The 70,642-nt window shown below is 35.9% G+C and overlaps 6 protein-coding genes and 1 non-coding gene across 13 annotated transcripts; 5 read left to right on the top strand and 2 right to left on the bottom strand.

Annotated features, from left to right (window-relative positions):
- Positions 1-16,147: 16,147 nt before the first annotated feature.
- LOC130936081 (aldehyde oxidase GLOX1-like) lies at positions 16,148-18,823 on the bottom strand. The gene is made up of 2 exons (XM_057866062.1): positions 18,346-18,823; positions 16,148-17,434 (listed from the first exon to the last, which is right to left on the bottom strand). The coding sequence occupies exons 1-2, from the start codon at positions 18,813-18,815 to the stop codon at positions 16,258-16,260; spliced, it is 1,647 nt and encodes a 548-aa protein (XP_057722045.1). The 5' UTR covers positions 18,816-18,823; the 3' UTR covers positions 16,148-16,257.
- A 7,557-nt stretch (positions 18,824-26,380) lies between these two features.
- Positions 26,381-36,726, top strand: LOC130932769 (lysine-specific histone demethylase 1 homolog 3). Of its 4 annotated transcripts, none has more exons than XR_009067525.1 (11): positions 26,381-26,593; positions 26,766-26,853; positions 26,961-28,855; positions 29,453-29,594; positions 29,869-32,133; positions 32,301-32,394; positions 32,753-33,231; positions 33,990-34,709; positions 34,863-34,937; positions 35,197-36,103; positions 36,195-36,725. XR_009067525.1 is itself a non-coding variant. In XM_057862184.1 (9 exons), exons 2-9 carry the CDS (start codon positions 27,195-27,197, stop codon positions 35,260-35,262), a joined length of 5,502 nt encoding a protein of 1,833 aa, XP_057718167.1. In that variant the 5' UTR covers positions 26,381-26,593; positions 26,766-27,194; the 3' UTR covers positions 35,263-36,726. The 4 variants fall into 4 exon arrangements, 1 of the variants encoding a protein (XP_057718167.1); XR_009067524.1 differs by having other exon boundaries at positions 26,766-28,855; positions 36,195-36,322; positions 36,433-36,725; XR_009067523.1 differs by having other exon boundaries at positions 26,381-26,663; positions 26,766-28,855.
- A 989-nt stretch (positions 36,727-37,715) lies between these two features.
- On the top strand, positions 37,716-42,388 carry LOC130935517 (protein WHAT'S THIS FACTOR 9, mitochondrial). Of its 4 annotated transcripts, none has more exons than XM_057865297.1 (3): positions 37,716-38,111; positions 40,017-40,281; positions 40,518-42,388. In XM_057865297.1, the coding sequence occupies exon 3, from the start codon at positions 40,615-40,617 to the stop codon at positions 41,839-41,841; it is 1,227 nt and encodes a 408-aa protein (XP_057721280.1). In that variant the 5' UTR covers positions 37,716-38,111; positions 40,017-40,281; positions 40,518-40,614; the 3' UTR covers positions 41,842-42,388. The 4 variants fall into 4 exon arrangements, with proteins under 4 accessions (XP_057721280.1, XP_057721279.1, XP_057721278.1 ...); XM_057865296.1 differs by having other exon boundaries at positions 39,985-40,281; XM_057865295.1 differs by having other exon boundaries at positions 37,716-38,210; positions 39,985-40,281.
- Positions 42,389-43,603: 1,215 nt separating this feature from the next.
- LOC130932479 (probable 1-acylglycerol-3-phosphate O-acyltransferase) lies at positions 43,604-47,619 on the top strand. The gene is made up of 9 exons (XM_057861810.1): positions 43,604-44,017; positions 44,351-44,587; positions 44,873-44,919; positions 45,030-45,148; positions 45,267-45,415; positions 45,584-45,693; positions 45,775-45,874; positions 46,516-46,639; positions 47,223-47,619. The coding sequence occupies exons 1-9, from the start codon at positions 43,839-43,841 to the stop codon at positions 47,346-47,348; spliced, it is 1,191 nt and encodes a 396-aa protein (XP_057717793.1). The 5' UTR covers positions 43,604-43,838; the 3' UTR covers positions 47,349-47,619.
- A 368-nt stretch (positions 47,620-47,987) lies between these two features.
- On the bottom strand, positions 47,988-48,060 carry TRNAE-CUC (transfer RNA glutamic acid (anticodon CUC)). The gene has a single exon. It is a non-coding gene; the product is annotated as a tRNA-Glu (tRNA).
- Positions 48,061-48,180: 120 nt separating this feature from the next.
- LOC130936686 (protein ACCUMULATION AND REPLICATION OF CHLOROPLASTS 6, chloroplastic) lies at positions 48,181-52,245 on the top strand. The gene is made up of 6 exons (XM_057866817.1): positions 48,181-48,683; positions 49,411-49,635; positions 49,953-50,213; positions 50,323-51,277; positions 51,450-51,586; positions 51,814-52,245. Exons 1-6 carry the CDS (start codon positions 48,189-48,191, stop codon positions 52,102-52,104), a joined length of 2,364 nt encoding a protein of 787 aa, XP_057722800.1. The 5' UTR covers positions 48,181-48,188; the 3' UTR covers positions 52,105-52,245.
- Positions 52,246-63,821: 11,576 nt separating this feature from the next.
- LOC130933854 (uncharacterized) lies at positions 63,822-64,688 on the top strand. The gene is made up of 2 exons (XM_057863463.1): positions 63,822-63,986; positions 64,200-64,688. Exons 1-2 carry the CDS (start codon positions 63,822-63,824, stop codon positions 64,686-64,688), a joined length of 654 nt encoding a protein of 217 aa, XP_057719446.1.
- The last annotated feature ends 5,954 nt before the right edge of the window (positions 64,689-70,642 follow it).

Raw genomic sequence — 70,642 nt, 5'->3', positions numbered from 1 at the left:
GGAGTGTCTTTGCAGGTACCACCCCCATTGTCTCACACGTACAAGTCGGACGGAGGCCATAAAGGCACAAACCCGCTCGAAGGCTTCCTTCTCCAGACGATTGGGCCAATCCTACGAGTCCAGCCCATTAATCTCCGGTTACCCAACGTAACATTGGCGCCGTTGCCGGAAACCCGAGAGATCAACTAGTAATGGCGAACAACTCACCAGAAGATGGTCATACAGCGTCTGATTCCGAACAAGAAAATCCAGATACCGGAAACAATGACGCGGACATGATCCTTCACCAAGGGACCAATGACCAACATAGAGAAGGCACCTCTGGGCTTAAGAACCCAAAGGTAAATTCCTCGGAAGGACGAAAGTCTGGAAAGGAAGGGCCACCCCATGCAACCGAGCTAATGGGGCTGGTCCACGGCAACCAAGGTCGTTTGGAGCAACTACAACAGGAACTAGAACGACAACGAGAGGCAGAGAGAAACCTCAGAGAGGAGATAGAACGACGAAAAGAGTTGGAAGAAAAACTCTTAAAGCTTGAATCCTCCCTTAAAAGTCGGAACTCCCGCGGCGACCGAGAAGAGTCGCCCTTGGGAGGAGAGGACCCGTTCAGTGAGGACATAATGAGGGCAAAAGTTCCAAAAAACTTCAAAAGCCCTGATATGAACCTCTATGACGGAACCACAGACCCGAAGCATCACTTAAGCAATTTCAAAAGTCGGATGCATCTGGTTGATGCTTCTGATGCAACTCGCTGCAAAGCTTTCCTGAACACCCTGTCGAAAGCAGCAATGAAGTGGTTTGATAGCCTCCCTCCAAGGTCGGTTACCAGCTTTGAGGACCTCTCGAGAAAATTCCTAATGCGGTTCTCCATCCAGAAGGATAAAGTAAAACACGCACCGAGCCTCCTGGGAGTTAAGCAGGAGGTCTGGGAACCTCTACGTGACTACATGGAAAGGTTCAATAAAGCGTGTTTGGAAATTCAAGACCTGCCCACAGAGGCAATTATCATGGGGTTAGTAAATGGACTTAGAGAGGGCCCTTTCTCTCAGTCCATATCAAAAAGACACCCCACCTCTTTGAGTGATGTACAAGAAAGAGCAGAAAAGTACATCAACATGGAGGAAAATGCCAGACTACGGGAGCCAAACTGGCGACAGGGGCCTCCTCACTCAGCAAAAGAGAGAGAAAGGGAGCCCAAGAAAAAAGAGGAGATCGGCCCCGACAGGCCGAGGAGATACCACTCCTATACTCCTCTAAAAGCCTCCCTAGTAGACGTTTACAGAGAAATCTGTAATACTGAAAGATTGCCGCCTCCTAGACCCATCAAAAACAAAAAGAGAGGGAGTCGCGGCGACTACTGTGAGTACCATAAGATGTATGGTCACTCAACAAAGGATTGCTACGACCTTAAAAATGTGATAGAAATGTTGGCCAGGGAAGGCCGACTTGATAGATATCTCATGAAAAGGTCGGAGAATTCTGGAAAAAGAAAGCGAGATGATGAAGACAGGAGAGACCCACCACCACAAACCCCGAGAGACACATACATATGATCTCTGGAGGATTCGCAGGAGGGGGGCTCACTAAATCATCTCGCAAAAGGCACCTGAAGCGACTTTATCAAGTTCGAAACGAATCTCCCGATCTCCCAACCATCTCGTTCACCAAAGAGGACGGACAGGGGATCGTGCCCGGGCATGATGACCCGGTGGTGATAACCATGATCTTGGCAAATGCCAACCTCCATAGGACCTTGGTGGACCAAAGGAGTTCGGCTGATATACTTTTTAAGCCCGCATTCAACAAGTTAGGGTTGGATGAAAGGGAGCTAAAAGTTTTCCCAGACACCCTGTATGGACTAGGAGACATGCCAATTAAGCCATTGGGATACATCCCCCTCCACACGACCTTCAGAAAGGGGAAAAATTCCAAAACTCTGAGCATTGACTTTATCGTCATCGATGTCGGATCGACGTATAATGCCTTAATCGGCAAAACTACGTTAAATCGGCTCGGAGCGGTGGTGTCAACTGATAAACCCCAATTTGACGGTTTATCTTGTATTGAATTTAGAGTATTTTGTAGACCTTTTCTCACATTTACCCAATGAATTAGCATGGTTTTGTATATTCTCCTTTAATTGTGCTTAAGAGTGAAAACATGCTTTTTAGGACTTAAAATAGCTAAATCTAATTCACCTTGATTCCATTAGATGCCTTGATATGTTTGTTAAGTGATTTAAGATTTAGGAGGTAAAGATTGGATCAAGGGAATGAAGAAAGAAAGCATGAAAAGTTGGAGAACTCATGAAGAAATGAAAGAACCGGAAAAGCTGTCAAGCCGACCTCTTCGCACTTAAACGACCATAACTTGAGCTACAAAGGTCCAAATGATGCGGTTCTAGTTGGGTTGGAAAGCTAACATTCGGGGCTTCGAAACGATATAAGATTTGCTATGGTTGAACCGCGCATGGTGACGCGTACGCGCATAGTACGCGCACGCGCCGTTGCTCCCACCTGGTTCACTTAAAGCAAAACGTGGCCAGCGAATTCTAAAGCCTTGTGGGCCCAATCCAACTCATTTCTGATGCTATTTAACCCAAGGAGTGAAGAGGAAAACACATATTAGTTACCATTAGTTTAGTTTAGCTTAGTTTTAGTAGTTAGAGTTAGTTTCTAGAGAGAGAAGCTCTCACTTCTCTCTAGAATTAGGATTAGGTTAGTTCTTAGATCTAGATCTATTTCTTCTTCTTCTCTCTTCCAATTTTGGTTCCTCTCCTCTATTGTAGTTGTAGAATTCTTCTTCTAATGTAATTCCTTTGTTTGTAGTTTGTGAATTCTCTTTTGTAGATCTACATTTCTCCTTCAATGCAATTGGTAAGTTCTTTGTTGTTTCATGATTGATTTGGTTTTCTATTGTGGACCTCTTGCCTTTGTAGTTAGATCTCTCTTTAATTCTTGCAAATTCATGTGTTTACTTGTATTGCACTCTATGTGTTTGATGAAATGTCTCTTATAGCTATTAGTTAGAATTTGTTCCTCTTGGCCTAGGTAGAGTAATTAGTGATACTTGAGTTATCTAATTCCTTTGTTGCTTGGTAATTGGAGAGATTGCTAATTGGTTTGGAGTGCACTAAAGCTAGTCTTTCCTTGGGAGTTGGCTAGGACTTGTGGCTCAAGTCAATTCATCCACTTGACTTTCCTTTATTTAGTAAGGGTTAACTAAGTGGTAGCAATGAACAATTCTCATCACAATTGAGAAGGATAACTAGGATAGGACTTCTAATTTTCATACCTTGCCAAGAGCCTTTTATAGTTGTTAGTTTATTTTCATTGCCATTTACTTTCATGCTTCTTATCCAAAACCCCAAAACACATTTCTAACCAATAACAAGACACTTTATTATAATTCCTAGGGAGAACGACCCGAGGTCCAATACTTCGGTCTATAAATTTAGGGGTTTGTTTTAGTGACAAACAACTTTTTTGTATGAAAGGATTAGTGATTGGTTTAGAAACTATACTTGCAACGAGAATTCATTTGTGAATTCTAAACCGTCAAAAATCCAATCATCATAAACCCCTCACCTTTGCATGAAATTTCCAACACCTAAGGGAATAGCAACGGTACGAGGAGACCAGAAATTGGTGAGAAAATACTACAATGAAAGCTTAAACCTCCGAGGAAAGAGCAAGGAAGTTCATACCATAGAACTCGGGTGAATAAAAGCGAGGGAAGAGCTGCGACCACAACCGGGTGGAAGAACCGAAGAGGTTCAAATCGAAAAAGAGGAAGGAAAAAGCACCAATATAGGGGCCAGACTAGGCGAAGATCTGAAACAAAGGCTGATAAAGCTCCTGCGACAAAATTCTGACCTCTTCGCTTGGAAAGCTTCCGACATGCCAGGGATAGACCCTCAGCTCATGTCCCATAAGCTTTCAGTACACACCGGATCACGACCCGTACAGCAGCGCATGCGTAAGCTCGGCGCAGAACGAGCTCAGGTGGTGGAGGAGCAAGTACAAGCCTTCTTGGAGGTCGACTTCATCCGAGAGGTCAAATACCCAGCATGGCTAGCAAATGTAGTGCTAGTCAAAAAGCAAAACGGCAAGTGGAGGATGTGCGTCGACTACACCGACCTAAACAAAGCATGCCCCAAAGACCCATATCCACTTCCCAGTATTGACACCCTAGTAGATGCAAGCTCAGGGTATCAATACTTGTCGTTTATGGATGTTTACTCGGGATACAACCAAATCCCGATGTACAAGCCGGACGAGGAAAAAACTTCATTCATCACACCTAGAGTAAACTACTGCTATGTGGTGATGCTATTTGGGTTAAAAAATGCCGGGGCCACATATCAAAGGTTGATGAATAAGGTGTTCGCTCCCCACCTTGGGAACTTAATAGAGGTCTACGTAGATGACATGCTGGTGAAAACTAAGGAGGAAACCGAACTCTTGACAGACCACTCGCAAGTTTTCGACACCGTAAGGTCGCACGGGATGAGACTAAATCCCACAAAATGTACCTTCGCGGTAGAGGCAGGAAAGTTTCTAGGGTTTATGCTAACACAAAGGGGAATCGAAGCAAACCCCGATAAGTGCAAAGCTATCCTGGAAATGAACAGCCCGACTTGTCTGAAGGAGGTCCAACAATTAAATGGAAGGCTTGCCGCCCTTTCCAGGTTCCTGGCGGGATCGGCACTAAGATCCCTTCCACTATTCTCCCTACTAAGAAAATGATGCCAGTTCGAATGGACTCCAGAATGCGAAGAAGCTTTCCGGGAGTTCAAAAAGTTCTTGAGCCAGCCTCCAATCCTGACCCGACCCATAGTTGGGGAAGTGCTCGTCCTATACCTGTCAGTGGCAGACAGAGCTATAACATCAGCTCTAATACGGAAAGATGAAGTCGGGTAGCATCCTGTGTATTTCAACAGCAAGGTTCTACAGGGCCCAGAACTAAAGTATCAAAAACTTAAAAAGTTTGCATACTCCTTAGTAGTGGCCTCACGCCGATTACGGCTATATTTCCAAGCACACACGATAAAAGTCCGAACGAACCAGCCCATGAAGCAGGTCCTTCAGAAGACGGACATTGCGAACAGAATGGTTCAATGGGCAATAGAACTCTCCGAGTTCGACATGAAATACGAAGCCTGAATGGCAATAAAAGCTCAATGCCTCACCGACTTCCTAGCAGAATACGCGGGAGATCAAGAGGAGAAATTCACTACATGGGAGTTATATGTAGATGGGTCATCCAATAAAGTTGGAAGTGGGGCAGGCATAATATTGGTCAGCAAAGGGGAACGCAAATTGAAGTTTCTCTCAAATTCAAGTTCCCAGCTTCCAACAATCAGGCATAATATGAAGCCTTGATTGCAGGGTTAAAGCTGGCAGAAGAAATCGGTGCAACCAAAGTAATGATATTTAGCAACTCTTAGGTGGTGACCTCCCAAATAAATGGAGAGTATCAGGCCAAAGATCCCAACATGAAAAAGTACTTGGACAAAACCTTGGAGCACCTTAGGCGCTTTGAGGAGACCGAGGTGAAGCATATAACTCGGGACCTCAACAGCATAGCAGATGCCCTCTCCAAGCTAGCAAGCACCAAAGCAGGAGGGAACAACAAAAGCTTGATTCAAGAAACTCTCTCAGAACCCTTCGTGGACAAAATGGAGGCTGTTCAAGACGTCCTCGAAATCACCGGGTTAGACCTTGGATGGATGAAGCCCTTAGTCAAATACCTGAAATTCGACATCCTCCCCAAAGAGGAAAAAAAGGCCAAGAAAATCCGGAGGAAAGCACAAAACTACACGCTGGTGAAAAATATCCTCTATAAAATGGGAATATCAACACCACTACTAAAGTGCGTCCCGATGATGAGCGGATATTTTATACGCTTTTTGGGGGTAATTTCATGTAGATTTTAGTATGTTTTAGTTAGCATTTATTAGATTTTTATTAGTTTTTAGGCAAAAAATCATATTTCTGGACTTTACTATGAGTTTGCGTGTTTTTCTGTGATTTCAGGTATTTTTTGGCAGAAATTGAGGGAGCTGAGCAAAAATCTGATTTAGGCTGAAAAAGAACTGCTGATACTGTTGGATTCTGACCTTCCTGCACTCGGAATGGATTTTTTGGAGCTACAGAAGTCTAATTGGTGCGCTCTCAATTGGGTTGGAAAGTCGACATCTAGGGCTTTCCAGCAATATATAATAGTCCATACTTTGCGCGAAGATAGACGACGTAAACTGGCGTTTAACGCCAGTTCATGTTGCAGTCTGGCGTTCAGCGCCAGAAACAGGTTGCAAGTTGGAGTTCAACGCCAGAAACAGGTTACAACCTGGCGTTCGACTCCAGAAACAGCCCAGGCACGTGAGAAGCTTAAGTCTCAGTCCCAGCACACACCAAGTGGGCTCCAGAAGTGGATTTCTACACTATTCATCTTAGTTTACTCATTTTTTGTAAACCTAGGCTACTAGTTTAGTATTTAAACAACTTTTAGAGACTTATTTGGTATCTCATGACATTTTTAGATCTAAATTTTGTACCTTTTGACAGCATGAGTCTCTAAACTCCATTGTTGGGGGTGAGGAGCTCTGCAGCGTCTCGATGACTTAATGCAATTATTTCTGCTTTCCATTCAAACACGCTTGTTCCTATCTAAGATGTTCATTCGCGCTTCACTATGAAGAAGGTGATGATTCGTGACACTCATCACCTTCCTCAATCTATGAACGTGTGCCTGACAACCACCTCCGTTCTACATTAGATTGAATGAGTATCTCTTAGATTCCTTAATCAGAATCTTTGTGGTATAAGCTAGAATCTATTGGCAACATCCTTGAGAATCTGAAAAGTCTAAACCTTGTCTGTGATATTTCGAGTAGGATTCTAGGATTGGATGACTGTGACGAGCTTCAAACTCGCGAGTGTTGGGCGTAGTGACAGACGCAAAAGGATCAAAGGATCTTATTTCGACATGATCGAGAACCGACAGATGATTAGCCGTGCTGTGACAGAGCATTTGGACCATTTTCACTGAGAGAATGGGAAGTAGCCATTGACAACGGTAATGCCCTACATACAGCTTGCCATGGAAGGAGCCTTGCATGTATGAAAGTGAGAAAGCATTATGTTGCAGGAATTCAGAGGACAAAGCATCTCTAAAACTCCAACATATTCTCCATTATTGCGTAACAATTATTTATTTTATGCCCTTTCACTTTTTACAATTAAAACTAAGAATCATTATTGATATTATATCCTGACTAAGAGTTACAGGATAACCATAGCTTGCTTCAAGCCAACAATCTCCGTGGGATTCGACCCTTACTCACATAAGGTATTACTTGGATGACCCAGTGCACTTGCTGGTTAGTTGTGCGAAGTTGTGAAGAATTGTGATTTCCAATTTCGTGCACCACCCGACCTCAAAGACAACTGAAGTGCTAGAGGAGGTGCACAATGGAATCTGCGGGAACCATCTTGGAGCAAGGTCGTTAGCTAGAAAGGTAATCCGAGCTGGATTCTACTGGCCGACCTTACAAAAAGACTCCACGAAATTTGTGAAAAAGTGCCAGCCATGCCAAATGCATGCAAATTTTCATGTAGCCCCTCCCGAGGAACTCATTAGTATAACTTCCCCATGGCCTTTTGCAAGGTGGGGATTGGACTTGCTAGGACCATTCCCACAAGCGACAGGACAAGTAAAATATCTAATAGTGGGAGTGGATTACTTCACAAAGTGGATAGAAGCAGAACCATTGGCCACCATCACCGCTCAGAGAAGTCGGAAGTTCCTCTACAAGAACATTATCACCAGATATGGGGTACCCCACTCCATCACCACTGATAATGGCACTCAATTCACCGACTCAACCTTCAAAAACCTGGTAGCCAGTATGAAGATCAAACATCAATTTACATCGGTGGAGCATCCACAAACAAATGGACAAGCCGAGGCTACAAACAAAGTCATATTGGCAGGGTTGAAGAAAAGGTTACAGGACGTAAAGGAGCCTGGGCCGAGGAACTCCCACAAGTGTTTTGGGCTTATCGGACCACACCTCAGTCTGCCACAGGAGAAACACCCTTCCGACTTGCTTACGGCATAGAAGCCATGATACCAGTTGAGATCAACGAGCAAAGCCCAAGGGTGAACTTCTACGACGAGGTTGGAAACATAAAAGGACACAAAGAAGAACTTGAACTACTCCCTGAAGTCCGAGAACGAGCCCATATTAGAGAAGCAGCATTGAAACAAAGGATGACAAACAGATACAACCAAAAAGTCATTCAAAGGAGCTTCGCCCCAGACGACTTGGTTTTAATTAGAAACGACATAGGAGTTAACATGTCTGGGGAAGGAAAGCTCGCCGCTAATTGGAAGGGACCATACAAGATTAGGGATGTCCTAGGAAAAGGTTATTACAAGGTGACCGACTTAAACGGCACCGAGCTACCTAGGTCGTGGCATACTTGTAATATGAAAAAGTATTACAGTTAAAAGCGAACTCTACTCTCTGATGTACTCTTTTTCCAACTTCATAATTTTTTCCCAAAATAAAAGGATTTTTTCTGAAGAATGGTTTTTAATGAGACATCACAGTAGAGACTAAGGGGTCATAGATAGCCCAAAAATCCTTAGTAGCAATAAAGTATATTTGCAAATAAATAAAGATCTTTTTCAAATATCTCTTATAAATTCCTTCTCGCTTTCTACGAAACGCGCCGACTTAAACTCGACAAAGCGTGAAATCCCATGAACCGACCTAGATGGTCGTCAGGATAAAACGACGAGGTACAAATCAGTGTAAAGAGGTTATAAAAGTCGGTCGTGAACAAACTCGGACGTTAACTGACTAACAAGTCGGAAATTTCGAGAAGCAAAGAAACGCATCGTAAAAATAACCTAAGTTATAAAAACTCAATATATCAAAAATTGAACACAAAGAATACCGAAAAGAGTTTAGAAAACCCATAGAAAGCACTAAAGACTGTCCCAAGCCTTCAAGAAAAATTCAAGAAAAACTTAGAAGAAGGGACAGCCAGCTAAGAAAAGATTTTTCAAAACAAAAGATCAAAAAAGGGTTTTTCGAAACCTAAAAGCAGAAAGAGCATGCACACAATCAACAAAAATAACTTAAACCCTTGTCCAAAAAAGGGTATTTCTAAATATTTTGTTTATGGCCATAAAAGGCCAAGGAAGTGTCAACAGCATACCACAACAACATAAAAATGAATAGTTTAAAAAAGGGGGGACCCACAGGCCAGGCCCCCATATAGCCAAAGATAAATTTTGAGATTTTCAAAGGGCGTCACCACCAGAATTTGGAAGAGTAGTCGGAGCACCACTAGAGTCAGGGAGAGAGACATCCATAGGAGTTGGAGGAGAAGTTTCAGGAGCCTTGGAAGAACTCAGAGCATCATCTGGTCGGGGAGGGGACTCTATGATTCTCTGACTCCGAGTCTTCAACTCGGATTCAGACACAGGTCAGGGAGTAGGGGTGAGCACGGGTCGGTTTGGTTCGGGTTCAAGGTAAAATTAAAACCGAACCGATAAAAAAATAATTGGTTTGGTTTGGTTCGGATTTGCGTTTTTTTGTGCTTGTACCCGAACCAAACCAAACCGATTAAGAGCGGATTGGTTCGGTTCGGGTAGCGGGTACCCGATGACTTTGAAATTCATAAAAAAAAAACTAAATTGGCAAATTTTTATCTTAAAAATTCAAGAAATACAATAAACATGTAACATCAACAGAAATAATGCAAACATATTAAATATAAAATACATTAAAAACTAAACTCATCAAAATCCAAACATATTAATAGTAAATAATCTTGTCTAATGAAAATATAAAAGTGCAATAGAAATATTAGAAGTTAAATACAAAAGTCTAGTGAATAATCTTTGAAAGAAGCTAAAACCAAAACACATTAAAATCTAAACATTAGTGAGATAGGATTAGCGTTATGAGTTAGAAAACACATAAAAAGTCATATATATATATATATATATATGATCGGGTATACGGGTTGGTTCGGGTTCCGCACCCCCAAAACCGATACCCGAACCAATCATCAGCAAATGTCATTGGTTTGGTTCGGGTTGGACCCGATTACCCGTCGGTTCTAGAACCAATTTGATTGGTTTGGTTCGGGTTCGGGTGGGTAATCGGGTACCCGCTACCCATGCTCACCCCTATCAGGGAGGAGACACAATGGCCCCATCAATTACAACCTTATCCGGATCCAAGGGTGAGAGATCTAGGTCGGGCGCAATAACCCCGACCTGTTCCTTAAAAACCCTCCACGCCTCCTCGGACCCCTCGGCAATAGAGTCCTCCAGCTCCGCATAAGCGTGCCGAGCTCTCACTAGATTCTTTTTGACCTCCACAAGGTCCTGGAACAAGCTCGAGTAGCTCTGCTCTGCCTTCTCCCGTAGACCTTCCGCCATAGAGCATCGGCCAATCAACTTCTCCCCCTCCTTCCGAAGATTATCACTCTATTCTCTCAGCTTGGTGACCTCCTCCTTCAGACTCTTCTCAGCCTCCTGATACAAAAGAATCCTCCCATCTAGCTCTTCAACCCTCTGGGATGAACCCAAAGAGTTTAGAGAAGTCTTTTCAAAAATATCAAGAAACTTGGTGCACACCCCCGCCGCCCTGATACTCTCCTGAGCCAAAATAGTAAGGTGATTTTGAAGAGAAACATCATCCATACTTATACGAGTATAAGGATAGATATGCTTCCGGATAAATTGAGGCGCATCCACCTTTGCCTCACCTTCAAAAGGAGAGCCAGGCTCTAAAGCCTTACGTTTCTTCTTTTCTGGCTCAGGAGAAGGTCGGGAAGAAGGGGCGGCAGAGAAGAGGCCGAGGAAGAAATAACAATAGGTCGAGCAGGGGTCCCAAAGTTGTGAGAAGAAGGGGGAGGGGAAGGACCGGCTGCCCTGGCACTACCGACCCTGGCGCGGGATCTTGCTTTGGCCTCCTAAACCCTCTGGTAAGACTCCCTCGAATTCTTCTTCGCCATTTCTGTAAAAGCCATTAGGTAAAAGGTCAATAAAACAAATTGGAGAAAACAACTCGGAAAGTCGGAAAACTCAACAAACTAATACGACATTACCTAATTGGGTCTGTACAAAGGTCGGAGACCCCTGGAGGAACTTCTTGGTATCCAGATAAGGGGCTCTCCCCCAAACTTCTCGGAGGAACCCAACTATGGCTGCCTCCACCTCGTCCGAATCATCTAAACTATATTTCTCACAAGGAGATGCCTCTAACCAGTATAGGAGAAAGCGAGGAGAAGAATTTTGATCCAGGAAAAAGGATGGTGACCCTCTACAGGTTGCACTTTGAAAAAGAAGTTTTTAAAGTCATGAAAGGATTCATCAAAAAGGGTAAAAACTCTCCGGCCTTGTATGGCCCGGAAAGAAACCCATTGCTGTTTGTTATTTTGCCCACTAAAGGACTTGGTCATGTGAAAAAGAAAAAAAAATCCTCAAAGAAGTCGGGAAATTTAGGGCATGGCTGATAAATTGGTAAATTTTCAAAAAACCCCAAGAGTTGGGGTGAAGCTGGGTAGGAGCTATCCGGCAATGAGATAAAACGGCTATCTCAAAGTCAGAAAAGGGAAGAAGAATACCCAAACGGGTGAAAAAACTCTCATACATAAAAATAAAATGAGGGTATTCCTCAGAAGCTCTTCCAAAACAAACCCGATCTTCCGGACCTGGGGCTATCAGTTCATATCTCGACTCATCCCCATCAGAAGCACAAATTCTATGGTGCGTACGAAGGTCGGTGACATAGTCAGTATCCACAAGGGACTCTTCCCCAAGAACAGTAACATCTACCCATCGAGCGAGGGATTCTACAGAAGACATATTTTTTCTAAAAAAGAAAAGGATCCCGAAACCTACAAAGGGAAAAAAGAAAAAAGGATAAAAAATAAGGTCTCTAAGGGGCCTGAGGTTAGATCCTTGACAAAACAGAATCACTAAAGCCTACGACCTACACTCCTCTCAAATAAAAAACATGCAAATAAAAGCAGTCTTAAAAGAGAAGGAGAAGAAAGAAAACTGACATTTACTTTTGAAGGGTCGAAGATGCTACAGCAGTTGATCAAAGAAAAAGGATGCTTTCTTTTCGGAACAGAGTATGTAAGTGAGAAAATTTTCAGAAACGAAACAAGGAAAGAGAGGGAAAAGTATTTATAAGCACGTTAGGGGCATAAAGGTAAAACGACGTAATCATTTAAGAAGTTGCACCGTTACTAAGGTAACCGCCCCCGCGTATGAATGCTCAAACCTCTAAGAAACACGACGTTTGATTTGACGCGACTGTTGAAAGCTTTCAAAAACACGTCGGTTCTAAAAAAATCATGTCGGTTGCCTATCAGGTCGGCTACGGTCGCGAGTTATAATACTCGACCCCAACTCTTAAAAGAAATTGGGCTCGAGTAGGGGCACTGTTCATACCCTGGCCCAACGCTAAGGCCCAGGTCCAAACGACAGATCCAACCCACAAGGTTGGGCACCTTAATATACCGACCTTCTCTCAAGAAGTCGGTGCTTCCCACGACTTGACCCAATGGAGTCGGAAGCAGAGATTAGCTGGTAGATAATAACTGCTCCTAAAATCTCTCAATCCACTTCCAGAAGTCATATCGTAACTTTCCTAAGATAAAGGGACGGTTATCCACCCTAAAAGGTGGAACTACTCCAACGGTGGTTATTTGTTCACCACTATAAATACACTGACACCCCTCAGGTATCTCTAAGCCCCAATACTCTCTAGACCTGCTCACACCCTTACTGACTTAGGCATCGGAGTGTCTTTGCAGGTACCTCCCTGCATTCTCTCACACGTACAAGTCGGACGGAGGCCCTAAAGGCGCAAAGCCACTCGAAGGCTTCCTTCTCCAAACGATTGGGCCAACCTTACGATTGCAGCCCATTAATCTCCGGTTACCCAATGTAATAATATCTATTGTAATTATACTTTTTTTTATATTACAAACTCAATAGATTATTTTGAAATTGTCTATTAGCTAAAATATCTAAATAGATATTGATTGTTACATAGAAGTTTGATTTTTAAGATTTTTAAAATAAGTGCTTGATGTGTTTCATTTATTTTAGTAAAAAACAATTAAAAGTAATTTTTTACCTGCAATCAAACAAATAAAGCAGCATATTAAAATAAGTGTTGAGCCACCTTGAAAAGTTTTCGATTATTAAAAAAATTTTGAAGAAAAATTAATTTAGAGAATATAAGATGAGAATATTCTATGCAAAGTTGTTAGAATCGAACCGATGATCGAACCGATTAAGTTATTGAGTTATTAGTTCAATCGGTAGGTTACTGGTCGAACCAGTTAATCTGGTATAATTAAATAATTATATAAAATTTAATTATTTTTTCTTATAATAAATACTTTTATTTTGTTTTTTTAATAATTATCATTTTTAAATTTTAAACTTTATTAATTAGTTTATATTTATTTTATTATTTTATTATTATAGATGAAAATTCACATACAGTTGTTTTACAAGTTTTGACTAAATATTATTTAACAATTTTCATATATTAAAAAAATAAATTGTGATTAATAAATTTTTTTATTTATATTTTTAATTTGTATATATTTAATAAAATTTATTATTAAATAAAATATCAACAATGCTAGGGAACCAAGAGAGTACCAACCAAAAATCAACCAAATGTCTCTGGGTGAATCCAAAATCTCTACGTGAATGGTACTTATGCTAGACATTAGGATATTTTTTCTACTAAGTATCAGAATGTTTCTTTTTCATACTAAATGGATGTTCTTTTATATATTTTTTGAATTTTTTGTATTGTAAATGTAAATGTTTTAATTTTTTTAAGAATTTCATATTTTTTTTAATTTTTATAGATATCTAATTATTTTGTTAAAATATAATTGGATATTTCTTTTGTTAAGTATTAGGATGTTTTTTTTCATATTAAATTAATATTTTTTCTATATTTTTATAATTGTTCATGATCTCAAATCCTCATTCACTTAAAACTATGGTAGATTATTTGGGCTGCTTGAAACCTTCACTCGCCATGGAGGAGTGAACACTTTTATTATGAAGTCTTTCATATTTCAACCTATTTGCAATGGTATATCTTCTAGCTAGTTTCAAGCAAACAATTCCTGTAAATATGTGAAGAGAACAAGGTTGAATAAATACAAAATAATCTTCACTGTTGCAAATGAACATAGGTATATGATGCGATCAAGTACGGTGGAGTAGTGACGACGGCGACACAACTTGAGTTATTAGGTGAAGACGGTGGAGGAGGTAGGCGGCTATGCTTTTTGGGGAAGAGAAAAGGGGGACGACGCTAGTTGGAGAGGGAAGGAGGGTAGTAAGGAGGGTAGTGAGACTGAAGGCTCACTGGGTCTGTTCCGTGATTTTCTCCTTGAATATTACTAGCCTATCTCCCGTTCAAAATTGAATGTGGTTAACAATAATTTAAAAAAAATTAAATTATAAATTAATAAAACTAATTATAATTAATTAAGTTGTTCTTTTTTTGGCTGATTAGAAGTTGGTTTTATATACTTTTCTATAAAATATAATTGATTTAAAAATGAGTAAATTTAAAATTAAAATAAATTGAATATAAGTAAAATCAAAGATTACTATATATATATTATAATTTGTATATATATTAGTAGAAAGAATTATCGGTTCATACTGATTCTCTACCTTAAGTGGTCCTAATCTTGGACTGAAGTGAAATTAGATATGGTTTTTTAGTTTTTTGGTTAAATCAGACAGTTCGATTCGATTTTAATAACTATGATTCTATACCAATTCAAAATTTTAATATCTTAAGTTAATAGATTTCTTGTCTTATAAAATTTTTATTTTTCTTATTTTTTCTATATAAAACTAATTTTATACTCTCCTAACACTGCAACCTTAATAATAAGATGGATGCAAATTGCCATTAGCTGCGCCCGTGAAATCTATGATCCCAAATGTCCCGTGAATTAAATTTTATATAGGAAAAGAAATTAAAAAAGATGAGAGTTATTTGACCCGTGACTCTCACTACATGCCATAGAAGATAAAAATGTCATACTTGTCCAAACAAACAAGACTCTGATCCAAGATATTACTAGCCTCATAACAAATGTACTCCCTATGTCTCTATGAACATAAACTAAACTAATATACACTTGTACCAAAATACAATGTATCATGCACTTTAGCAAATCTTCTTGTTTCTACGCTGTATTGTCATATGGAATATCAGAGTGCACAGAACATTATTAAGCTCATTGAAAAGTTTTGAAGTATATCAATACACCGGTATTTCAATGAGTTTTAACTATTGATTTTAATTATATATTTTAAATATTTTTTATAATTAAAATCAACCGTTAAAAATTATTTAAATACCAATGTGTGGATATAATCGAAAGTTTTCCAATCTCATTTATAGAATTCCTTTCTCAATTCATCCCCTCAGTTTGTCACTTCAAAGTTGCAAAAAAAAAAAATTATAAATAAAGGTAGGTGAGTAGGTGACATATCTTAATGACTGAAAGTTAAAAAACTTAGGTTAATTTCAAAATGATTCAGCATCAAGATCAAAATCAATATATATGACTATGCCATATGAGTGAAAAATCTTGGCATCTCTATATATATCATGGCAACAAGTAATCTAAAAAGGAAAAAGAGAATAATATAGTGTACGACAAAATATATACAAAAGAAATACTTGTAAACATCAATTACATCTTACTAAAATTAGTCAGAATTTGTCTCCATTTTATTTTTAACAGATGATTTAAGTTTGGGAAACATTTCATCTTATTTGTCCATTTTATTCATATTTGGCTGCTCTTTTTTTTCCAGCTGGAATAATTTTTTACATCTATAACTGAATTTGGCAAAGTAATATATATACGTTTAAATTTTCTGTCAAAATCAGTAAATCACATATAAAGAAACTCCAAATATAATTGTTTAACAACAAAATTGATTCTATAGTAGAAAAGCTTATTGTCCTTGTGTATGTTATCAAATTAACATTTTCATACATCAAAGTTAACTATTTAATTTGCAATAGTGGGCAATTATAATAATATAATTGAGTTGAATGGTGGATATTACATATGGAAAAAAAATTGTATTCCTAAAAGATGAAAAGAATATAAATATTTCTTTAACCATTTATGACAAATGAAATAATCAAAGTATTTGGACCCAAATACCCTCACTAGGAATTTGTTGGTGTACCACAAATATTATGTAGAAGCCGGGTGGTGCAAGAATTGGTGACTTTGGTGTGGTAACCTCAATTTCATAAGTTGATGCCCCAAAAACCTTAGTAACATTAATTTTCTCCAACACCAATAATCTTTGATTCATGGAGAACGAGTGTGTGTTAAAAGGTGGCGCCAACATTGTCACATACACCAAATCTTGAGCCAACATTGCTTCCACTTGAAATTGCACCCTCAACATTTGACCATAAATCAATTGGTCTTGAAATTGTGACATAATTCTAGGTCGTAAATGATCGAAAGCGGGTTCCAAATAAGAAGGAGAAAATGCTTCGACGCTCAAGTCAGTAGAAAACAACACGTTGGTGAAATTGTAATACTTATTAGGGTTGCTTCCCGCCACTATAACCCTACCATCACGAACCAAAATTGCTGTTGAATGGTACATACGTGGAATAGTAGTTGGATTTTGGACTTCAAATCTTGACCCAATTGGATTATCCGTTTTGTAGAGAAATGGGTTCAAAATCGGATCGCGGGCATATCCCCAACCGGCAGTGCCCGAACCGGCTCCGTTTATAATCAAAACGTTGCCATTTGGAAGCATAATCATGTCACTCATGACCCTACCCTTAGGCATTGTCTCCATGACCCATTTTGGATTCGGGTCGGTAATTTTAATCCGACCACAGGTATTCAAAGCTCCGAAAAACCGACCCGCTCTAGCATACTTAAAAGAATTTTCTGGGGCTCCACCACAAACCAAAACCTCAGCTTCCACATATGAATTGTTACCTTGTAACATTTTCAATGGTAACATAACTGCTGAACCTGTGCTAGGGTAACACCTTGGATCCCCATTTGGAATATCTGGATAAGTTTTGACAACAACATTCTTAGCATAATTGAAGAGTATGGATTTATTATTGGCAAAGATAAAAAGATTGCCATCAACATTGAGAAATACGAAAGGGTATAAATTGTTCTCTGCTCCAATGTCATTTGTTTGAACAAGGAATGGTAAACTATGAATGTGTTGTGTTGCTAATAAATCATTGTTTGGGTAAAATTCATAGTTGAATTGTCGCCGGCCACCAATCACAATTTGTCCACCGTCCGGTAGCTTTTGGTTGGTGGCATACCTGTAATATGTAACATCATTTTTTTTTTGTTATTTTATTAAGACAAAAATTATGGAGAAAAAAAATATATTGCCGAATTATATATCCGCCCAAAAGTAATAGTGACAAAGATACAAATTAAATATGTCTTGATCTGATCTTTGATCATAGTTATATATTTTTATTACAAAATATTTACCATAAATCTGAAAATAAATTAAAAGATGTTGATAGGTCAAGATTTTTAATAAAAAAACAAAGAATTTGTTAACGTTGACTCAAATATATAAAAAATGTAACAAAAACATATTGATCAATTTATAATTAAACCCATAATATCAAACTTATATGGTATATGAACCTCGTCTTATTTGAAGTAGACTATGGGTGACTGGGTGTAATTATTTATGTGCTCGAAATTCAGAAATATATATTTAAGTTTTTTTTTAAATGTAATGAAAAGTAATGTTTATTATGCAGATAAATGTGAGACATTTAGAAATGAGAACAAATAGTCTATGTATAGTAGTAAATGTTTGAGCCAAAAAAATTGTATGCAAATCCAATTACTTTTTTTAATATATTTTCAATTTTGAGAATTTAATTTTGATTAATATTAATAATGTAAAGAATTTTACAAATATAAAGAATTTTTTTACAATTTTAAGGTGTAAATTTTTAAATAAATTAAATTATTATTTTGATTTATTAAAATTTACCAAGACTAAAAATGAAACTATATATGATGCATGTAGTCCAATTGAGTTTAATCTAAAAATGAGTCTAGAAGTATGATTAATTAATGGCGAAAGCTCAGTTAATTTTAAGTGAAATTAATAGTTAAAAATTATATTAACTTCGTTTAGCTGCACTCAAATTTTGATCTTAATTAATACTATATAATGAGGGTGAAAACATAACAAAGATATTACCAGCGGCGGACGGAGAGTTGGCCGGGAAATTCTATCCAGTCGCAAGTAGCATTTGGCGAACACGGCGAGAAGGTGCGAACGGCGCGGTCGCCGTCGTTGAATCCTCCGGTCTGAACAAGAGTTCCGTTGGGCGAAACCGAACCGGAAGAGCACCAGACATCAGTCTGAACAAAGAGTGGCCTGAAGGTGTTGGAAACGACGTCGTATTCGACGGAGTGAGCAGTGCAGTCTATGGTGACAACCATCTCCCTCTGGTTATGGCGGCAACGGTTGTTCGGTAAAGAGAGGTTTGAGAGGCCGAAATCGGTGCGGTCGTATATCACAATGCGGTCGTTTTGGAGAAGCTGCATGTGCATCCCCACTATGCCTATGCTCTTTTGAAGGAGCTGCCATTCTCCGCCGCCGGACAAGGCGGTGGCTCCTCCCACCAAAACAAGCAGAATCACAACTGATATACTGCCTGTGCCCATTGATTCTTCTTTTGTGGAGTACACTATCTCTTTCTTCTCTCTTTATACTATATATACACTCTTTTTTTTTTTTTTCACTTTTATTTAGTATAAAGTAATTTTATATAATATTTATTTATGTATTACTATCTCAAAAAAATAATTATATTTTTTATTAATCGTATGAATGATTGTTCAAAATAATTAATAAATATATGAATAGATAATAACTGTGTGTTAGTGTATAAAAAAGTTTTATACTAAAATGGAAAATATAAAAAAAAAGTATATAAAAAAACTAGTACAAATATTATTTTGTATTATATATGTTTTTTGGTTTTTTTTTCAGTTTAGTTATTCATGCTAAAGACTAATTTATTTGTAAGTCTAAATTTTATTTAAGAATTTATTATTAGTTAATGAATTAATATATATATAAAATAAAATTTAAATTTTTAATATTTATTTATTTAAATTAATGAATTAACTACTAAATAGATTCAAAGTATTTTTTCGTTATATATAATTAAGTATCTTTTAAATATTATTTTTTATTCAATTTTTAAAAATATGAACAAATAAAAAATAAAACAATTGATACATAAAAGTGGATATTCAAATTAATTAAATATTAATAAATTCTTAAAAAGACTTATTAAAAACTAAATTTTAAAAGACAAATAATATTTTTCATATATAATTAGTTAGTTACACAGATTTGTTTAATCATCAGGTTGGATATGTTTTTAAATTAAAACTTAGAAATAGTGGTAATGACAATGATAGAAGGATATGTATGCATTCTGAAAAACTCGCCCGTGAATTTTGCAGACAATATTCCATCGATCTATTATCTACCCTTTGTTTATTAGGCTAATTTTTTTGTTATATATATATATATTATGGTGCTGTTTGAAATCCAGGTCCACTGTTTCGGTGGAATTAATGATGGTAGTAAAATGTGGCTAATTTTTTTACGTTGTATTATTAAATGTTTATTATACGTATATTATATGATTTTAGTGTAATACATTAATATGAAAAGAAGTTATTATAAGAAAAATCATCACTAATAATTTTAAGTGTTCGCAAAATTGATCTAAAATCGAGACTAACTATTTAAAAGAGGATAAATTTTGAGAATCTCTGTTAAAGATAAATCGATACTACTGATTTCATGGTAAAGAATTCCAAATAATAATAATAATAATAATACCTTCACCCCAAAAGTGTTTATAAATCTCTATAAAAAAAATAATGTTTATAAATGTGAAATAATTATATGCTAATCCTGATAATCTATTAAATTAATTAATTTTTAATTTTAAAATTTTTTTGTTATTTATGAATCATATTATTTTTTAATTCGATAAATTAAAGATTAATTTATTATAAATTTAAATTTTATTTAAAAATTTATCGTTAATTAATAAATTGTTATAAGTATAAAATATAATTTAAATTTTAATATTCATTTATACAAATTATACGAATTATACGAACGAGTGAAATGATCACTCGATAAAGTTGATTTTTTAATCTAAGTTAGATGAACTGAATTCTAACATATTGTTAAATCGTATCCGATATAATGCAATGCATAGTGCAAAAGGAAGAAATATTTGTGAGGCTTTTAATATTAATCATACCCCGCAAGGACATGAAAGGATCTAAGACACTTAATATAATATAGATTTTTTATGAATGTCTCAATCTGATGCACCTAATAGAAACAATAGTACTGTGGGCCTAATGAACATGTGCAGCAATTAAAAATGAATTAATGTGTTTTATGTTGGGAGCATAGACACTCTTTCTCTTTCTCTCTCTCTCTCTCTCTCTCTCTCGTCCTCTTGCGGAAAAACACACACACAAGTCTCTTCATCAATCATGCATACATTCATGCTTCAACTAATGTAAAGAAACCAAACAGTACCATAATAAATTACAATGATAATACGAATTAAAATGCTACTTTACCAACAATAAAGTTTTTAATTTTCAACCACAACAAATTAATATATAATTTTTTTTGTTAAATAATAACTAAGGTAAACTATTAAAATAGTATTCAAAAGTTTGTTTCGTTCATAAAAAAATTCTGAAAAATTCTAACGACAAATAAGTTTCAAAAAATTTAAAAACGTAATAAAAAAATTAGAAATTAGATTTTGATGTAAATTTTTTCAATCATTAATAAAAAAATAAGATCTTTTTATTTTTAAAATTTGATAATTTTTAATAAATTTTAGAGATTAAATTTTGTTTCGAATTTTTCTATGCATCTTCTAAATATTTATTCAGATGTTGCTACAAAAATTCAAATTAAATGAATAAGTCATTTATTAAATACAAATTTTTTTTATCATTTACAAAAAATATAATAATTATTGGTTATTTTTGTAGTATTTTTAAATTATTGAGGAGCTGTTTTGTCAATAGTATTTTTCAGAGATTTTTTTGTCAGCGACTAAATCTTTCAAATAGCAAATTGGTAGTTAATCTTAATAAGACTTTAATTTTCATAGGAGTGTATGCGGATTGGATCGGATATGGCCGAAAATTCGATCTGATCCACATAATTTCTATCAGATCGGATCGGATATGATATCCGCATTTTTTAGTGTTGGATCCGATCTGATTTGCAAATGTGCGAATCGGATCGGATCGGATATCAGATATATCCGCATAATTGAACATTTTCTTTTTAATCATATTTTTTTGTAAAAAATTTAATAAAAATATCTCTTTCACACTTTTAAACTTATTTATTCCTAAAATATTTTTAATCAAACATTTTCTAAATAACAAAAATAAAATAACACAATATATGAATAATAATTACTAATTAAAATATACAAATAAGTAAATATGATGCCAAACATATATATATTTATTTATTTTTTAACTATTATTGTGCGGATCTGCGGATCCGCGGATCGGATACGTAGATGTAGAGCAGATATACGCGGTCCGATTCTTAAAGGGTCGGATCCTATTCGATCCGATCAATGTGCGGATCAAATCGTATCCGCAATTTTCGGATCAGATGCGGATATTTATCACAGATCTGCGGATACGATACGATCTATGAACACCCCTAAATTTTCATATACTACCAATACAAAGAAATTTTTTAAATTAGAATTTAAAAATTTTATACAGATAATCAACTATATATTGATATATTGATGTTAATTTGGATTGGCTTTCTCAATAAAAAGAGTACTTTTTTTAAATAAAGTATTTTTATTCAATTTAAAATTTATTTAGATACGTCTTTTAAAAAAAATAAATTATTTATTTTTTTAAAAAACTAGCAATACTTTGCTTTTAAAAAATACAAAAAAAAATTTAATACTTAAATTTTTTTTAAAAAAAGTCTATTCAAATGTAAAATAATTCGTCTATTAAAAATTTTTTTTTTAAAAAAATCAATTTAAACTGACTCTTAATATATCAATAAAAATAAATAATTTTTAAAATCACTTCGTTTAAACATGGGGTGTAAAATTCTTTATACTAATCTAAAATAAAATAATAATATAAAAAGCTATTTTAAAATTTGTAACAAGTGTCATAAACAAGACCTGATAAAATAAAATATTGACGGCAAGTTGGCCTTTAAATTTGATCATATTTTATGTCGTTAAAACTGTCATTGTCCCAAAATTTGTTGATAATTTAATTTAATTTTATATATAACAAGTTGAATCTCAAGAATATGTTTATACCTGCTGTGGTGAGTTACATGTTTTTTTTTTTTATATAATTTAGGATTTTATAGTAATTAATAGTCTTTGAATGTTTGGCTACTATATATGCAAATCTTTTTAAGTTCACAACCTGCATAGTTTCCCTATTGCAACGAGGTCCCACACCGTTACCATAGTTTCTTTGGTTACTTTTCATCTGCATGGGTGAAAGTAAATCATAAAATTAAAAATTATTATTTACATAATAAAATAAATCGTTATATATTTGTATATAAATATATATAATTTAATTTTTTTAGTATATATTTTATATTTTAATATATATTTTATATTTATAGTTATTTTTATCGGTTTTTTTTTCATATTGTTAGGCTTCATTGTACGATTACATATTTGAGTTAATTAGCTTCATTGGGTGAATATAATCATATTTAAAATTCTTTTATACAATGAATAGTCGTATTCGTATACATATCTAACTTTACACGAGTGCCAAGCGACATATAAATCAACTATTAATAAACGGTAAAGTATATAGCTTTACATAAGAAACTAAAATAACATTCCAATAATGGTCGGTTAGAATCAACAATGGGGTCATGATCCAAAAAAAAAAAAAAGAAAAAAGAAAAATAATCAATGGGGTTATTTCTCTTTTTTGTTATAAAAGGACATAAACAAAATAAATTATTGCAAATAAAGCCCGAAAATGAAACGTTTAATTATTGCACCGAATAAGAAAGATGATAAGGCCGTTATCTATACGTATAGATTTACATTATTAATTAGTTTTGTTGTGTTGCTTAATATATAAGTAAGATTTATTTAAAGATGGTATTTGTAGCAAGCATGAGAATTGCTTCACCTTGGAAGTATTAACAACTTTAGCATTATTGATTTTGATGGATAGTAATTTTGCCTCAAAAAGTCAAATCCTTGACAACAAAGAAAAGCATATATAAGTGGCATTAGCATACAACACTTTCCTTATTTTGGATAAGATTTGTTAGATGTAAGTTTGGTTAGATTGATCGAATCCATTGATATTTGATAATTCTCAAATATAAATCACATTTATCATATTTATATTTATATTTAATATATACATAAACTCATGTATATCATTGCACTAAACTATAGTAGAATGTGGCTTAAATAATAAGGTGTTCTTTTTTTTTTTTAAGCAAAGTCTTCTAACAAGAAAAATCAACTAATTCTGAGACTTTGAAGCCTCGTAAAAAATAAAAAATAACTTTTTAGCAAAAATTATATTTAGAATTGTTATTCACACGAAAATACATCATGTTATTAGTTTAATAGAAAAATATTCGATCTATCTTTTGTGAATAATTACTAATAAATTGTTTTCTTTATCTTTGTTTAATCAATTAAGATATTTTTTAATTGAACCAACTATATAACATATAACAGACTTCAAAAATTAATATTGAATTTTCTTGTGAAGACTTATTTTCACTAGAAATTTCACTTTTTTTTAACACACACGTATATAGAAAATGAGATTTAATGAATTATGGACCTGTTTTTTTTTGTCATGGATGAATTATGGACCTTGAATCTCATGCTCATAAACAAAAGCCCAGAATATAAGATTTTGGGCTGACTCAGCCCATTAAGCGTGAGAGCGATCAATTAGTTTTAACTTTTAATTTATCATTAGTGATTTAAATATTTAAATGTATTGTTCAATTGGTTCTTCATTGTATTAGATACCTCCTTTCCACTTTGGTTGCTTTAGTTTCATAAAATTGAAATTAATATAGATAGATGTTGTTTATACTAATATTGTTTTTTTATTTGGAGGGAAGAGACTAACTTAAATATTATTTCATTAATTAAATTATTATTATTACATCTTATCATAAAACTAACAATGATGATCATTTACTTATTAGATGTAAAAAATAGTTCTTCATAAAGACATTCTTCTTATAAAGCAATCGAGTTTAATATTAACTTTTAAACAAATAAATCAAAATCAATTGCTAGTTTATTCAACTTTGTCATCGTTAATTGATATCTTGCAAAGTATGTTTATCAATGAGAATATAACTTTTAACTTTGAGTCATTCTTTTTAGAACATCATAAAAGTTTAACACAAGAAATCCGTTAACGCTTAAAGTTTGTGATGTCATTCATACATTTTTTAAAGATATTATTTTTCTCATAAAGCAAAAACGGTGTTGACATTAATTTAAACTAGTCAAAATCGTTTACTTATCAAATTTGTCGGTGTCAATTGAATTCTTATAAAAAGTGTGTATAAATGAGAGTATAACTTTATAGTTTATACTAAACATAGTTTCAAACATTCTTATTTGAAACTTTAAACCTATTCAAGGCAAAGTCACTTGTTAACTTAATTGGTGTTAATAGATTATGAAATATGCTTATTAATTTCAGTAAAACTTTAATGTGGTTTGAAAACTTGAAGGTAACTGATAATTGAAAAATGTAAAATAGTTTTAATATATTTGATTAAATTTTTAATATAATATTTGTTCACGTTTCAACTATTATATTTATATAAACATATTTTTTGGAGTAATTATTAAATATTTTGTTAGAACTATCATTACTTAACCGTTTATTCATATTAACTATCATTGTTTTCATCATAAAATTAACTTAAATTTGCCATTTACTTATCAAATCTAAGAAACTATTAGTTCCTAAAAATTATGTTGTTGGTAGCTCTCTTGTAGAAGTGTTATTTTTGCAAAACAAATAAAAAACAAATAAATGATATTAACATTAGCTTATTAAATTAGATGATATAAATAATTAAATATATAATTTGCCATATAGTTTCAAACATCCTTGCTGGATTGTGATATGCACTCTTGTTAACCTACTGTATTTTTCAAAAATATATTTTTGATACAAACTTCTCAGGGTAAAAATTGTAAGTCAAATACATTGTATTTAAACTTATATTAGATTTGTACTTATTTTTAATGTACAATATCTGAATTCTTATAAATTTAATCGTATACAATAAATTTATAACGTTAATTCCATTAGTTCTAATCTGTTCTACTGTCTTTATACTATTACTACAATACTGAAGTAGATCGTTAAATTTATTAGTGTCTCAAGGTGATATTTAATCTTCATAAATGTCACAATAACAAATAAATTTTATTTAGGTGATAAAATAAAGATAAAGAAATAACTTTATCTAAAAAGTTTAGAATATGAGTTTAAAAAAATAAATTACACATTTCTTTGTTAGGTTGCGTGTGTTTATAAATATAAGACATCGCGAAACATAAAATTATATTTTTAAAATATTGAGCTTAAAAAAATAAATTACACCTTTTTTGCTAAAGATGATTAAATTTTGTTTGTTTATAAGTATAAAACACTAAAATATAAATATAAAAATACAAAATTGTATTTTGACAAATAAAATGTAAACAAAAATATTAATTTAGTATATTTTGTATCATTTCTATTAAAAAATATAAAACATTAGACAAAGACATAATTTATTCTGTTCTTTTATTATCATTATTAATTTTTTATAATTATATTTTTTATTATATAAATTTTTTTATAAATTTTATGTAAAAAATATAAAAATAAATTAAAATTTTTATTACTTATTTTATCTTATATTTCATTTATTATTAAATAAAATATAAAAATATTAATTTTTATATTTATATTCTTTATATCATGTTCTGGATATCTTATTTTTTGTTGTGCTCAGAATCAAACACAGTCTTGAGTGGCTAAAAGAAACAATTTGAATTTTCATAAACCTAGGAACCAAGTTCACTTATGCACCCAATACAAACGATGAAATTCAACATTTACTCCCAATAATTTCTTTTGATTTAATCCCCGTCTGTCGCACAAAAACACACTCCATGGTGAGAAAGTGAACGTGACGGTCACGGCGCAGGTCATTAATACAGCCTCGAAGAAAGTCGTTTCCCCGTACCGAAGCCGTTACTCTGTTTCGTTTCGTTGCGTTGCGTTGCGTTGCGCACTTCAGTGTCCACGACCAATTCTCACACACACCACACCATCGAAGAAGAAAGCTCATAGCACAGGTTCCATTCCATTCCATTCTATTTCAAATCCTTTCTCTATTGCTTTCACAACGCATCTTCTCTAACTGCGGTTAGGTTTTATTTTATTTTATTTTTCCCTTTCTTTTGGTGTTTATTATTGTTGTTTTTCATGTGGTTCTGAGTATAATACCTATTATTACTTTGCTGCTAGGGTAACTGATTCGCGCAAGCTTCAGAATCAGGACTTGGTGCTTTTTGTTTTCTGCTTGATTCGGTTGGATTAGGTTTCGGAATTTCTGGTTATTCTCGGTTTTCTTTCTTGTTTGGTGAATGTGGATAATTAGGATTAGGATTTTTGGAATAGGAAATTCAGATTTGCTTTTTCTCCTTTTTGTAACGGTGACAGATAGAAGCAGGAGGTGGTGCTGGTTTGAGGAGTGAAGTTGGGGGGGAAGTTAAACCTAGGGCTGCAACATTTGGGAGACAGAGGTTTGATTGGTTGGATTAGGTTTGAGATTTATAGCTATTGTATGTTTGTATTGCTGTTGTGGTATGAGTGAATTAAGATTTTTTTTTTGTTGAATTTTGTAATGATTCGAGGAGTTAAGTTTTGAAACCTAGAGCTATACAGGGGAAAAGAATGGATGGGGGGGATGTTAGGGCTGGGGGAAAGAAGAAGAGACCTAAGCCTGTGGAAATTGGATTTGATTCGGATGATGATGAGCCGATTGGCTCTATGTTTAAGCTGAGGAAGTCACGTGGGTCTAAGAAGAAGGTTGGTTCTGCGGCTTCTGAGGGGTCTTGTGGCGATGGGGCCAAGAATGTCGATGCTGTGACAAGAAAGTTGGTTGATGCAAAGGATGATTTGGTGGGAGGTATGGATGATACCTTGGCGAGTTTTAGGAAGAGGTTGAAGGGATCTGGAGCCACCAGAGCAACTAGTTCCGTGTTGAATGCAACAGTGGAGTCTTCTGACAGGTCTCTTGATCTTTCTGTTGACGGAATTGAGGGTCATGTTGCGTCTGACGATGATGTGGTAGCTCGCGGATCTGTGAGAGCCTCCAAGGATGAGAAAGGGGTGAATTTATCCGTTGGTGACCGCTTGCAGCATTCTTCTGATGAGAATATGGAAGATTCATTATCAGCGATTTTCCGAAAGGCACAATCTAGTTCTGTTAGGAAATTCCGAGGCTCTTCAGGTTCAAGGAAGAAGAAAGAGAGTCACAATGGGGATAATAAAAAGCATGGGGATGGCTGTTTTCTGGTGGAAGTCACTGAAGGTATTTGTCATTCTAACATATTAGATGTCTGCAATGAAGATAGACAACAGTTGTCTTCTATTCAATCTGAAAATTTTCGTTGTGCTTCTGACCAAGAAAGAATCCTCAATGATGCTTTAAAGCAGTGTTCTTCCATGTCACATGACGTTGAAATGATTGATAATGGCTCTCTCTCAAAAGTAGTGGAAGGGGTATCTGGTACTGAGGGTGAGGTGAAGAATAAACTGACTGATGAACTAGCTCCAGTTTGTAATTTTGGTTCAGAACATGGCCGCACGTCTATGAAGAAAGAAAATTTCTTACCTCCTTGTGACACTGAGCCCTTGGTTAAATCAACCGGAAATATATCGAATGAGAATAATTATATGGTTACTGGAAAAGTTTTCTCTGGATGCCAGGTGGAGGTAGATGAAGGTGTAAAATCTGAAACCGAGGTCGTTTCGGATAAAGATTGTTGTGACTATAATGGTTTAAATACAAAGCCTGATGTTAAAGATTTAGTTCTAGGTATTTCACTTGAAAAAAATGATGTAACTGCCTCTGGTAGCTTATCTCCTAAGATGTCTGTGGAAGCCAATGAATCTGAATTAGATGTCCTGTCAAATCACTCGAAGAAACCTTTAGAAGTGTATAGTGCTTCAATTCTGAAATGCAACTCCATGTTAGATCCGGTTCAATCTGATGGATCCTCCCTTCCATCTGCACCAGATGAAAATGAGAATAATGCAGAATATAATGATTCTCTCTCTGATTTTGCCTACAAAGACAGTAAAATTCGTGCTGTGCGAAAGGCTAAAATGCATAAGCATGGAGATATGACTTATGAGGGTGATGCTGATTGGGAGAATTTAACAAATGATCAAGCTCTTAATGAAAACCATGCTGCTGAAGATTCTGATAGTGTTGCAGTAGTTGCTGTATCAGCTGGGCTGAGAGCCCATGCGGCTGGTCCAATGGAGAAAATAAAGTTTAAGGAGATGTTGAAGCGCAAAGGTGGTCTCAAAGAATATTTGGCTTGCAGGTAGATAAGCTTTGATCTTTGCATTTGCTTGCAATTGATTTAATATTTTATTTTACTTTTTTTTAGTGCTTATTGGTTACAAAACTCTCTAATGTTTCCAGGTTTTAAATTTTATTTTAAAATTTTTATTCTTACAGAGAATTGCTGGAGATCTTTTGTGATTCATAACTGAATGTGTTATCTGCTTTAGTTTCACAAACACAAAAATGAGAATATTTATTTATTGCCATATATCTCCTGTTGCATATTAACTTGTCTGATTGAGCGAATGAACTAGCTTTTAGTTGTCATTTGAAAAAGACAAAAACATATAGACGGATAAATTACCACATTCATTTTATTAGATGCCTGTTTTATTGGTTCTTTTTCCCCTTTGTCTTTGGTCATTGCACATTCTTAATTTTGTGGGTTATGGTCCCTTTGGACATCAGAATTGGAATCGTAGTGTGGAATTTAATCTCAATTCCAATTCCAAGCTCTAATTCCATGCTTGACCCCAAACGAGACATTGGTGTTGTATTGTGATGGGCAATGGCCTTCGTCCTGTATTTGCTAGTGAAGCTTGCTATAGTAATCTCTGAATTTAATGCATTGCAGAAATCAGATCTTAAGTCTTTGGAGTAGAGATGTTACGCGTGTTTTGCCTCTTGCTGAATGTGGAGTTAGTGATGCTCAATCTGAGAATAAAAGTCCTCGTTCATCTCTTACTAGGGATGTCTACACATTTCTCGACCAATGTGTAAGTTTGTCAACGTGTTATGCAGCTATCAATTTTCATTTCCTTGGCTCCCTTACCCTACGAATATTTGGATCCATATTTTGTATTTGATAATTTAATCATTTTCAGTGCATTTTTCAATTATTTTTTCTTTTTGGTGGAGAAAACTCACTTTCTTTTAAAGGAAAAAATCTGCCTAGATTTGGATTCTAAATTGCTACAAACACAAAACAACCTAATCCAGAAACTGTTTGTGCTTATTTAATGGTGGGAAATGACGAAATCCTTTTTCCAGGGTTATATAAACATTGGTATTGCTTCTCATAAGGATGTTGGAAGTAGTGCAATGCATTCTTATAAACTTGTGAAAGAAAAAGGTTTTGAGGAAAGCTCCACTGCTTCAATTGCTGACTCTGAAGAGGGAGTATCATTTATTGTTGGTCAGACTAAAATGTCAGATGTGTCCATGGAGAATAACCATGGCCTTAAAGGGGAGGATGAAGACATACCAGCTGAAGCTACAGAAGGCAGGAATGCAGCAACAATAAATTTATTAAACCCAAAACAACCTAAAGGAGAAAATTTTGATTCCCAAGATAATGATGAGATTCAGGAAGGACTTAGTGGAACTAGACATGTCAATATAAACAATGTTGTTCCTTCCTCCAAATTTCCTGATTGCAGACTGGCTTCTGCTGTAGCTACAGAACAGAGCAATGAATCTATCTGTGTTAAAACCGTCTCGGCTGATCGCATAGGTGATCAAATGTTGTCTGATTCTGAGGCTAGAAAGAGAGTTATTGTCATTGGAGCTGGTCCTTCTGGGCTAACTGCTGCTCGTCACTTGCAACGTCAGGGGTTGACTGTGACTGTACTCGAGGCAAGGAATAGGATAGGAGGTCGAGTATTTACAGATCGCTCATCCCTTTCTGTCCCTGTGGATCTTGGTGCTAGCATTATCACTGGTGTTGAGGCTGATGTGGCCACTGAGAGAAGACCAGATCCTTCCTCACTGGTTTGCTCACAGTTGGGCCTTGAGTTGACGGTACTGAACAGTGACTGTCCTCTCTATGACATAATGACAGGACAAAAGGTCCCGGCAGATATGGATGAGGCACTGGAAGCTGAATACAATAGTCTTCTTGATGGTATGGAATTGCTTGTTGCTCAGAAAGGTGAACAAGCAATGAGAATGTCTCTTGAAGATGGTTTAGAGTATGCCCTTAAGATTCGCCGCTTGGCACATGCTGGAAGTGGTGAAGAGATTGAACAAGTCAATTCTGGAGATAGTCCGTTGGATTCCAAAAAGGTCAGTACAGTGGAAAAAAAATTCGAGCAGGACATTTTAAGTCCTCTGGAGAGAAGGGTCATGGATTGGCACTATGCTCATTTGGAGTATGGATGTGCAGCTTCACTTACAGAAGTTTCTCTTCCCAACTGGAATCAAGATGACGTGTATGGAGGATTTGGAGGAGCTCATTGTATGATTAAAGGCGGTTACAGTGCTGTTGTTGAGTCTCTTGCAGAAGGGCTTCCTATTCAATTGAACCATGTTGTAACAAATGTGTCCTACGATATCGAGGAACCTGGTCGCTGCAGTAAAGTCAAAGTTTCCACATCAGATGGCAGTGAGTTCTTTGGGGATGCTGTTCTCGTCACTGTTCCACTAGGCTGTTTGAAGGCAGAAACCATACAATTTTCTCCCCCTTTGCCTGAGTGGAAATATTCTGCTGTTCAGCGTCTTGGTTATGGAGTTCTCAATAAAGTGGTTTTGGAATTTCCAAGTGTATTTTGGGATGATGCTGTGGATTACTTTGGAGCAACAGCTGAGGAGAGAGGTAAAAGAGGTCACTGCTTTATGTTCTGGAATGTCAGGAAGACAGTTGGCGCTCCTGTCCTTATAGCATTAGTTGTTGGTAAGGCAGCCATAGATGGTCAAAATTTGAGCTCTTCTGATCATGTTGAACATGCATTGAAGGTTCTTCGTAAACTTTTTGGGGAAACTTCAGTTCCAGATCCTGTTGCCCATGTTGTAACAGATTGGGGTAGAGATCCTTTTAGCTATGGTGCTTACTCTTATGTTGCCATTGGAGCATCAGGAGAAGACTATGATCTATTAGGGAGGCCAGTTGATAACTGTTTGTTTTTTTCTGGTGAAGCAACATGCAAAGAACACCCTGATACTGTTGGTGGTGCTATGATGAGTGGACTTCGGGAGGCAGTTCGCATAATTGACATATTGAGCTCTGGTAATGATTATACTGCAGAGGTGGAGGCAATGGAAGCTGCACAGAGACAGCTAGATACTGAAAGGGATGAAGTTAGGGAGATAACAAAGAAACTTAATGCAGTTGAGCTTTCTAGTTTATTGTACAAGAACTCTTTAGATGGTGCTCAATCTGTGACCCGGGAAGCTTTATTAAGAGAAATGTTTTTCACTGCAAAAACCAGTGCCGGGCGCCTGCATGTGGCAAAGCAATTGCTAAGTCTTCCTCTTGGAAAGTGGAAATCCTTTGCTGGGAGTAGAGCGGGGCTAACCGTTCTCAACTCATGGATACTGGTATGATTGTACTAGATTCATTATTGTCAAGTTATTTTGTATCTTATTTGACAAATAGTACTCTGAGCATGCAGCCATTTCTGGTAAAAAACATAAAAAAGATAAATTTATCTTTTGGTTATAGGATTTTAGATTATGTGCTTCATATTCCATATATCTCAATATAGGACTCCATGGGGAAGGATGGAACCCAACTCTTGCGACATTGTGTGCGTCTTCTTGTACGTGTTTCCACTGATCTGCTTGCTGTACGCGTGTCAGGTGCTTTTTTCCCCTTATGAATTTATGAAAATAGGTTTTATTACTGGATCTCATCTATCTGTTATATCTAATATTTGAGGTAGAAATACATGGTTATCTTAATGGGATCAGTTTGCGTAAGATTAGAACGATTTCCTGTTCCATTTTTTTTAAACTATAAATGTCAAACCCAGTTTGTGCCTTTTCTTATGATTACCAACTCCCTACTCATGATCAATCTAATGAAATATGAATAATTTCTTTATATTTTTTTTTCCAATCTCCGTATGCTCCAGGAGATTATTCTGTCTGTCATGTGGAATATGGTATCTTTAATTTGCCTTGTATTTTTGTTTTAAGTTTCCTATTGTTGGTGCAGGAATAGGAAAAACTGTGAAGGAAAAAGTTTGTGTACATACTAGCCGTGATATTCGTGCTATAGCAAGCCAGTTGGTCAATGTATGGCTTGAAGTTTTCCGCAAGGAAAAAGCTTCTAATGGGGGGTTGAAGTTGTCAAGACAAGCAGCTGCTGTAGATTTATCAAAGAGAAAACCTTTGAAAGACTCTGCCTCAGGAAAGCCTCCTTTGAGTACACAGCATGGCATGCTTGAAAATAAAGGAGGTTTGCTGAATCCTGCATCTGCTGGAAGCAATTCACAAGTGAGGAAATTGCACAGCAAACAAGGAAAACAACAAGCAGCAAATGACTCAAGGCATGATGTCAGTTCTTCCAGGTCCCAAGGTTCAATAGACAAAGCTGCTGCAGAGGAGGATAACTATTATGCCTTGACTGAAGAAGAACGGGCTGCCATTGCTGCTGCGGAAGAGGCCCGTGCTAAAGCACATGCTGCTGCTCAGGTTTGTTTCTCTTCGTGCTTAGTTTTAATTCCATTAATCTGTTGGTGTGGTGCTTGCTTGTTACAACTTACAAACTTTACTCGAGTGTCTGCTTGTCCTGGTTGGGAACATGGCTAACACTTATGTCCTTATTGGATTAGGTTTGTTAGTATGAAGGATGTTAGGTGCATAAATCTGCTGGAAACAAGCCTAACTGTGATCAAATTTTGCCTGGTTTGAGTGAACCCAAAACCAGCTGTTTTGTGGCTTGAGCTTTATAAAAAATAGGGGTTGCATATACTTTTAGCAAGCTCTTTAGTTGTAGCATCTGTTTTTACAATTTATAGTCAATATTTTATAAATAGTTACAGGTAAAATAATAAAGAATAGCAATGACGTTGCCACTTGACAAACCTATCATTGGGAACTAATAGTTGGAGAAAATAGGCTTATGCAGGCAGAATCTCACCTTAGATGGGTTGTTTATATCTGGAAAAGGCCTCTGGAAGTCCCAATATGGAGGGTAGTTAGGTGGAGGGTATAAGAGTAGTTACAGATCAAAATTATAGATGAAACCATTGAAAATAATTTAGATTATAAGGAATTGACTGTAATAGTGTAATATGACTTATGATAGGACATATGGTGTTGTTTGATCTACTAATTGATCTCATTTAGTAGGGCAAAACGTAGTTCTTTTTATTGTCAACAGACCTATGCTTCCTTTCCCTATTTTTGTCATGTTGCTTTAAAGATTTCATGGTTTTTGTTCTTTGCAGGCATATGCTTCTGCAGAAGCCAGATGCAGTACACTACTACAGCTTCCAAAGATACCTTCCTTCCACAAATTTGCTAGAAAGGAGCATTGTTCACAAAATGATGAATGTGATAGTAGAAGAAAGTGGTCTGGTGGAGTTTTGGGAAGGCAGGATTGTATTTCTGAAATTGATTCAAGGAATTGCAGAGTTAGGGAATGGTCAGTTGATTTCTCTGCTGCATGTGTTAACCTTGAGAATTCCAGAATGTCAGTTGACAACCTTTCACAGAGGAGTCATTCAAATGAGATTGCCAGCCATTTGAATTTCAGAGAGCACTCAGGAGAAAGTGTTGCTGCAGCAGACAGCAGTTTATATACAAAAGCTTGGATTGACACATCTGCTGGTGTGGGTATAAAAGACTCTTATGCCATAGAGAGATGGCAATCTCAAGCAGCTGCAGCTGATTCTTGTTTCTCTCATCCAACCATACATATGGGAGATGAGGAGGATTCAAATGCTCAGTCGATGTTATCCAGTCGAAAGCGTGATGGTTTGGCAAATGAGAGCTCTATTTCACAGGTTACTGTAAATAAGGAGGCCTTAAAAGGTCATCACCGGGGAGCTGATCATATTAAACAGGCTGTTGTGGATTATGTTGCCTCGCTACTTATGCCTCTTTATAAGGCAAGGAAACTAGACAAGGATGGGTACAAGGCTATCATGAAGAAAAGTGCAACAAAGGTGATGTGAATCCTTTGCCTTTTTGAACTATGTATTTGCTAAATTAAGAAATTATTATTATGATTTGTTAGGTCGAGAAGTGATAACTTAATCAGAATGTCATTTTAAGAGGCAAATACTCTTCTTTTATTACTTACAGCTCGAGTGTTTCAGGTCATGGAGGCAGCCACAGATGCTGAAAAAGCAATGATGGTTCATGAGTTTCTAGATTTTAAACGGAAGAACAAGGTACTTTCGTTTTCCTTTTTATATCATAGGTCCAGCTACCATTCTTTTGGTTCTTTTCCTGTGGTAGATTTCATTTTAGAATATGCCATTATTTTTACTGATATTGATGATTTACATCATTCACTGCTGGAAGCCAGTTTCTAGGAAATGTTTTCAATAGTGACTGATGGGCTATTTTTCAAGTGGAGCTTCAGATGTGCTTCTGACATTATAACATTTTCTTTTTCACTGACATTGGTTGGATGGCTGAAATATGCAGATCCGATCCTTTGTGGATGTATTGATTGAGAGACACATGGCAGCGAAATCAAATGCAAAATCTTAATGTTCTTTGGATTGAATAGCCTGTGGTTACTTCTGTGTAACGGTTGCCAAAGTCTTGGTTTTTTTCCCCGTACCTTAACTCTCAGGCTGTTGTTCGTCAAGAGTATGACAAGGCACCTCAATCTGCCATTTTAACGAACCTTGCCACTAAAGAAACAGATTGCGCAGGCAGGTTTGAAGATGACAACGAATCACATTCATCCATTTAGTATTTTGTCTTCATCGAGGTGTTTATTCCAAAAACTACCTCCGAGGATTGAAATCTTAGACCCCATTTTTGTTGAAGGGGTTTCCAATGGACAAGATAAAATTTGACCTTATCAATTTCTTCTATTTGTACAGCTTAGGATTGTTTTAGTGATGACAATTGACAAGCATACATATCCATTTCCCATTGTCGTACTGGAAACTTTTCTTATATAACATCAATTAGTTAACTCTTATTTCTTTCTCCAAAGTGGGGAAAGAACTATGCTTGGTTTTATTCCAGCATTTTATCCTCCATCTTTATTTACCACTCTACTCGTGTGTATAGTATGTTGCATGATATCTGTTTATAATTGAGTAAGCTTCCAAATGTGTAACAGAAAAGTCACTTCCTCTGAGAATGAGCCTCTGGATTGCAGCATGAGATGCCGATTTCTTTTGAATTGATGTGTATAATTTTAAGCCAATCATTCAATCTTGGATGTTATCTTGTGCTAACTATTGCTTACACCTTTTTCTATTGGCTGCAAGGCTAAGAAAGATTTTGTCAATCACATAAGGGGGGAGGTAATGATTGTTCCGCCATTTCCCTGTGATTTTGATGGTTATTTAACCTCTTACCTTCGAATTTACAGGTGCCTTTTGTTTTCCTAATTTCATGTCTATTCATTCTGGTTTTATGGATGATGACCCTTCATGATTATACTGCTTCTGTTTCTACTGCAGGAAAGAGGAAACTACTGTAACTACCTCGTTTCTATTGATTGTTTATTACAAACCAAAAATATATAGCTGCCAGGGAACTTCACTTTTTGATAGCTGTGTCTAGAAGGGTGGAGTACATTCTTCTTATCGTAAGCAATGTTTCTACTCCGAATTTATTATACCTTTTGGTGCCATATTGCTGAGAATTATCTATGTTCTTTGATTTATTTGGAGAATAATCGTACTTTATCATGGTCAGGCCACATAGATTGCCTGAATATCACAACAGAAAACTATCCCTGTATTTTGTGGATACATTTTTTTTGGTATGCTTCGGACTACTTGAAAGTTGAAACTACTGCCTGTGCTTGAGCCTTGAGGTGATTACAAGATGGTTTCAATTCAAATTTAGATTGATTCTATGTTCTAACCATACTCAAATGAGTATTTACTGATATGGTCAATCTCTTCAAAATGTTTATTCTCTTAATATACTCTCGAGGTCAAATATTTAGTAGTTGCGCTTCTGAAATTAAATTGTATTATTCGGATAAGGAAAAAAAGAAGCCATTATTCGGATAATTTATTTGTACTTCAATATATATATATATATATATATATATATATATATATAATGTCTGATCTTATTTATTATAAAATTCTTTCAATATTAGTATTTTTTTATTTTAGAAATGTTGTGCAATATATGATGTATTATTATAAGATAAATATAGAATTAAATTCAAAGTAAATTTTATTTTGATCAGAAAAACAAAATTGATGGAAACTAAATACATTTTTCCCTATAAAAGAGTAATGACGATTGGTGAGCACCTATCTAACTTCTTTATCGTCGGATTAACCATATGAACTGAAGGAATTCTTGGCCTCCATATCTCGGAGATTTTGTTCATGAATGAATAATATGTAATTATTAAGTGATTTAAAAATATAAGCAGTGTCAAAGGGTTATATTCTTTTATTATGTATTTTGGTGACTAAGTAAATCTAACTTTAAGTTGATTAGAACTAATTTTACAACACTAGTGGTAAATTTAAGATTTTCATACTTATAAAACTCTGTAATTTTTAATACATAAAAAGCTAAATAGTCAACAAAAAGAGAAATTAAAAATAATTAAGTAAAATATTTAACTTATAGAATTTTTTTTTAAAATGAGACAAATAAAATAATAAGTTAATCACTATTAAATTTATAATTTTTATTATAAATGAATTTTTTTTATCTTAATTTAAAAGTGAATAAACTCATTTTTTTAGTTTACTAACTTTATTTTAGAGGAACTCAATCTTAACCAATGTACTGAAAATCGGACCGGATTGATCGGTCGGATCAGGCATATAAAACCGTTAGTATTAACGGTCTGATCAGGCATATAAAACTGACGATAAAAAAAACTGGCAAAAAACTGTTGAACCGGAAAAGAACCGGCCGGTCAGACCAAATCGAAACCCGGCCGGTTTACACAAAAAAGGGAAGCTCCTTCGTTTCTCTCCCGTTCTCCCTTTCTTTCTTTCAGTCTCAGAAATCACACAAACCCAACCACAAAACCCTAGCACTGTAAGCCTACACCACCGCCGCAAGGAGGGGCATACTGCCGCCGTCCGTCGCACTTAAAGTTCCCCATCCGTCATCTAGCTTCCCTCGTGCTCCAAGTCTTCAACCCCTGTTCGCTGTCACCGATCGCGGTTGCTTCCTCGAGCTCCGCGTCCGTCGTCTTTGTCTGCTCAGCCGCGCTTCCGTCGCCGTTTGTTTGCCGTTCACGTTCGCGTTCGCTCGGCGTTCACCGTTCGCGTGCACTCGTTGTTCACCGTTCGAGTTCGCGTTCGTCTGGAAGCCACGTTGCTCTGCTTCAAACTCTGCGACCAACCCGCGTGCTCCACTCAGCCGTCGAACTGCTCTCTGTTGTCCCCGCCGTGAGTTCCCTAAACCCGCCACCAGACAATACACTCACACAACAGACAACACCAATACTCTTCTTCAAACTCTGCAACTTCTGATTTTTACTACAATAAGTAATTATTTGATTTGGTAGTGGTTTGGATTTTTTCATAGACTAAATTGAAGTTACAATAGTTTTTTGTTCTCTTCTCTATCACATTGAAATTAATCTTTGGATTCTCTTATTTCGTGTTAATTTTACCGCACTCAACATGTTTGATGAAATGCTTTAACCATATTTCTGATTGTTTTTATAATTTCTAGCTTTTATAATTTTTCTTGGTCAAGGTTAGTGGTCTGAACTCTAAAATTTCAAATTACTCAAATATGTAATTTCTGAAATTAGGGATTTGTGAATCTGAACTCTGAAGTTAGTGATTGATTTTTGATATGTTACTGATTCTGTTCTAATATGTGCTTTTGTTACTGATTCTGAAATTGAGTAATGGATTTGTTTCTGAAATTGAATAATGGATTTGTTATTGATTCTGTTCTATGGTCTTATGGATGATTATTGGATTTCTAGCCGTTCTGTTGCTGTTTTAATTTGGATTATGATTTATTGATTTTAGTTATGGATGAAAGTATTAATCAAGAAGCAGTTGCTGATAATGCCTGTTTGAGTAATAATTCGTCTGCTAATCCTCCTAATTCAAATGATTCTGCTAATTCTAATCCAACTAGTGTGAATAATAATTAGCCACAAGGTTCTTCTAATTTATGGATTTTGATGATTGATAAATCTTGATGTTGGTTTTTAATATTTAGATATTTCTTTTTACTATTTAAATTTTGAGATTGTATTTTGATAAGATCATATGGATTTGATTGATGATACTTTGTTGTTGAATGCTAATTTTTGTTGTTGAATGCCCTGTTTGTTGCTGAATGATGAATGCTGAATGCTGAATGCTGTTGGTAATGGTGTTTTTGCTGTTGAATGTCCTGCTGTTTTATTTCTTTGTTTGTTGCTGAATGTTGGTTGCAGAATTTAGATATGGTCATGTTGATAATTTTTTGATTTTTCAATGTGCTGTGGCTAGTCTTTAGTTTCGTATCTGGTTATGGATACTTCTTTGTTTTGTAGTTGTTGGTTTTGTTTTGATTTGTAGTTGGTTTTGCTTTGATTTGTAGTTGCTGGCTCCTAATTATTGCTGGTTTTGCTGGCTTTGTTTGTTGCTGAATGTTGGTGGCAGAATTTAGATATGGTCATGTTGATAATTTTTTGATTTTTCATTGTGCTGTGGCTGGTCTTTAATTTTGTTTTAATTAATAGAACCTTTATTAATTTATGTTATGGATAATAGTATTAATCAAATAGAGATTAATAAAACTTTTATTAATTTCGAATGATGCTGCTAATCCTAATCCTAATCCACCGAAGCAAATGTGCAACAAGTTCTTGCGAATTTTGATGATTGATAAATCATGATGTTGCGATTTAATATTTAGATATGTTTTTTTACTATTTAATTTTTGAGTTTGTATTTTGATAAGATCATATAGATTAGGTTGATGATATTTTATGTAGTGTTTTAAATTTCGAAAATATTTTAATATTTATATTAGACTATAATTATATTTTAGGATGTTTATTTATTATTTTATTCTAAAACAATTTTTTCGGTTGAACCATTAATTAGACCGATTAGACTAATAAACTAATAAATCAGTAATTTAAACGGTTCGATGATCGGTCCGGTTTTCAGAACCTTGATCTTAACTTATATGCATGATCAATATAAAATGTTTTTATTTTATATAGATATTGAATTGTGCAATGTATTTATCAAATAAGTTAAAACAAATAAATTTTATATTTACTTTTATAAATTTTATATTTACTAGTTACTACTCAAGTAATTGCATTTACCCATAAGGTGAGTGAGCATGGCCCGGTTTGATCCGAAAACCCAGTGTGTGTGGATAAAAAATGACCCGGTTTGATCAAAAGGCAAAAATCGCATCCCAAGCTCCCAGGCGTCATCCTTCCCCTTCTTCGCAGCAGCTCCTCCTCCTCTTCGCATCTCTGCTTCGGATTACTCGCCACCACAACTCAGTCACCGCCGCAACTCTGTTTCACAGCCTCCTCCCTCTCTTACTCAGCTCCCTCCTTTTACCATCGCCGGTGCCTTCTTCCTGTAGGTAAGCTTCCGTTTTTTTTTATTATTACAACCGAAAACATTGATTTGAAACTTATTATAAACCCATTGTTGATAATATACTTTCTTAATATTTTTATCGATTCACATCTCAAATTCTTATCAAGAAGTATCATGAATTTGTAAATATAGAAGTATCACTTTTCTGTTTTTATAGCATGAATTTGTTGGGAATATTGATTTCTCTATTTTTAATTTATTATGCTTCATTGCTTGCAGTGTTCAAAGAATTTGTATTGCTTGAGAGGCAAACTTGGAAACTGATGAGAGGTAAACTCAGCTGCAATAGTATGTTATCTATGCTCGATTTTTCATCATGTTTCGGACTTTTTTCGGTGATGTAAGAAATTATGGTTTACTTCGAAAGGGATATATTTACCAGCAGAGGTTTAGCCTTGTGAACGTTAAGTTGAAATGGGTGAAAGATCGAAAACTGGATGGCGCTGTAGCTGGTCAGAAAGATCTTAAGGCGGTTGAGATCCTTGTTTCCATCATTGCCTCGTCTTCCGAATGTTGCCTTCCCATATATCGTCTTAATCCCCATCGCGGACAACTTGGTCTTCCTATTGATCTTAAGGTCTCTACCTTTATCAGAAGATATCCTACTATTTTTGTGGAGACCAATTTTCTTGACAGTGGCGGCACTCCTGTTCCAAGTTTCGGCTTGAGTCCTCAAGCCTTGAAGCTTCACCATGAGCAAGTTAACATCCTTGAGCATGATCAGTTGGAACTCAGGGATAGGCTATGCAGATTGCTTATGCTAACAAGAGACAGGATCCTTCCACTACAAACTATTGATCAATTAAAATGGGACTTGGGTTTGCCCAATGATTACCCGAGTTCTTTTGTTCCGAATCACCCTGATCGGTTCTCTCTTGTTCGCCTCCCTGATAATCGTGTTGGCTTGAAGTTGTTGTTATGGGATGACAAGCTCGCTGTCTCGGAGATACTGAAGAATGCTTCTTTACAACAAGATCAAGAAGACATAAAAAATGGAACCTTAGCCTTTCCAGTTAGTTTCACAAGGGGTTTTGGTTTCAGAAGAAAATGCATGGAGTGGTTGAAAGAGTGGCAGAAACTCCCCTATACTTCACCTTACACTAATGCCTCACATTTGGATCCTCGTACCGATGAATCCGAGAAGAGGGTTGTCGGAGTCTTCCATGAGCTCCTTCATCTCACCCTTCATAAACAAACCGAACGCAAGAATGTCAGCAACTTGCGCAAACCCTTAGGGCTTCCTCAGAAATTCACCAAAGCATTTGAACGTCATCCTGGTATTTTTTACCTTTCCAATAAGAGTGACACGCAAACGGTGATTCTTAGAGAGGCCTACAATGGTAGGGAACTCATACAGAAGCATCCCCTTGTGAGAGTCAGAGAGAAACTTGCAAATTTATTGAAGAAGGGGTTACATGATAAGAGCAGGGGTTACACAAGAGATATAGATGAGTCAAACTCAGACATAGAGAGTGAAATGGATGAATATGATTCAGATGGCTTCCCCATAATCACTAAAGAGGGATGGGGGCGGGGCGGGTAGAGTGATGATGATGGATCTGAAGAAGAGGAACAAGAGGAGGGGGAGGAGTAGGAGGAGGAAGAAGAAGAGATAGAGAGCGGGTTTTTAATTCCTACAATCATTTGGAGTTGACCCTTGGCACTATTACCTGACAGGTCAGCGGACAACCGGTTGTTATCCGGTAGCAGACGTCGATTTGTCCATTTTCCTTAATTAGTGGGGTCTGCTTGAGGTTTAAAGATAATTAATGTACGTTATGTCTCAGGCGAAAAAGGTCATAGCCGGATAGGGTATTTACCCTTTTTATTTAGAGCAATGCTAGGGGGCCAGCAATTTTTGTGATTGTTAGCCATCAACTAGCCATCAATGATGATTTGATGGTGTGAGATTGGTATGAGATTTCATCCAATAGCTCACCTTCTTCTGCTGGTTACATGCTGGCCAAAATTCAATAAAACTGCTGCCCCCTAGACTTCTCCTTTTATTTATTATGTGTCATAAAAGTTGAAATCTCATAAAGACTATGGTTAAGTCAATAAAAATCAATTGTGCTAGTGCATATTATGTAGTGACTTTACTTATGACTTTACTTATTGTACACTCTACAGTCATCATTCAACAGCCATTTATCAAAATATCTGAACTTATGCACTCCCAATAATCAAACATGTTAATTCTTCTATAAGTGTTTTTAATGCTAATGCTAATGCTGCTCCTCCTTCTCCTAACAAGTGATGAGTATATCACTCATCCAAGCCATATAGATTTCTATTGACTGGAAAAATACAGAAGTACAACTTTAGTGGGAGGTTTTATCTTTTTATTTTAATATACAATAGAAATTGAAAAAAGATTCAAGTGATTATCGGATGAAAAAATTGATAAGCAAGAAAAGTATATGATATATTCACACACAAACCTTTTTATGATGTCCATCTCTTGGATTATCGGTTGTGTTTGTTCTTTTGAAAATTGAAATCGGTCGAGTTTAATAAATGTTAAACAAATCAATTGAATACGGTGACAAATTTAAAAAAATTTGATAGTAGAGTGTAAAATATATATAATATATAATATGATAATAAAATAAATTTTATAATAATTTAATATAGTAAGAGTATATTTAATAACATAATGTAGGTAAATAAATATAATTATCATTATCATATATTACTTATAAAATTTTTAAATTTTAGTAGAAATATTTATCTTCTAATATTATATACACATCTGTCCCTCATTAAATATTTGATCCAATTTATGCATTGGACAAATAATTTAATCGGTTCATCGAAATTTCGGTTTGAAATTAACTGATTTCGAGCAGATAAATAAACCAATGTTGATTAATATTTTCTCCTAAAAATATTTTAAAATTTATTCAAAATGGGAAAACATTAAAATTCTTGTTGATGAATTTTGATGAATGAAAAAAAAAAAGTAAAAATTCGGTACAATTAACTTACCATAAAATTTATAACCTAGAGTTATTGGATATTAATTTTGGTGAAAATTTAAATACAGTTAATACTTGATAATTTAATTGATTTAACTAAATTTTCATGTAACAGATTTTCAAATATTAACTTTATGTGAAGTCGATTATCTGATTTTGACCATTAATTTAGTCAAAATGGTCTTGAATTTCCACAATAAGAGAAAGAGTAAAATTAGTGGCTACGATTCTCCACGTAATGGGTACCCGTCACAACCGTCATTGCCCGCGTAAGCACCCCTCTTCTGTCTTCTCTTCCTCCCTCTAATAATTGAAACTAAACTTCTCTTTTCTTTTCTTTTTCTATTTTTTTTTCTCTCTCTCCAAGTTCCAACTTCTCGCCCCTTCTTTCTTCTTTCTTTCCTCTGCTTCCCATCGTTGAAATTTAACAGAATCACGCACACACTAACAAATAGAATACGCTTTTGCTATTACTATTGCTTCTAACATCATCCAATTCAATTTTTTTTCTCAAATATAGCATAAAACACAGACAGAACACACTTGCAATTTGAAGAGACTTATGAACACGATTCGGTCTCGTTGGTTGTCGAGAAAAATGGTCGAAGAATTTGGCAAATCAGCAACCGCAACCACTTCCTCCACCGAAACGCCGCGTTTTTGGCCTTCTCTCTTACGTTGGATTCCAACTTCCACCGACCACATCATCAATGCCGAGAAGCGCCTTCTCTCTCTCGTCAAGTATCCATCTCATAAACCCTTTTCTTCTTAGCTTCTGTTACTTACTCCTCTGCTTAAAAGTTGAATCTTTTACGATTTTCCCCGGTCTTAATTTGTATGTTGGTCTAATCTAATCCATTTCTTTGAGATGAATTTGATAAATACTGTTTAGGGTGCATTTGATTGTTATGTTTGTAAAGTATGCATAGCTTGTGTTTGAATAAACTCTTCAATGAGAATATCAGAAAAAAAAAATCCCTTTTTTCCCGTTGTTTTGATGTTACAACTTGATCCAACAGCACTTCGAAATTGTTTTGACTAAAATTGTTCCTCTCTTTTTTTTTGGTGCGGCAGGACTCCATATGTCCAAGAAAAGGTTAATATAGGCACTGGTCCACCAAATTCTAGAGTTAGATGGTTTGGTTCAGTGAGCAATGAGCCACGGTTTATTAACACCGTTACATTTGATAGTAAAGATGATGCTCCTACCCTTGTCATGGTTCATGGATATGCAGCTTCACAGGGTTTCTTCTTTCGAAATTTCGATGCTCTAGCTAATCGATTTAGGGTCATTGCTATTGATCAACTTGGGTGAGTGAGATATGCTTGTATGTTGTATCTGAGTGTGATCCTACTGATGTTTTTTGTGCTTTGTGCTTTACGGGGTCATTGTGAGTTTTGATTTTGAAGGGGAAGGAAAGTGAAGGACTCGAAGTGTAAAAGGAAGTATCCTTTTACTACTCAAGTTCTTCTCTTCCCCTAAAAGACTCAAGCTCGCAAACACCCCCTTTATGATTAAATTTGAGGGAAGTAGTGTTGTTTCAAATTGAGGCCTGTGTTTTGCTCTAACTAGTTGCATTGAAACGTTTTTGTCAGTTGGGGTGGATCTAGCAGGCCTGACTTTACATGCAAAAGCACTGAAGGTTGATGCTAAAGTTGATTTCGAAATTCGAATAGAAAAAGTTTCATTCTTGTTGCCTAAGTTGAAAGTATGAGTAGCAAAATACTTAATCTTTGTTGCTTGACCATGCAGAAACTGAAGCATGGTTCATCGATTCTTTTGAGGAATGGAGAAAAGCCAAAAACCTTAGCAATTTTATATTGCTCGGGCATTCTTTTGGTGGTTATGTTGCTTCCAAGTATGCACTTAAGGTTAATGTCTTTCTACAGTGTACTAAAATGACTCTAATTTGGTTTTCTTTTGCTTTTTCCTTTTTAAAAAGAATTATGGTATATATGACTATATCCTAATATTTATTCTTATGAATAGCACCCGGAGCATGTTAAGCACTTGATTTTGGTGGGACCTGCTGGTTTTTCACAAGAAACAGAGAGGATTACAAAGTTCTTATCAACATGGAAAGGATCAATTTTGAACCAGATATGGGAATCTAACTTTACACCTCAAACTATTATTAGGTACACTACTTTGTCCCTATTTCTTCATCCTGTATATCAGTTTTATCATTTAATTTCGCTTGAATTAGTTTTACGATAGAGTTAGTGTTCTTTGTATCCCTTCCCTCAAAATGACAGATATTTTTTCAGATAAATCTCTAATTGATATTCTACATATGTTTGTCGCAGAGGTTTAGGTCCTTGGGGTCCTGATATGGTGCGCAGGTATACAAGTGCTAGGTTTGTTACTCATACAACTGGTGAAATGCTGAATGAAACTGAAACCAGTTTGCTAACAGGTATGATCTGATATAACCTATTAATATGTGTTAAAGATGTAAGATTATATTCTAATTATGTATTTATTTTTACTATTGAAGATTATGTTTACCATACTCTAGCGGCTAAAGCTAGCGGTGAGCTGTGCCTCAAACATATATTTTCGTTTGGAGCATTTGCTAGGATGCCCCTTCTTCACAGGTTTGATGATCATTCTCCTGCTGTTGATTATCGAATTATTCATTCCTTTCTGCTTTATTACTTCAAAAATGTTAGTAGTTGAGAATGAAAGGTTATTTGGATTTTAGATTATAGTATTTATAACTTGATTCCATGATCTATATTTACTATTGCGTGGCTCATAGAAAAGATAAACTTTGGAAGCTTCTAATGTCTTCAATGCATTGAAAATTTAAAACTTAGTAATTCTTTTTAGAAATTTAAATAGTGCTCATAAGGCTTTTGTTTGCAAAACCCCTATGAAATAGGGGAATTCATAGGAAAAAGTAAGAGGCCACAAGGGAAATTGACTCTAAAGGGGTTGCAAAGACAGTAATGATACACCATTCCCAAAAATTCTCATAAATATCATTGTAAAAATTAAACGAGGTAAAAAAGTTGATTCAATAAATATCTTTGATGATTAACTTGCAAAGTATGATATGGCTTCATATCTCTATAGGTTCAAATTTCCACTTGCTATTAGGAGTTAGGATAATGCTATAACCTCCATTTTCTGCCTCTTTGGATTCTTTTTTCTCACGCGATAAAGAATTCAATTTTCGAATGGATTCCTACCTATGCCTAGATCTCGGATAAATGGAAATTTTTTGGTGTTTCAGGGCTTTAGAGTGGAAGGTGCCAACCACTTTCATATATGGTATCCAAGATTGGATGAATTACGAGGGTGCCCAAGAAGCGCGCGACCAGATGAAGGTTCCATGTGAAATCATTAGAGTTCCCCAGGTACCATCACTTTCTCCTTGTCCCCAAACAATGAAAACCCATTTTGAATGTTGTTTTGAATTTGGATAAGGTAAATTACACTGACCTCCCTTATGGTTAGGAAATATTACACACAACCCCTTTTTTATTTGTAAAATTATACACTAACCAACCTAGGATGGTGACATTCTATCCTCCTCCAGGGAATAAAAAATCCTTATTTAAAATCACCCTTACTCCATGGTGCATATAAGAAACAGGCCGAAGGATTCGGGTTATATGACACTTGTCACTCTTATGTTTTGCAAAACGTGACACTTTGTTTGGTTAATGTCTCATGACAGAAAATACATACATAATGAGACAAAGATCCTTGTCATCATTGTTTGGATAAATTTTGTTTAAGGATAAAAACATTGTCTATTTTTGTATTTGTCACCTTTTTCAAAAAGGTTTATGTGTTTCAGTGTTTTTAAATTCTTTTGTTAAGAGTTAAGACAATTTTCAAACAGGACCTAACCTCTGTTGTAAACATAACATTTGAGAGGTTAGTATAATTTACTCTCTATATTTTTGAGCTGAGAAATTTGGTTATTTTTTGCAGGCTGGTCATTTTGTGTTCATTGACAACCCAAGTGGCTTCCATTCAGCTGTGTTCTATGCTTGTCGTAGGTTTCTTAGTCCGAATCCCGATAGCGAGTCCCTTCCGGACGGGTTAACCTCTGCATAGGCCATAATCTTGTGCATGCTGTCTAGAATTTTATTATTATTTGTCAAGTAAAGTTATTACAAATTAAATTCCATGGGTTAATGAAGCCATGTTAAATTGTAGTTGTAACAGCAATGACAAGGAACACAACCTGTGTCATGAATTTGATTACTGAAAGATGTGCTGAATTAAACTTTGTAATATTAAGGTTGTTCTTCTGTATAGTTTGTACTATAAATGAGAAAGTGATAGCCTATGTTGTAATATAAATTAAGAACTCATTACACCTGTCTTTTTCCTCTGTTGACATGATTTTAAAATCTAGTTTGCATTGAATCTGAAAGAGATACAACAACCCTACTCAATCATTTAAAATTTCATCGATCTAATCTAAGTTAACTTTGGCACCAATATCAAATTTGGACCACAACAAGAATAGTGGTAGAATCAACTTTTTTAAACCCCCCTCCCCTCCCCCTTGAATTCACCATTCTAAAATACATTAACTAATTTATCACCATATAGCATATAGTATATGTATATAGAATAGAAATAACTACAAGAGAAGTACGTCCTACAAACAATTTCTCATAAAATGATAAAATGCATAGTAAAAATGTTATGTATATACTAAAACTAAGTGAAAAATAGTAGAAGAAATTCCGTTGCCGGGACTTGAACCCGGGTCTTTCGGGTGAGAGCCGAATATCCTGACCAACTAGACTACAACGGAAGCTGTTGTTGAGACTTGGGAGTTCCAAGTTATGAGTGAGGGTTTCATAGAAACAGACCAAAATCTGCGCAGGGTTTTAAGCTCAAAACAGAAAAAAAAAAAAAAAAAACCAAACAGAGCTGCTCACAATGGAAGCTAATGCTTTACTCCCTCGCATTGGCGTTGGCCTCTGCGCCCCGCCACTCCTCCACTCTTCACAACGCCGCACCCGCCTCACTTTCTCATCCTCCGCCAGTAAATGGGCGGAGCGCCTCATCTCCGACTTCCAATTCATCGGCGACTCCGACCACCACTACTCCTCCTCTGCCGCCGCATCCGCTACTCTCAGCCCTCCACGCTACGATTCTCCGCCTGAGCAGCGGTTCCTCTCGATTCCTCTCGACTTCTACAGAATCCTCGGCGCCGAAACACATTTCCTTGGCGACGGTATTCGACGCGCGTACGAGGCGCGTTTCTCGAAGCCACCGCAGTATGCGTTCAGCAACGAAGCGTTAATCAGCCGCCGCCAGATTCTCCAAGCTGCTTGTGAAACCCTAGCTGACCCTGCTTCCCGCAGAGAGTACAACCAGGGACTCGTTGAAGATGAAGACGCCACCGTTTTCACTCAAGTCCCTTTCGATAAGGTCATTTTATAATTGAAGCTCAGCTAATCTTGAATCGTAAACTTGGAGTTTATGACTTGACTTGGCTTGACTTGAGAGTTCGATAATGCTGTTTGTTTGTTAATGCAACTTCGCTTTTTAAACTGTTCAGGTAGTTCTTATTCACTAGATTAAAACATTAGATATCATCTTCAGCTAGTGGGAAATAGTTTAATTTTTGCTGCATAGTACATTAGTGATTTTCAAGTGGTAGGTAGGCTCATCCTTATCCCCTTTGTCTCGAGTTCGAGCCCTTGGATGTATATAGAACTGTATTGAGAGAAGCAGTTATAGTTCCTCCAGTCGGGTTAGTATACGTGCGGCAAAGACTCACGGTTTTTATTCTTACTTTAATTGTGCTTGTTAATGGAGTGTAAATAGAGAATATAAATGAGGTTATAATTTCAATTCAGGAATTTTGTTTTTGGGGTAGAATCAGGTCATGTTTTGCTATTAATATTATCAAAGCAAGTTTTTATTGACATGCATAAAGATTGAAAGAACAAATGTTGTGGGATGGATGGAGTATTGGAGTATGGTTCTATGTATATGGAAGGAATGCACAAAGTTTTGAATATTATATGTCAAAAGTTTCCCCCTTATCACAGTACATGTGTTTTACAAGTGGAGCGTATGTATAGGTGACCCCATGTTGTTTTTGGCTTAATTTGTTCAATTGCATAAGAAGGCAGTGATGGGTTTTTTGCAGGTTCCTGGAGCTCTCTGCGTGCTGCAGGAAGCTGGGGAGACCGAGTTGGTGCTTCAGATTGGGCAGGGCTTGCTGAGAGAGAGATTGCCCAAGTCGTTCAAGCAAGATGTCGTGTTGGCCATGTCGCTCGCTTATGTTGACATCTCGAGGGATGCTATGGCCTTTACCACTCCCGATTTCATTACTGCATGTGAGATGCTTGAGAGGGCATTGAAACTTTTGCAGGTGAATATGATAGTTCCATGGCTATGGATGATCGTTTTTTTGTTTCTCGATTGCTGTATCCTAAAAATTTGCCATTTTCCAAACAATATTGGTTTCAGATGATTTGACTTTTTTTAAGTCAATGCTTCTAATTATATCAATAGGGATGTGTGGAATTTGGTTTGACACTGTGACAGGATTAATCATGGCAATGCAAGCCACTGTATAGTTGTTATAATGTTCAATTAGGTTTTGTATAAACATTGATGATTTAAAATTTGACACAATATAAAATACAGTTCTGATACAAAGTGCTCTCTGCGAACTTGATTATGTAGGAAGAAGGAGCAAGCAGCCTAGCACCAGATTTACAAGCACAAATCGACGAGACACTGGAGGAGATAACCCCACGCTGTGTTTTGGAACTTCTATCCTTGCCCCTTGATGAAGAACATCGAGCACGAAGGGATGAAGGTCTGCAGGGTGTCCGCAATATTTTGTGGGCTGTTGGAGGAGGTGGTGCGGCAGCAATTGCTGGGGGTTTCACACGTGAGGACTTCATGAATGAGGCTTTTTTACATATGACAGCAGTTGAACAGGTATTCTTGCATTGTTGTTTTGCATATTTTTCTGTAATGTTCTCTTCATGTTTATATTTGAAAAATATCTCTTCATCTTGTTTCCTTTTACCTTCAATATTCTTTGAAGGTTGATCTTTTTGTGGCCACACCAAGTAATATACCAGCTGAAAGTTTTGAAGCATATGGGGTGGCACTTGCGCTCGTTGCGCAAGCCTTTGTAGGTAAAAAGCCACATCTTATCCAAGATGCGGATAACTTATTCCAACAACTTCAACAAACAAAGGTAACAACTATGAGACATGCTGCCTCTATTAATGCTCCAAAGAGAGAGGTTGATTTTGCTTTAGAAAGGGGCCTCTGTGCTTTGCTTGTTGGGGAGCTAGATCAGTGTCGATCATGGTTGGGACTAGACAGTGAGAGCTCTCCATATAGAAATTCATCCATTGTAGAATTTGTAATGGAAAATGCCAAGGGTGATGAAGACAGTGATCTTCCTGGACTCTGCAGATTGTTAGAGGCATGGTTGATGGAAGTAGTTTTTCCGAGATTTAGAGATACTAAAGAGATAACATTCAAGCTTGGAGATTACTATGATGACCCTACAGTGCTCAGGTATCTAGAGAGGCTGGAGAGTGTTGGGCATTCACCCTTGGCTGCTGCAGCAGCCATAGTGAAAATCGGAGCTGAGGCTACGGCTGTTATTGGTCATGTCAAGGATAGTGCAATGAATGCATTGAAGAAGGTGTTTCCTGTTGGTTATGAAGATGAAATTGTGAAAATTCAAGAGAATGACGGGAAGGAATATTTCAATCTTTCTGAAAGTGAGAATCTTTTAATTTCACCAGATCAAGATACTTCGACTGGTATTGAGGTTTCTGGAACAAGAAAATCTTCTGAGATAAGTGGTGGTGAGATAATTACTGACAAAATTAAAGATGCAACTGTGAAGATCATGTGTGCTGGCGTTGTGATTGGACTTGTGACTGTGGTTGGCTTGAAGTTTATACCTGCTGCTAGGCATGGCTCACCCACCATACGCAAAACAACTGGTTCGGCGCTGGCATCAGATACTGTCAACATAGGTATTACCTTTAGAGACACCCGCAATTAGGATCACAATTACAAATTGATTTCCATCATGAATTATCATCTGAATGATTCAGTTACTGCTGATCAGAAATTTGATATCAAAAGTTCATAGTTAACTTCTAGCAATTATTGCATGGTGCGTATAATACATATTTATCTGCACAGGTTCCTCGGGAGGTGAAGAATTAGAAGAGCAACTTCCGAAAATGGATGCAAGGGTTGCTGAAGCTGTGGTTCGCAATTGGCAGAACATTAAATCCCAAGCTTTTGGACCCAAACATTGCCTCGAAAAATTGCCAGAGGTAAAGAATTAATTTGGTCCTTATGAAAATGGAGATGATAATCACAGCTTTACAAAAACATGACCAATATGCTGAAAATCTTGCGATTTTGAGGAAGTGCTTTAAAAGAAGATCATTGTAGACTAATCAATACGATTTTATCCTAGACAACTTGAAATTCTACAGTGATTTCCTTAATTTTCATCTTCATATATGTCAAGTTTTGCTGAATTTAAGATATGCTATAGGTACTTGATCACGAGATGTTGAAGATATGGTCCGATCGGGCATCCGAGATTGCAGAGCGTGATTGGTCCTATAACTACACGTTGGAGGACCTCAGCATCGATAGCGTGACTATATCCCAGAATGGGCGGCGTGCGGTGGTCGAGACAACTCTCAAAGAGTCAACCCACCTCAATGCTGTAGGTCATCCGCAGCACAATGCTTCAAGCAGCAAAACCTACACAACAAGATATGTGATGTCTTATTCAGATTCAGGTTGGAAAATCGTTGAAGGAGCTGTTCTTGAGTCATAGTCATGTTTTGTAATATTGTTTGCACTTTTCGAGCACTCTTAATGTAGTTAACCTGTAAATACTCCATCTATGTGCTATCAGATTCTTCAATTAGCTGCAAATGTTTGAAAATTTCATGCAGAAATAAATAATTTTTTATCATTTAGTAAACATGTAATTTGGACTTTGATCTTAGCCATATCCAAACAAAATATCAGGTATCGGTTAAATTTAACGAAAGGTGATAATAACTTAATAAGTGATAACTATTGCCTCATAACTCATAAGTTTGATTTTATTCTATGCAGTATGATTTCTTAATCTCACAAATGAGTTAATTTACTTTTTTTTAATAAAAAAATAAATAGGTGCACGGAGTGAAATAGGTATTTCATTATTTCATATGGCAAATACGACAAAGCGTATTAAGTGGTCCAATGAAGAGTTTTAATTTTAACAAGATCCATATTTATTAGGTGGTAGAAATCTATTTTCGGGATACAAACGTGATAATAAGATGGCTGCATTTATTTTTTCTCTTTTCTTCGTAATTTTTAAAAAGTATTATTTTTCTTTGAGAAAACAATTATAATTATGAGATCTCTAAATTTTCACCTGTTAATTAACTTGGTCCTTGAATTTTATAATTATCAATTAAGTTAGTCTTTTACGTAGATTTTGACTTGATGTTGATGTTATTAGTGAAATATTTACGATAAAAACTCACATGTAGTTGTCTTTATGTGAAGTTGCTAGTTGAGAATCGTTAGATAACAATTCTATTAAATATGTCAAATCATCTAATAATTTTTAACTAACAACTTTACATGAAAACAATTGCATGTGAGTCTTCACCAATATTTACGTAGATTGTTAATTACTTTATGGTACAGTAACGTGTTCCGACAGTTCCACCTGTAACAAAAAGATTTGTTGATGATCTGTCGTATTGATGACATGGGGCATAGTAACTAATATTATAAGACGTAACACTAAAATCTACCATTTCATCAACAATAATGTTAAAACATAATTTATAAAAGAGATTAATATGATCCATCATTATAAAATTTATAGACCAAATTAATCCGTTTAAAAAATCCAGGAAACAAATTGATTGGTTTTCTTCAGCTATGATATTGCATGATAGTTGTACCAAAAGCTTCATTATGATAATGTGAAATATTATTCGTATCTACTACGTCTTTTGTAACATGTTGTTCTCTATCTCAAAGTCGTCTTAGGCTTAAAGGCCAAGCAATAGCAACTCATGCAAATTAAAGCAATTAAGGTGGGACCTATGTATCAATGAATGTATGATAATGTGCAAGTTGATACGGTTTCTTAGGGAAAAATTTTTATATGCTATATAGTATTCGTGCAAGATATTTTTCTTGCTACACACGCATCATTTATTATTTAATGTCACTATAATTTTATTTGTGGGCTGGTAAGAATAAAAGAGTACAATTACGATTAATGTTAGAAATTTCTTAACCAGTAACGCCTATGAATCTGAAAGATAGAAATGGGAATACAATTAATAATCACATACATATATATGGAATAAATTATTATTTATTCACTTGAGATGATGCATTCATGGTTGAATTATTAATTTATGAACTAAAGTTTTTCTTATTTCGTGGAGAAGTTTTCATTGTACGAAAATGTTGACTATATATGGGAACTTTAATTATATTTTATTATTTTATCAAATCAATAAAGAATGAGAAAAAGAAAGTAACCTCCATAAAAACGTTTAGATGCTCCCCTTATCATTTTCATTAGATCCTCCTTTGAACTCTTTTTCAACAATAATATTTCAAAAGTTTAATTGTGTGCTAATGAAAAGATCAATGTAGTACTACATTTTAGGTTTGATATTCTTTTTAATATAGTAATTATTATATAGTACTTTTAGTAAATATCAGCTCCTATAAAAAGCAGTTTTTTTTCCCTTGTATATAGATCCCTTTTGATAATATTTCACCAGAGACTACTCATGAAGGCTGATATTTAATTACAAGTATACTCATTTTGTTTCTCAGTATATTATTAAGTTGAAAACCATTTTTTCACACTTAAATAGTGTGTAGATTATTTATATAATTATCCATCTCACATTTTATTAATAATAATAAAAAATATATTGACTCGGTATATAATAAAGAGTTATGTTAGGGAGACATTAACACAAAAGTTCTCTTATTATTTTCAGACTATAAATGAATTTAAAAAGTCAAAAAAAGATAAATTATGACTCTATATAGTAATTATTTTAGAGCATGCATTGTTAGTGGGGACACATAGGGGTTACCCTATCTATTGCTACAATAATTGTATGTGGGGGAACAAAGTGAACCCTAAGACATCTCAATTTTTTTTTAAATCTTTGTTATGACCTATTTTGTTAAATTATTGCATGAATGTTAAACTTTTTTAGCTCTTATACATAAAAAGACTAGCAAATAACTTTTCAAGTGGCTCTTATATTATTAGTAGCAAAAGTTAATCTTATTATTAGAAATTATAAGAGTTAGTTACTTCACACCTATAAACATTACGAGGCTTTTAGTTTTAGATAATGTGAGGCTTTATACTTGTATATTTGTAAAATGTAGGTCTATTCTTTATTAGTTGCAACAACCATCTATAACCGCAACAACGTAATTCTATCACCAAATGTTTAGATTTTATAATAAAATTAAGAGGAACTCATATAATTAAACTTTACTATACATAGATACACTCATTTTTGTTATAGCTTAGTAACTTGAATTTATATAAATAACAAGGTGTTCTATTTGCAACTACTTAAGAAATTTAATTTACCACTTTTTTCAAAATGTCTTATAGATTTTGAATATATATGATCATGTGGGGACTGATATAATTAGTTTTTTGGTGGCGTAACCTATATACAATTGTGACAACTAGTAATAGTATCTATATATATGTGACATTTATCCTTTTTCTGTAGCATAGGAAAAATATGGAAGCCACATTTAATAAGTATTTGATTCTCTTCTCAATGTTCATAGTGTTAATTGTTAGGCTTAAAGGTGATGATCAAAGCCAAGGCAATGCCACATTGGTCACTCTCCCATTAAACCTACAAGGTAATAAAAGTAGTGAAGAAGCAAAAGGAAAACACAATAATGAAGTTGTGTTCAACTCAAGCAAAGGAGGAGGTGGCGGCCGCGGAGGTGGAGGGTTTAAATGGGGTTGGGGTGGCGGAGGCGGAGGAGGAGGAGGAGGTGGTGGTGGTGGTGGTGGTGGTGGTGGAGGTGGCGGTGGTGGCGGATGGGGTTGGGGAGGAGGAGGGGGTGGTTGGTGGAAATGGGGTTGCAATGGAAGGGTTAGAGGGAGAAGGCATTATCACAAACACAAGAAGGGCAATAAGAATAATAAAGAAGATTACAAGATTGGGGAATATGCAGAATGCATAGCAAGAACAAGATGCAAAGGAATGAGATTGGATTGTCCACTTCATTGTGGTGGATCATGTTTCTATGATTGTCACCATATGTGTAAGCCTCATTGTTGGAGACCTTAACATACATTCTTTTTCAAGATCATATTAATTAAGAGGTTCAATTTTGGTCAATAAACTTAATTTAACAATCCAATCTTTTTATTTTTTATTTTTTATTTTTTGGCTTGCTCCACCTATATCTATCATCACTTATGTTGTTATTTCTATTTTGCATGTTATTAAATATTTCTTTTCGTCATTGTAATGAAATAATGCTTGTTAATGATAATTAAGGAGCTCTTGTTGGCACACTTGTTAGTTTTCAATTGAGATATCAACTGTGAAATATGTTGATTAGCTTTTCGTTAATTTATTTATAAGAATTTCATTGACTAGTAAGACAATGATTAGATTAAACTTTTTCTATAAATGATTAATCCCTTGCACCATATTTGCCAGCTGGTTTTATACAGGTCGCTTATAATAGAATAATATATGATTTTTTTTTCCTAATGTTTTTAAATAAAATGATAAAGGTAATTATTAAGAGTTTTGCTAGGTATAGACAATAATTCTTGTAAACAATGTGAATAATGAGTTCTAGAATTGACTCAATAAAATAAAAAAAGTATTCTATTCTAAATTACATCCTAAATCTTAATATTAGGATAATTATTTTCAATTGAACATCCAACTATTATTAACTGTGCATGAGTAAATCGAATAAAAAAAATAACAATCCAATTAAAAATAATGAACATAATCATTTGGATACTTATTGAATTAAACATTATTTAATATATTCATTGTTCACATTGTTTAGTATTCTATATTTTTATTGTCTATCTATACTTTTCCAATTAATAACAATGCATACAATAAGAATTAAATTTAATAATTAGAACATAATAATAAAATTAATTATACTTTTTAAAATGTTATTAGGGATATGTATTAGATTAAATATTAAGAATAATTTTTAAAAATTTTGAAAATATTAAGAATAAAAATTATATTTTATATTTAAAAAAATAAAATACGAAAAATTCACAGGCTTTATAGTTTATACAGTATATTTCTTATATATATTAAGGTTTTATATTTTTATATTTTTATAGATATTTCATATTTGGGTTGAGTAGTACTGTTTGCCATGATGACTTTATTTTTTCAAATTAAAAATATGTTAAGAAAACATCCTTAGTAGTTGCTATTTATATATTATTTGTAACAGGGTAAAATCTTATAATAGAAAAATGAGGACAAGTATTATTTCTGTGCATATACTGGTACCATTATTTTTGGACACACACTTGGTGCTCATATCGAAGACACTCATTCACTTAATTCGTAGACATACTAAAAATAACATGTTCGAATTGTTGACCCTAAAATGGATACCAAGACTACTACTTTTTGAATTAATAATTTTCTAAAAACGTATAATAATACGGTAGTAGAGAACCAGCGATATGATAAATACTGTAATGACTTCAACAATGAGAACATCTTTAATTTTATCGAGACATACACAAATATTTTGAGTTTTCAATTCAAATACACTCTTACGCGTTATTTGGTTTGAAGGAATATGAGGAGAAGAAAATATAAAAAAATAAAAAATTTAGGAGATGAAAATTAACGGGTAAGGTGCAAGCAATGCTAAAATTACAAATCATTTTATACATTATAAAAACATTATGTATTTTAAGGAGAATCTAAATTATGAGATCTCGTCAATATTATAAAAACTTTATATATTATAGCTAGACATATATTATTATTTTCACAATCGAATATTTTACTGTCGATTACAGTGACTAATCATTTGCTGACTTATAAAAGTATTGCTAAACACAGCATAATAGAATCTATCATATATTACAATGCAATGAACCGAGCTTAAAACACTCACTGTTATAATCTGCACAATTGAGAAAAATATCTAGTCTAGACCAACCAAATATCCCAAAGGAGGCAAACATATAAAAAAGAAGAACAGTGCCAACTTTTTCCTTCTTTAGGTATGTGTGACTTGGCACATGTGAAACTTGCTTCTCTCATACCTTATCATAATCAATTATTCATTAAATGAAACTTGTTGATGCTCTTTCAGGCCAACGACTCCATCAATTATTATCACATCTTTTCTACCTCCAAAAACTTGCTTATCATTTAGTTTTGGGATGGATTTCATGGGAGGATAAAAATGATGCGTACGTGATAAATTCTATAACTCCGTCTATATTACACTTACGGTACATAGCTAATTCTAAACCCAAATAAAAAAGGAGGGTTATGTTAGATCTTCGCTTATGTTCATAGATTTTTCCTCAACTTTTGACATTCTCATCGAAAATACATGTTTTAAAAAGAGAAACAAACATCTTATAACCTATAAGAGTAGCATGACAAACTCTCAAATCGACTTCTTGTTGTTGAGGAGAGTCGACCGAAAATTTTGCATTAATTGTAAAATTATTCCGGGATAGAGTTTGACAACACAACATAGGGGTGCTCGTCGTAGATTTTTACGTTGAGTAAAAGTTGAGGAAAAGACATCATAAGAAAAAACCAAGGACGAGATGGTGGCGAATGAAAGGTGAGGAACAAAGAAGCTTTCTAAGATGGGTAGGAGAAGAAGCAAAGTGGGATGGGAATGGAAGCGTGGAAGAGATGTGGAGGAAGATGGCAGAAGTTATTAGAAAAATAGCAAAAGAAAGTTTTTGTGAATGTAAAGCAATAGGACCAGGAAACAAGGAGTCCTGGTGGTAGAATGCGAGTGTACAAGAAAATATAAAGATAAAAAGGGAGTGCTTTAAAGAGTGGTATTTATGCCGTAATGCAGATAATTGGAAAAAATATAAGGCGACTAAGAAATAGACAAAGTGGGCTGTAAGTGAAGCAAGAACAAGAGCATATGAGGGTTTCTACCAGTCTTTGGGCACAAAAGAAGGAGAAAAAAGTATATATATCATTGCAAAGAGCCGTGAAAGAAGAACGAGAGATTTGGAGAGGTGCTGGCTCAAGAGGAGAAGATTAATGAAAGGTGGAAGAGCTACTTTTACGTGTTATTTAATGAAGGACAGAAGACTCTTTCGAGTCTTGGTCGGTTTTGCACAAGGGAAGAAGATCAAAACTTTGACTACTATCGAATGATTCGAGACTTCGAGGTAAAAGAGGCTCTAAATCAAATAAAAAATGGCAAGGCAGTAGGACCTAATAATATCCCGATTGAGGTTTAGAAGGACCTTGGAAGAAAAGGCATCAACTAGTTAACCAAGTTTTTTAATGAGATTTTAAGGTCAAAGAAGATGCTGATGAGCGGAGAAAAAGCGCCTTGGTACCTATCTACAAGAATAAGGGGGATATACAAAGTTGCAAAAACTATAGAGGGATCAAACTTATGAGTCATACCATGAAGTTATGGGAAAGGGTGATAGAACGAAGGTTGAGAAAAGAGATACAAGTAATAGAGAACCAATTTGAATTTATGCCAAGCAAATCTACCACTGAAGCGATATACCTGTTAAGAAAGATGATGGAGAGGTATCGTAGTAATAAAAGGGATCTATATATGGTGTTTATTGATTTGGTAAAAGCGTACGATAGGGTGACAAGGGAGGTCTTATGGAAGGTTTTAGAAAAAAGGAGAGTAAGGATCGCATATATTCGTGCAATTAAAAATATGTATGATAGGGCCACAACTAGTGTGAAGACTCAAGGTGGTGTAACAGAGGAATTTTCTATTGGTATAGGATTACACCAGGGATTATCTTTAAGTCCCTATCTTCTTGGAAGTACTCACAGAGCACATCCAAGAGTCTGCGCCATGGTGCATACTTTTTGCCGATGATATTGTCCTTATGGGAGAGTCAAGAGAAGACCTAAATAAGAAGTTCGACTTATGGAGAAAAGCACTAGAAGTGTATAGTCTGCACATAAGTCGTAGTAAGACGGAATATATGGAATGTAAGTTCAGTTTGAGAAGGGAAAACCCTAATATAGATGTGAAGATTAGAGAAAATATCCTACCAAAAATTAAAAGTTTTAAGTATCTTGGCTGCATCATACAGGATAATGGAGAGATTAAACAGGATGTAAACCATAGGATCCAAGCAGATTGGTCAAAATAATGGAGTGCATCTGGTTTTATATGCGACAAAAAAGTGCCTTTAAAACTTAAAGGTAAATTCTATCGTACTATAAGACCGGTTATGCTTTATGGTACAGAGTATTGGACGGTCAAAGGGGAGCACGAACATAAGCTGAGTGTGGTAGAGATGAAGATATTGAGATGGATGAGTGGTCATATGCGATTGGATAAAATAAGGAATGAAAATATAAGGGAGAGAGTTGGAGTAGCATCCATTGTGGAAAAGATGGTTAAATCGTGTCTCAGGTGGTTTGAACATGTGAGAAGAAGACCGATAGAACACCTAGTTAAGAGGGTGGATGAGATGGAAGATGGAAAAGGGGTGAAAGGCAGAGGAAGGCCTAAGAAGACCATCTATGAGGTGGTCAAACGAGATCTACATGTAAACGGTCTCTCTATAGACATGATACATGACAGAGCACAATGACATCATTTGATTCATGTAGCCGACCCCACCTAATGGTACAAGACTTTGTTGTTGTTGTTGATTGATGACAAGTCATCTTAGCCTAGTTTTACTAGTCTTTTTCTTTTGTTTTCACTTGAATTATGCACTTTCTTGAGCCACAAGCAAGCCAATTTAGGTAGATTTTCATGCTTCCTTTGATTGAATCAACCATAGATAAATTAATACAATTTCATGAGGTTTGATGCCATAATTGGTGCATATTAGGATAGAATGAACATCTCATGATTTTGAGCATAGCTTTGATGTGTTTGGTTGATTTATGATAGGTGAAGAAAGCTTGGAAAAAGGTTGAAGCAAGAAGGAATGGCTAGAAGCAAAGAGAGAGCAATGAAACAAGTGAAATTGAACCAAGAAACATAAAGTTGGAGTTGAAGTTAGCCCTCAAACTTTGGCACAAACTTTTGGTGAAAAGTTAGCCTCAAAGTTAGCCCCCTAACTTGAAGGCTAACGTGAGAAGTTGAAATTTCTTCCCTGGGCACTCAAAGTTTGCGCCAACGTTAGCCCCCTAACTTGGAGGCTAACGTTGGCATGACAATTCTCACCCAGGGTAGCCAAAGTTTGCGCCAACGTTAGCCCCCTAACTTGGAGGCTAACGTTGGCATGAGAATTTTATCCCAGGGGTGGCGAAAGTTTGCGCCAACGTTAGCCCCCTAACTTGGAGGCTAACGTTGGCGCCATTTATGCATAAGGAAGGGCCAACGTTGGCGCTGAAGTTAGTCCCCTAACTTTGGCACCAACATTGGCATCAGGAAATGTGGGTTGCTGATATGAAAAGTTAGCTTCAAAGTTAGCCCCCTAACTTTGACTCAAACTTTTAATCCAACTTTGCAAAATTCAAATCCGGTTCAAATGGTTCACTTGGGTTTCTCTCCAAACTTCAAGAGCAATTAACCAAGGCCTCTTTCAACCCAATTCCACCAAGAGCAAAGGCCCAACTCAAGGCTTGAAGATCAATTGAAGAAAGTGTATAAATAGGCTAGAATTCAAGTTAGTCGGGGAGTTCCCTTTTTGAGCTTTCCTTTGAAATTTTCAGAGAGTTTTAGTTACTGGGTGATATTTAGTTTCTTAGTTTGGGGGGAAGGAGAATTCCATTCTCTTCCTCTTAGTTTTATTGCTTTCAATTTCAATTACACTTGTCTTGGATCTTGGGTTGAAGAATTGAAGAAATTCTGTTTCAATCTCACCTTAGATCTTGTTTATTTTCCACTGTTATTGAATTTCCATTTTGGTTACTTGCTGCTCATCTACTCTCTTTACAATTTACAATTCCCTTGCTATTGTTCTTGTTGGATCTAGGAAGGCATTGAGATCTAGACTTAGTTTTCTAGTCTCTGGGTCCTGAGATCTCATTTTACCATTTCAATTTTCTGTTCTTGCTTTATTTGGTTATTTTGCTTGTCTGTTTTAAATCCGAATCAACCCCAATTCCCATTTACTCTTCTGTTTGATGCAATTTAACTTCTCTTTGTTTAATTCCTGCAAATCCAAGTCCCAATCCCCTTTACATTTCAATCCAACTACATTTCTTGTCATTTAAGATTCTTGCAATTTACATTTCTTGCCCTTTAAGTTTCTGCCATTTAATTTCTTGTTCTTTAAGATTCAGCAATTTATTTCTTGCTCTCTTTACTTTAAATGCAATTTAAATTCTGCAATTCACCAATCAACCAACCAAATCTTGATTCGCTTGACTAAATCAACCACTAAACTAAAATTGCTCAATCCTTCAATCCCTGTGGGATCGACCTCACTCCCTTGAGTTTTTATTACTTGATGCGACCCGGTGCACTTGCCGGTTAGATTGGTGTTGTTTTGGGAGAGATTCTTGTCTCCACCAAAATAAATCCTCATCAAGTTTTTGGCGCCGTTGCCGGGGATTGATTAGATTGACAATGATTAAGTGAGGTGGAAGTTTAGATCAAGCACTTTTTCTTTATTTTTGATTAACCCACTAACTGTTTGATTTTTTGCTTAAACTAATTAAAACTTCAATTTAGCAGGACATTGAAACATTACTGGTTTGTGAATTTCTTTTGTTATGCTTGTATGTCAGGTACAAGAAGAAGCACACTGAATCTTCACGAACAGGATGAAAGAACTCTCAGGAGGTTAAGAAGAGCTGAAAGAGGGAAGAATATTGTTGGAGAAGAGGAATCAGACGACGAATTTCAAGATATGAAGGAACATTCAACTAATCCACCAGGTGGAGCAGACAACAACAATGGCAACCCACCTCAGAGGAGAGTTTTGGCCTCCTATACCTTTGCCAATCCTAGACATTGTGGAAGCAGCATCTTGGCTCCAAATGTCAATGCAAACAATTTTGAACTTAAGCCACAACTCATCACTTTGGTTCAGAATAATTGCTCTTTTGGTGGAGGATCACTTGAAGACCCGCACCAACACTTATCCACCTTTTTGAGAATATGCAACACTGTCAAAACTAATGGAGTACCTCCTGACAGTTACAAATTGATGCTATTCCCATTCTCTCTCAGGGACAAGGCCACTCAGTGGTTGGAATCATTTCCAAGAGACAGCATCAACAACTGGGATGATTTGGTAACCAAGTTCCTTGCCAAGTTTTATCCACCACAGAGGGTTATAAGATTGAAGGCCGAGGTACAAACATTCACTCAAATGGAGACCGAACCCATCTATGAGGCATGGGAGAGGTACAAGGCTCTAGTCAGAAAATGCCCCCTACTATGTTTAATGAATGGGAGAAGCTGCAAAACTTCTATGAAGGCTTAACACTGAAGTCCCAGGAATCCTTGGATCACTCAGCTGGAGGTTCCTTGCAACTCATGAAAACTGCAGAGGAGGCCCAAGAACTCATTGATATGGTGGCCAACAACCAATATTTCTTTGCTCATCAAAGAAACCGCCAACCATCACAAAGAAGAGGAGTAATGGAGCTAGAAGGAGTGGATTCAATCCTGGCTCAAAACAAACTAATGCAGCAGCAAATTCAACAACAATTTGAGCAAATGACCAAGAGGATTAATAGCCTCCAAGTTGCAGCAGTTAACACTAGCCAACCATCAACCACATGGGGGTAAAATGAAGAAGTTCAAGAAGAGCAGCAGCAGGAACAAGTCCAGTACATGCATTCTAATCCAAATGAAGTCTATGGTGATACTTACAACCCCTCATGGAAGAATCACCCCAATCTCAGATGGGGAGACACTCACAATCAAAACCAACAACCATGGCAGAGGAACTCAAACCAAAACAACCCAAGAAACAACCAAAATTACAACCAGCATCAAACCAACCAAAACACCTACAGAAAACCTCAAAACAACTACCCCAACCTCAACCAGTACCAATCCAATAACCAACCCATTAACCAAAATGCCCACCATCAATCACCTACAACTCACAACCCACCACAAGCACCATTTGAATCCCAAAGACTCACAAACCTGGAGACCTTGATGGACAAAATGATGAAATACCAGGAAATGGCAACCAAAAACCAAGAAGCATCAATAAAAAGCCTAGAGAGGCAGATCGGGCAAATCTCCAAGCAAATCTCTGTTGAGAGACCTTCAAGCTCACTGCCCAGTGACACAATCCCAAATCCCAAGGAAGAATGCAAGGCAATACAATTAAGGAGTGGGAGAACATTGATGAGCAACAATGACACTACAAAGAAGCAAACGGAGAGCATCAAAGAACCAACAGAGGATGAGAAGCAAACAAAGGCAGATGAAGCTAAGGAGCAATTTGTGATGCCAAATAAAAGCACCAAAGAGAAGGACAATCAGCCACAGAGGTCAAGGGAAATGACTCAGGTACAACAGCAAATAGGAAAGAGCATCACTCCTCCAATGCCATATCCTCAGAGGTTCAATAAGGAAGTTAAGGACCAGCATTTCCACAAATTCCTTGAGACTTTCAAGAAGCTGGAAATTAACATTCCTTTAGCTGAAGCTCTTGAACAAATGCCTCTGTATGCCAAATTTTTAAAGGAGCTTATCAATAAGAAAAGAAGTTGGCTTGAGAAGGAAACCGTGTTACTCACCGAGGAATGCAGTGCTGTGATTCAACGGGGCATTCCACCAAAACTCAAGGATCCGGGAGGCTTTGTAGTATCGTGCACTATTGGCAAAACAATTCTCAACAAAGCTCTCTGTGACCTTGGGGCCAGCATCAATTTAATGCCTCTTTCAATGATGAGAAAGCTTGATATAGAAGAGCTTAAGCCCACCAGGATGTCATTAGTTATGGCTGACAGATCCATCAAGACACCCAATGGAATTGTGGAGAATCTGTTGGTGAAGATTGGGGAATTTATCTTCCCAGCAGATTTTGTGATTTTGGATACTGAAGAGGAAGGAAGCGACTCAATCATTCTAGGAAGGCCATTTCTACACACAGCAAGAGCCATCATTGATGTAGAAAAAGGGGAAATGATCTTCAGAGTCCATAATGAACAAATGATCATAAATGTTTTCAAGTCAATGCAAACATTCCGGAGCAAGAGGACTACGTAAAAGTGGATATGATAGAGAGTCTGGTGGAAGAAATGCTAGAAGAAAGTTCTCAGGAGCAAGAAGGAAATCAAGAGGCAACAGAAGAACAAGTAGCAGAGACCTTCATTAAGCAAGATGAGAAACAAGACAAGAAGGAAGAAGTACGGAAACAAGAATTGAAACCGCTACCTCCCCATCTCAAATATGCATTTCTAGACACATCAGAGAGTTTTCCAGTGATCATTAACTCATCCCTGACAAAGAAGGAAGAGGGAGAACTTCTTAATGTGCTCAAAGCTCACAAAGATGCTTTAGGATGGACCATTGATGACCTGAAAGGAATCAGCCCTACAGTATGTATGCATAAAATCCTTTTGGAAGACAATTCCAAACCAGTAGTTCAACCTCAAAGAAGACTAAACCCCACAATGAAGGAAGTTGTCCAGAAAGAAGTAATGAAGTTGTGGAATGCAGGGATAATTTTCCCAATATCTGACAGCCCATGGGTGAGCCCGGTTCAGGTTGTACCAAAGAAAGGAGGAATGACGGTCATCACCAATGAGAAGAATGAGTTGATTCCTACTAGAACAGTGACTGGATGGAGGATGTGCATAGACTATAGAAGATTGAATGATGCCACCAGAAAGGACCATTTCCCTCTTCCATTCATTGATCAGATGTTGGAACGGCTAGCCGGTCATGCCTATTATTGCTTCTTAGATGGATACTCTGGGTATAATCAAATCGTGGTGGACCCCAAGGACCAAGAGAAGACTGCCTTTACATGCCCATTTGGAGTCTTTGCATACCAAAGGATGCCCTTTGGGCTTTGCAACGCCCCTGCCACATTTCAAAGGTGTATGCTATCCATTTTTTCTGATATGGTCGAAAAATTTCTAGAGGTCTTCATGGATGACTTCTCTGTTTTGGTGATAATTTTAATGCTTGCCTGAACCATTTAACCCTTGTCTTGAAACGATGCCAAGAAACTAATTTGGTTTTAAATTGGGAAAAATGCCATTTCATGGTACCCGAAGGGATTGTCCTTGGCCATAAAGTTTCAAGAAAAGGGATAGAGGTTGATAAGGCAAAGGTTGAGATAATAGAAAAACTCCCTGCACCAATTAATGTGAAATCTGTTAGAAGTTTCTTGGGACATGCCGGATTTTATAGAAGGTTTATCAAGGACTTTTCAAAAATAGCCAAACCTTTAAGTAATTTGTTAATGCTTGATAATCCTTTTGTGTTTGATGAAGACTGCCGGCATGCCTTTGAAACCTTAAAACATAAACTCACAACAGCACCAATCATCACACCTCCAGATTGGGAATTACCTTTTGAACTCATGTGTGATGCAAGTGACCTTGCCATTGGTGCTGTACTTGGGCAAAAGAAAGGAAATCTGCATCATGTTATATATTATGCAAGTAAAGTGTTAAATGATGCCCAAAGAAATTACACCACAACAGAGAAGGAGTTGCTAGCTGTGGTCTATGCATTTGATAAGTTTAGATCATACTTGATAGGATCCAAAGTTGTGGTTTATACTGATCATGCTACACTTAAATATTTGATGTCAAAGCAGGATGCTAAACCGAGACTCATCAGGTGGATATTGCTTCTACAAGAGTTTGACATTGAGATAAAAGATAGGAAGGGCACTGAAAACCGGGTTGCTGATCATCTATCAAGGCTACCACATGAAACAACTCAAAAAGCTTCTCAGCCCGTAAATGAAAGTTTCCCAGATGAGCACCTCTTACAGGTCCAGCAAGCACCTTGGTTTGCTGACATAGCAAACTACAAAGTTGGAAGGAAGATACCTCAAGAGTTCTCTAAACAACAAGTGAAGAGGTTAATCAATGAAGCAAGGAAATTTTCATGGGACGAACCCTTCCTATTCAAAAGATGCTCTGATGGAGTAATCAGAAGGTGCGTTCCCGAGAGTGAAATGAGGGATATCTTGTGGCATTGTCATGGTTCAGCTTATGGTGGACACTTTGGCCCAGAAAAAACAGCTGCTAAAGTACTGCAAAGTGGCTTCTATTGGCCAACTATCTTCAAAGATGCCAGAGAGTATGTTCACCAATGTGATAAATGTCAGAAAACAGGAGGGTTAACAAGAAGAAATGAGATGCCTCAAAACTTCATCTTGGAATTAGAATTGTTCGACCTATGGGGAATTGACTTCATGGGACCCTTTCCTCCTTCCTATTCTTTCAAATACATCTTGATAGCAGTGGAGTACGTCTCAAAGTGGGTGGAAGCCATAGCCACAACTACCTGTGATGCACAAATTGTCCTTCAATTCCTTAAAAAACACATTTTTACAAGATATGGAGTACCCAAGGGGATTGTTAGTGATGGTGGTGGTCACTTCTGCAACAAACAGATGGAAAAACTACTCCACAAATATAGAGTAGTCCATAAGGTAGCCACACCCTACCACCCTCAGACTAACGGCCAAGCTGAATTGGCAAATAGGGAATTGAAGAAGATCCTAGAGAAAACAGTAGGAATCACAAGAAAAGATTGGGCTAGAAAGCTAGAGGATGCATTATGGGCATATAGGACAGCTTTCAAGACTCCTATTGGCAAGTCACCCTTTCAGCTTTTGTATGGCAAATCCTGCCACCTTCCTGTAGAACTTGAACACAGAGCTTTTTGGGCTACTAAACTCCTCAACCTTGATTCCCAAGCTGCAGGAGAGAAAAGGCTGTTACAACTAAATGAGTTAGATGAATTCAGGCTAGACGCGTATGAAAGTGCCAAGATATACAAGGAGAGAGCTAAGAGGTGGCATGACAAGAAGATCACAAAGAAGGAATTCAAGCCGGGACAGCAAGTGCTCCTGTACAATTCAAGGCTTAAACTTTTCCCTGGCAAACTAAGGTCTAAGTGGACTGGGCCATACTTGGTGACAAAGGTTTTTCCCTATGGGAGTATTGAACTGCTTGATGAGGCAACAAAGAGTCAATTCACAGTAAATGGTCACAGAGCAAAGTTATACTTGGGAGGACAATGGGACAAGGAAAAAGAGGTCCAGAACCTACAGCCCTCTTGAAGAGAATGAAAAAAAAATGTCAAGCTAATGACAATAAAAGAGCGCTTGTTGGGAGGCAACCCAACCTGAGGTAGTTTTCTTTTCATATCTTTTTCAATAGAAATGTTGAATAATTGAGATGTATTGCAAGGAACTAAGTTTGGTATTACACACCAAAAACAAATTAAGGGAGAATGTGGGATTCTAAGTTTGGTGTTCCACCAAAACTTCATTCAGAAACACATTCTAACCTCTTGCACATTGCTAGTCTCAAGCAATCAAGCAAATTATTCAACCATATAATTGCTTTTTAGTCCTAACTCTATAACTTGTAGCAAGAACATAAAAGTCTGCCCAGAATAAAAATATTGAATCAGAGGAAATAGCAAAGAATTCGGCATCATGACTCAAAAAGGGACACAACAGAAGGACGAGCAAAAGAACTGCAAACCAATAGGTTGTATATACACTTAACCTTTGCTGTTGAGAAATGGTGTTCATTTAGTTCAAATAGAGTCAATTTCCCTTTAAAATAAGTAAGCTAGTTTAAGTTGTGCTTGTGTGTTTACTTTCACTTGACTAAAAGCATGTTCTGTCCCCTGCATCTTTAAATCAATAAAAGAAATGTTTGAATGTGAAGTGAGATAGTTCTCTGTTAGATAGAAGTATAATAAAAGTAAGTGGTGGTATGTGTGTGATTGTATAAAAACTCACTATTAGTGAATAAGTGAACTAGAATGTCTCATTCTAAGTATAGAGTGGCTTACTGTCTATGAATCTCAATAAGAAAATCCTTGGTTCAAAAGAAAAACAAAAAGAAAGAAAGAAAAGAGATAGCCAAAAGATGGCAGAACCAAAGAAAACAAAAAGAAACAAAGCTGGACACCAATAGCTTGAACCTTAAAAATATATGCCTGTGGTGTCTGTGTATTAGGATCTGCTTGGACTACTAAGCTCTTTGGAGTGCTTCAACACTCGGTGACTTGGATTAACTAATCCGGGATCATCAGCTGAAAATCCACTATCAAGAGCAACCTAATTACAAGGCATTTAGTAACCCAAAGAGGTGCTGGGCATCAATGTTTAAAAGGAAAGGTGAGCCAAGTGTCCATGGTGAATAATGTGTCAAGTATACAGAAAAGAAAATGAACTTGCTACACATGACACTCAAATAAAGCTTTGAACAAAGTAATAGTCAAGGACAAAGGAATAATGAGAGGTCATAGCAATAGGTTACTTGAAGCTTGAAGGAGACTTTCTAGGCCTAAGAGTCAATAAGAAGTGAGTATTGCATATCCACACAAAATCCCATGAACTACCAATAACTTTCTGCTAGCATGAACACCCTCTTCCATTTCATTCTTTCTTCTTAATAATTCATTTCTTGCTTGGGGACAAGCAAGCTTTAAGTTTGGTGTTGTGATGACAAGTCATCTTAGCATAGTTTTACTAGTCTTTTTCTTTTGTTTTCACTTGAATTATGCACTTTCTTGAGCCACAAGCAAGCCAATTTAGGTAGATTTTCATGCTTCCTTTGATTGAATCAACCATAGATAAATTAATACAATTTCATGAGGTTTGATGCCATAATTGGTGCATATTAGGATAGAATGAACATCTCATGATTTTGAGCATAGCTTTGATGTGTTTGGTTGATTTATGATAGGTGAAGAAAGCTTGGAAAAAGGTTGAAGCAAGAAGGAATGGCTAGAAGCAAAGAGGGAGCAATGAAACAAGTGAAATTGAACCAAGAAACATAAAGTTGGAGTTGAAGTTAGCCCTCAAACTTTGGCACAAACTTTTGGTGAAAAGTTAGTCTCAAAGTTAGCCCCCTAACTTGAAGGCTAACGTGAGAAGTTGAAATTTCTTCCCTGGGCACTCAAAGTTTGCGCCAACGTTAGCCCCCTAACTTGGAGGCTAACGTTGGCATGACAATTCTCACCCAGGGTAGCCAAAGTTTGCGCCAACGTTAGCCCCCTAACTTGGAGGCTAACGTTGGCATGAGAATTTTATCCCAGGGGTGGCCAAAGTTTGCGCCAACGTTAGCCCCCTAACTTGGAGGCTAACGTTGGCGCCATTTATGCATAAGGAAGGGCCAACGTTGGCGCTGAAGTTAGCCCCCTAACTTTGGCACCAACGTTGGCATCAGGAAATGTGGGCTGCTGATATGAAAAGTTAGCTTCAAAGTTAGCCCCCTAACTTTGACTCAAACTTTTAATCCAACTTTACAAAATTCAAATCCGGTTCAAATGGTTCACTTGGGTTTCTCTCCAAACTTCAAGAGCAATTAACCAAGGCCTCTTTCAACCCAATTCCACCAAGAGCAAAGGCCCAACTCAAGGCTTGAAGATCAATTGAAGAAAGTGTATAAATAGGCTAGAATTCAAGTTAGTCGGGGAGTTCCCTTTTTGAGCTTTCCTTTGAAATTTTCAGAGAGTTTTAGTTACTGGGTGATATTTAGTTTCTTAGTTTGGGGGAAGGAGAATTCCATTCTCTTCCTCTTAGTTTTATTGCTTTCAATTTCAATTACACTTGTCTTGGATCTTGGGTTGAAGAATTGAAGAAATTCTGTTTCAATCTCACCTTAGATCTTGTTTATTTTCCACTGTTATTGAATTTCCATTTTGGTTACTTGCTGCTCATCTACTCTCTTTACAATTTACAATTCCCTTGCTATTGTTCTTGTTGGATCTAGGAAGGCATTGAGATCTAGACTTAGTTTTCTAGTCTCTGGGTCCTGAGATCTCATTTTACCATTTCAATTTTCTGTTCTTGCTTTATTTGGTTATTTTGCTTGTCTGTTTTAAATCCGAATCAACCCCAATTCCTATTTACTCTTCTGTTTGATGCAATTTAACTTCTCTTTGTTTAATTCCTGTAAATCCAAGTCCCAATCCCCTTTACATTTCAATCCAACTATATTTCTTGTCAT

This window comes from Arachis stenosperma, chromosome 6 (genome assembly GCF_014773155.1).
Source record: "Arachis stenosperma cultivar V10309 chromosome 6, arast.V10309.gnm1.PFL2, whole genome shotgun sequence".
NCBI classification, from domain to species: Eukaryota; Viridiplantae; Streptophyta; class Magnoliopsida; order Fabales; family Fabaceae; genus Arachis; species Arachis stenosperma.
The sequence above is the reverse complement of the archived record's forward strand: the minus strand, read 5'-3'. Positions and strand labels throughout refer to the sequence as shown.

Excerpts from the sequence above, each read along its gene's own strand:
- LOC130936081 (XM_057866062.1), bottom strand. The coding sequence starts at position 18,815 with ATGGGCACAGGCAGTATATCAGTTGTGATTCTGCTTGTTTTGGTGGGA. Across the intron at positions 17,435-18,345 it reads CAACTCTCCGTCCGCCGCTG|GTATGCCACCAACCAAAAGC; the intron begins GTAATATCTTTG and ends TACATATTACAG.
- LOC130932479 (XM_057861810.1), top strand. The coding sequence starts at position 43,839 with ATGAACACGATTCGGTCTCGTTGGTTGTCGAGAAAAATGGTCGAAGAA. Across the intron at positions 45,694-45,774 it reads TGAAACCAGTTTGCTAACAG|ATTATGTTTACCATACTCTA; the intron begins GTATGATCTGAT and ends TTACTATTGAAG. Across the intron at positions 46,640-47,222 it reads AAATCATTAGAGTTCCCCAG|GCTGGTCATTTTGTGTTCAT; the intron begins GTACCATCACTT and ends TATTTTTTGCAG.
- LOC130932769 (XM_057862184.1), top strand. The coding sequence starts at position 27,195 with ATGGATGGGGGGGATGTTAGGGCTGGGGGAAAGAAGAAGAGACCTAAG. Across the intron at positions 33,232-33,989 it reads AAGCACATGCTGCTGCTCAG|GCATATGCTTCTGCAGAAGC; the intron begins GTTTGTTTCTCT and ends TGTTCTTTGCAG. Across the intron at positions 34,938-35,196 it reads ATTTTAAACGGAAGAACAAG|ATCCGATCCTTTGTGGATGT; the intron begins GTACTTTCGTTT and ends TGAAATATGCAG.
- LOC130935517 (XM_057865297.1), top strand. The coding sequence starts at position 40,615 with ATGTTTCGGACTTTTTTCGGTGATGTAAGAAATTATGGTTTACTTCGA.
- LOC130933854 (XM_057863463.1), top strand. The coding sequence starts at position 63,822 with ATGAGCAACAATGACACTACAAAGAAGCAAACGGAGAGCATCAAAGAA. Across the intron at positions 63,987-64,199 it reads GGTCAAGGGAAATGACTCAG|GAAACCGTGTTACTCACCGA; the intron begins GTACAACAGCAA and ends TGGCTTGAGAAG.
- LOC130936686 (XM_057866817.1), top strand. The coding sequence starts at position 48,189 with ATGGAAGCTAATGCTTTACTCCCTCGCATTGGCGTTGGCCTCTGCGCC. Across the intron at positions 48,684-49,410 it reads CTCAAGTCCCTTTCGATAAG|GTTCCTGGAGCTCTCTGCGT; the intron begins GTCATTTTATAA and ends GGTTTTTTGCAG. Across the intron at positions 50,214-50,322 it reads ATATGACAGCAGTTGAACAG|GTTGATCTTTTTGTGGCCAC; the intron begins GTATTCTTGCAT and ends TATTCTTTGAAG.